Source organism: Aotus nancymaae, unplaced genomic scaffold, assembly GCF_030222135.1.
Source record: "Aotus nancymaae isolate 86718 unplaced genomic scaffold, 86718_ANA_hifiasm-v0.15.2.pri h1tg000022l_1, whole genome shotgun sequence".
In the NCBI taxonomy this organism is placed as follows: domain Eukaryota; kingdom Metazoa; phylum Chordata; class Mammalia; order Primates; family Aotidae; genus Aotus; species Aotus nancymaae.
In genome coordinates this window covers 30,899,821-30,971,909 of record NW_026988435.1, presented here as the reverse complement: position 1 = coordinate 30,971,909, position 72,089 = coordinate 30,899,821, and the positions used below count along the sequence as shown (strand labels likewise).

Sequence of the window (72,089 nt, the reverse complement as noted above, 5' to 3'; positions counted from 1 at the left end):
ATTAGGGTTTTAGATTAAGCCTATTTTTTTATAAGCTAAGAATAAACTTTATTAAAGAAAACTGAAATCCTGCTCTGGAAAACAGGAAAATCTGACACAATTTTAAAAAAGAATAGTTTGTTAGCATATATTACTAATCTTAGATTTCCCCTCATTTACAGTTGCCAAGGCTTTTAAAGGCAGATAAAATTTCCTAATTAAATGAACATTCATCTTTGACTGATACTGACTGAGGACACATGAGATGAACTCAAGGACAGTATGTGCTCCACTGTCCGTGGTTCCCCCTACCAGAGCTATATACACATGTCAGTTTATTTATACAATGTAAATGCCACGTTCTAGCCAGAGGGTGGGATATATCCAATTGGGCAAATTTTCAGTCATGGTCTAATAAGAAGATGGGCAACCAGCTTTCAGAGGATATCTGAATCTTTTTGGTTTCTTTAAGGAATGCATTATATTTACTCAAATATTTTTCTCTTTCACCTCTAAGCAAGATTAGAAGAAAACAGATAAAAGATAAAATTTTCTCCTATTACAATGCAGGTTATTGCTCTCTCTTTTTGTTTTGTGTTTTTTTTTTTTTTTTTGGTCATTCTGCTTTATTTTTGCTTCTTCTTGAATAGCACTTAATGTTTCCAGAGATCTCTTATTAAGCACATGAGAGTCAAATGGATAGCAATCAGGGACATGCTTCAATTCAAAGCAGTTGCCTAGTGTTTTTCACCATAAATTTGAGAAAGTTCAACTTGGGAATCCTTTCTGTGTAAACTGGATGTGCTTTTTCAATGCCAGGGATGACAAAGGTTAAATTAATGCATCCAGCTGTTTCTCAAGTGCTGAGCTTACAGAGGACAGTTTTCTGCTTCCTTTGCCTGCAGGCCCTGCCCTGTATCACTCCCCTCCGTCTCTCCCTCTGAGAATGACAGCCCTCGCTTGGTCTCAGTGACCTGGGGTAACTGCCATAAAGCAGCTTTTGATAAGAAACAGGATGTGCAATAGTTCCTCTAAAATAAAACTGGATTAAAAATGCACGCTTCCCTGTTATATGCCAGCATAGGACTAGATGCAGACACCTGACTATATCATCAATTTTACAATTACCAGATGAGGTAAACAAAGAAATAGAACAAATCTTTGAAAGGATGAAGAAAATTCCCATTATCAAATTACCAGCTGGATAATTAGTGAGCTGCTGGTAGGTGAAAGAATTTTGAAGTTAGTTTTTTTTGTTGTTTGTTTGTTTGTTTTTTTTGACTCAGCATCTTCTCTTTTTTCTTGTTCTTGAGGCCATGTTTCAGAGAAAGAGAGTGTGAGAGAGAAAGAGGATGCCGGAAAGTCTTAGGCTAAATAGTGCCCCCTCTCCCCAAGAGCCACGACAAAACAATCTATGACCAAATCCCTAGAACCTGTAAATAGCTGCTTATAGTACAAGGCAAAAAGAAAGAAGGAAAAAGAAAGAAAGAAAGAAAAAGAAAGAAAGAAAGAAAGACAGACAGACAGAAAGGGAGACAAAAAACAACAATAACAAAAAAGTGACTGCAAATATAATTTTAGGTCACAGATTTTAATATAGGGTAATTTTTAGGTTACTGACTTTAAAGTAGGGAATTTTTTCCTGATTATCTGCAGAAACACAATCTAGTCACATGAGGCCTTCAAAGCAGGGAATTTTCCCTGCCTGGTGTCAGAGAGATGTGGTGAAAGAGGAAGAAAGAAGGGGAAGTCACAGTGCTTCCAAATATGAGAAGCATTCAACTTCCACATGCCTCTGCTGGTTCTAGATAAGAGGTGGCCACAAACAAGGACTGGGAAGAGGATTCTAGGAAATATGGCCAGTTCCCAGCTGTACAAGGAGTACAAGAAGATGAGAACCTCATGGCTAAAACTATAAGAAACTGAATTCCATCAATAGCTTCATCCTTTCCCACTTTCTTTGGTAAACAACCCCACTCTCCTGATACCTCAATTTTAATCCAGAGAAAGTGAGGCAGAGTGGAGACAGAGCTAGGCTTCAAGTCACCTTCACTAGAGCAGTCTTTTATGCATGTTCACTGATCACAGAACTCACACCACTATCTCATTTACATCACCGTTTAAGTAAACATGCCTTTACTTAAATAATTCCAGGAACTGGCCTTAGGAGATAACCAAGGTTGAAGAGGGTCCCACCTTAGGAAGGAACACAGCCTTATTGCCCTGGCCAGACCACCAAGTGGTTCATTATTCAACCATTGCAACCAGATAATGCTAGCCTGCACTCTATCTACCCTTCATGGTTTTACCCAGCCCAACTTGCTTGTCAACTCTCATGCTTTGCCTAATTAAAAAGTCTTAAACATGTATACACCATGGAATACTATGCAGCCATAAAAAAGATGAGTTAATGTCCTTTGCAGGTGTATGGATGAAGCTAGAAACCCTCATTCTCAGCAAACTGACACAAGAACAGAAAACCAAACGCTGCATGTTCTCACTCATAAGTGAGAGTTGAACAATGAAAACACATGGACACAGGGAGGGGAACATCACACACTTCACACCAGGGCTTGTTGTGGGGTGGGAGGCTAGAGGAGCGATAGCATTAGGAGAAATACCTAATGTAAATGATGGGGTGATGGATGCAGCAAACCACCATGGCACATGTATAAATATGTAACAAACCTGCACGTTCTGCATATGTACCCCAGAACTTAAAGTATAAAAAAAAAGAAAAAGAAAAAAGCACTACAGCTCTTTTAGTGTAGTCAGGGAATTCTCTCTCTTTCTCTCTTGCTCTCTCTCTTATGCCTGAGCAGAAGTTCCCATGAAGACTTGTCTGAGAGAACTCTGTTTGCCTCAAATCGAAGTACCTGTTGCCAGTAACATGACCAGTGTCAGACTTTGGACCTATGTGTTTAAGCTGGTAAGGCTATAGTGATGTGTTACATACAGCAGGACTAGAAAACTAATAAAGGCAGATAGCTGAACACAGAAATGCACACACTCACACATACATAATTTTTAACACTTCAAATTAAGTAATATTGAGGCGGAATTGGAGTAGAAACTTGGCCTTTGAGCTCCCAAAGCAGACAAATTAGGCACATATAAATTGCAAGCCTAAATCTTAAAATGAACAAGTATCTTAAATATACCACCCAATATTCTGTATATTCCCCGTCTCTCTTCACTCATAAACACATAGCAAAAGAAAGTACCCAGTAAAAGACAAAATTTGTACAATTTCGCCTCTTTTATTTATTTAAAGGCTTTTTAAGAGGAAACAGAAGATATGCAAACAAATAACTTAATAGTGACTTTAAAAACCATGGCACATAGCATCGTTAAAGCATCCTTGAAAGCCTTCACCACAGTGTCATGGTGCAAAATCATCTATGTACATTTTTATCTCTTCTCCCTTGGGTATCATCTTCTCCTAATCTGGGAATATAGCACATGCAAGGAGCATTTTACCAGGAAAATCAAAGTGCTGAAAATGTGCAATGGAAAAGGAAACATCTTGGAATTGCTTTTATTTTAGTGCACTGATAGGAAATTTTTTTCCGGTCACCCTCATTGATGTTCAAATGATTGAATTAAATTGAGATATTCCGGTCAGGAGGTGAAAACAACCATGGGTGTTATTGGCTCCCATCTGAAAGTTCACTGTCCCAACATGACATGATCCCTGAGTCAAGCTGAAAACATGTGCCACGCTGTCCCTGTAGCTCAGAGCTCACCAGCTGACCACAGCTGGAATTTGTATGCCAGTAGAAAGCAGGGGAAAGGGGGTAAGCACTGAGCTGTTTTGTAGCCTGGAGCAGGCCTGCGGTTGCCAAGGATAATAGCATGGCAAACACTTTGCTACTGACAGCCTGGATTCAACTTTCTAACCATAATTCTGCCAAACAAGGCTGGTAAAGTTCAGAGAGCACTACTAGGAATAATTAAGGCAATGGAGGATTTATTTTGTATGGAAAGATTCAAGAAATTTCACATGTGTTACTTGGCTGTGCAAACATGAAATGGGAATATGAAAACTATCAAAAAACACTTGAATGGTTTAAATTACTGGGAGGGAGATGTGAGTTTTAAGTAATAAAGCATGATAATGCGGCACCATGCACTCAACCTAAGCTAAGAGAAATACATTGAAAAAACACTAAACCATTTCAGATTAAAACTACCATAAAAAGTTACAAAGATTAAACACTGTATTCCCATATTAAGGAAAAAATTAAAGGATATCATTAGAGTTTTCCAACTGTTAGTCAATCCCTCTGGGATAGGTGGCAGGATGTAAATATAATGCTGTTTTTTAGACAGAAAGACTCCATGTGTGTGCCTTTAAATGCACTTAAGATTGTATTATGGAGTAAGCCACAATGCATTTCTTTTTTATTTTATTTTGACGTAAAGCTGATTCACTGTGTCCATAAGACATTCAGAGGACACTCTTGCTATTTCCAGACAAGCTCAAAGTCAGTACAGCATTAGCAAGTTACTACTGAGAAAGAGATCATGTGTCCCTCAAAAGAGTGTGCTCCATCAATTCCCCCCAAACTAGGTGGCAACTAGGTGGCAAAGCAGATTCATTTTTCTCTGATCATCTTGCTCCAGTGTGAAGTTCCTCATCCTTAGAGGGGAGTGACTGATGTGCTGATTTAAAAAACAAACAAGCTGGGCACAGTGGCTCACGCCTGTAATCCCAGCACTTTGGGAGGCTGAAATGGGTGGATCAACCGAGGTCAAGGATGTCGAGACCAACCTGGCCAGCATGGTGAAATCCCATCTCTACCAAAAAAATACAAAAGTAGCCATGCATTGTGGCAGGCACCTGTAGTCCCAGCTACTTGGGAGGCTGAGGCAGGAGAATTGCTTGAACCTGGGAGGTGGAAGCTGCAGTGAGCTGAAATCACGCCACTGCACTCCAGCCTGGGGGATAGGGCAAGATTCTGTCTCCAAAAAAAAAAGGTTTTTTTTTTCTTTCTTACTTTCCTACAATTTCCTTAGCATATAAAAGAATAGACACAGTAACACTGGAAAGCCAAAGAGTAAAGAGTCCCCACCACAGAGCAAAATTGCATGAGCAGAGGTCCAAAACCAAGTTTTTACCTCTTCCCTCTCCTCCCATGAGTGTCATTTCATTGGTTACATCATAAGACATTGGGGAATATGGTTGTTGTTTCCTTGGGTAATCTGTTTTCAAGAACTTGCAAAATGGACCTCAGATTAGCATGCCACACTTAATTTAAAATCCAAGGAAAAAAAAAGTTGGCTTCCAAGTAAAGACAAGAAGATAGAAAAGAAGTTAATTTAAAAATTTCAGTTAGACTAGAGAAATAAGTTCAGGACACAGTGATAATAGTTAACAGCAACGTACTATGTGCTTGAAAACTGCTAAAAGAGTAGATTTTAAGTACTGTCACCACGAAAATGATAAGCATGTGAGGAAATGAGATATGCTAATTAGCCTGAGTCTGTCATTCCATATTGTCTACATATATATCCAAAACATCATGTTGTACCGCATAAATATATACAATACTATTTGCCAATTAAACATAAATAAAAATAAATTGATGTAAAGTATATAAATTCTTATATTAATAAGAATTCATGAAAATGTTTGTTCCTAGGCAATCTCAGTGCTCTAAATTGTTCTGAGATCCTATAGTTGAACACTGAAGTGTTTAAACTTTATCTCATGCTGTGTAGTATATGTCCTACTCACATTACAGATCCAGCATCTAAGAGTGTTAGGTTACATTTAGTGTGGTGTTAGCCCAAGGGATCCCATGTTCTTCATTGATGTAATGCCATTTTGCTGAAGAGAAAGAATATGCAATCAACAAAACATGGACAACTTCAAACAATAAAAATGTGAATGAGCCATTAAATATAGCACTTTCCTTAAAACTTAAAATGACCAATGAATTGTGTTTGTCAAGAAAGGAAATTTTGATAAATGGAAAATTGACCTGATAACAATATTTCAAGTTTTTCTTTTTGTATTTGATAAAATTGCTGCAAATTCAAGACACTTTGGGGGACATTTCTCTTAGCTCTTCCTTTCATGTTGAAAGAGAGAAAAAGAAAGAGAGAAATAACATTTGAAAACTTCAGAAAATGGAACCTGACAGCCACCTCTCTACAGAAAAGTAAAGAAATGAACCCTTGGAAAGTTCATTCAGCATGGTAATGATGGATTATTATATTTCCATGTTATTAACATATTAGAGATGCCCTCACACTTCATAAGTTAATATCTATATTTTTCAGAGTCATCTTTCCTGTTACTTTGCCTCATTAACCAACAAATACACTATGCTTCACGTATTTATTTTAAATATTTTAAAGTAAGTGAATGCGCTAAGCTTTATGTATTTAGATTGTATTTATTTAACTGTGTGGCTCACTACAGAGCTCCTCATGACCTGAAATCTCTGGTGCTAAGCTTACACTGCGTTTATTTTTGCTCCCTATCGACTTCTTTGTCTATACACTTTTCCTGTTATTATACATGGGTAGTTTGAAAACTATTCAAGTCTTTTCCAAAGCCATTTAATTGTCTTGTTTCAACACCAGAAATACATGTTGTGATGTGGTCAGAATTTCACTATTATCAAAATATTCTTATCCCTTGACAGAGAAAAATGGGACGCATTACAAAACCTCCAGTTCCTCTGTAATATGAACTCTCATACACTGCTGCCCAATGTCTCTTTTACCACACAAAGTTATGAACCTCCTTATGGGCAGCAAACTAACTGTCCTTTTACACCCAGGTTTTACCTGGCCACAGTTTGTCAATTTCTTCTTTTTAAAAGATTTGAAAATTACCATATAATGTCTGAAATACACATTTTTATAGTTTAAGTTTATTGTAAAATTACATTTGAAACATTAAATTGAAAAAGCACTTCTATTAAAATATTTCCCTAACTCCTTTTCTCTTTTGATACTTAACTTTGATTTTGTTGTTCATTTTGTCCATATGTGTTTTGTCTTTCATAGAATAAATATGTTATTGCACTTCTTAAATGACCCATTCACTACTGCTTTTAACAATTTTGAATGTTATGGATTTATACATGTGAGTCATGACAATTAACTATAACTTACTATATAAAATACACACAAAATAAACTTTTTCAAATAAATGTATAATTCTGATAATAGAACTCATTTCCTTCATATACTAAACCTTCTGGGAAAATAAAAATCTGAGTACATCATTATTCCAGCATACTTACATTTTTTTGAAAGCTCATTCTTAGAAGACATGCCAAAGATATTCTGGATTAAAGCTTCACAAGCATTTCTGAGCTCTGGGTCAGTTTAGGAAAGCTTAAAAAGCAGTTAACTTGGGCAAGCCACTTAACCAATTTGGATATCCATTGGTAAATCCGTTTGGATATCCTTAGTAAAATAAAGCTGGGACTTCTGGCCCTTTTTGAAATCTATTATTATAAAATAAATGAACAGATGCCCTGAGTTATTAAAAGAAGGCCTTTTACTTGGAAAAGTGCTTTAAGTACATGCTATTAATTTCAATGGGAAATGTGTGAATACCATTACTATCCTTCAATATAATAACAAAAAATCATTTAATTATAAAAATGTGTATAGAAATTGAATGAAGTTTAATACATTCTTAAAAGCAGGTATACTGCTACTTCAAGTAAAGTCTAATCTAAAATCCCACCCAGAGCAAATAAAATTACAGATATAACCATAATCTATTGAGCAATTCTAAGGAAATAGAAGCCCTATCATTTGACATTAATATAAGTTGAGAAAACAGGAAAGGGTAAATACATTTCTTTACCAAATTCAGGTTGAAACGTAATTTTAGTAGCTGTTAATTTTACTGTTAAGTGCTACAATTTCACAATATTTAAAATCAGCTCCATACATTTTGAAATGCAATTATAATATCCCAGGTTTATGAAAGCAACCATTCACAGTATCTTAGGACCACAGTTAAATACAAATATTATATCCTGGGTCACACAGCCAATACATAAGAACATTATGCTAGAGTTGCGTAGTAGCTGTCAGATTTTTGCACCTCCCATGCAAATTATGTTTTCATTATTATAGTTCATGTTTAATCATCTATTTCCAGTTATATCAAATTATTCATCATCCTACTAACAAATCCAAAAGTACTGCATAAGATCATGCTATTTATTTCCTTAAAATTACTACATATTTGAAGTTACTGTAAACCTTCTTGACAACTAATTTGATGATAAATAAATCTCTAACCTAGTGTAAGTAATTCTTCTCCCATTGATGATCCTTTAGCACATTAAAAAGTAAACGAATTCCAACAAGAACAAATATAACACAATAATCTTCTATGCATACACTATTTACAGTAAACTAAATATTAATATTTTGGCTTTTGTTCTTTCTGTTGTTAAAAATAATATTGAAGGAGTGACACCAGCATGATGATGAAAAGGAAGTTTCCAGCTCTCCTCACAAAAACATCAATTTAAACAACCATCCATGCTTGAAAATACCAAGAGCTAAGGAATCCATATGACAGATTATAACACCTGGAGTACAGAAATAAGAAAAGACGGATTGAAGATGGTAGTAAGGACAGTTTCACATTACTCACATCACCTCCCCCCCAAGCCTGTTTAACACAGCACATTGCCCAAAAGTGATATCCTCCATATAGGGGAAGAAGAGTGAAGTTAATAAATAACTTCACTGTGGTCTTCATCACCATGCCCTTTCAGGGCCAGCTTTCAGACCCACCCCAGTGCCAGGCTAGCTCCGACAGCCTCAAGGTTCAGGTCAGTCCCTGTGGATGTTGGTCCCAGACCTCCCTCCATGGACTCAGGCTCTGGGCCCACACCAATGGACCTAGACTCTAGTCCTGTCATCATGAACACAGTTACTAGGTCCACCCCAGCAGACCCCAGCAACACACTAGACCCCATGTACCCAGAATCCAGGCTTATAACTGTAGACCCAAGCTTCATGCTCACCCCTGTGGACTGAGACATCAGGCCCATCTACACAAACCCAAATTCCATGTCTGCCCCAGTGGTCACAGCCTAAATGCCTACTCCTACCGACCCAGGCAACAGGCTGGACCCTGTGGACCCAAAAGCCAAGGCCGCTCATCTACTTATTGAGGTACAAGGTCAGCTGTTTCAGGGACTCCAGCAGCAAGTACACACAGATATTCCAGAACCACCCCTCTTAGAATATCTACATGGGCTGATCGGTGAAGGACTCTCTCTGCAGAAGCCTGTCTGTAAAGACTAGAAGAAGTGCTTACTTCTTCAAATACACAGACCATACTGCAAGGCAAAAATAATGTCAAATAATCAGGGAAATGTCACACACCAAAAGAGGAAAAAAATAAAGGAACCAGTAACTAGCCCTAAAAAATAGAGATGTATGAACTGACTGACAAATACTTCAAAATAATTCTCTTAAGGAAGCTTAGTAATATACAGAGGAATACAGACAATCAATGAAATCATAAAAACAACACATGAACAAAGAAGTTTAACAAAAAGGTAGAAACTATAAAAAAAAAAAAAAAGAACAAAATAGGAATTCTGGGGCTGGTTAACATAACTGAAGAGAAAAACTTCTTAGAAACCTTCAACAGCATACAAATGTTCCTCAACTTACATTGTTGCATTCTAATATACTCATTTTTAGTTGAAAACATGGTAATTAAAAGATGCATTTAATACACATAGCCTACTAAACATCACAGTTTAGTCTAGCTCACCTTAACTATGTTCAGAACACTTAAATTAGCCCATGTTGGGCAAACTCATCTAACACAAAGTCTATTGTATAATAAAGTGCCAAACATCTCATGTACCACTTACTGCTAGCCTGGGAAAGATCACAGTTCAAAATTTAAAGTATACCAAAATTGTGATGGTGTTGCACCATTTTAAAGTCAAAAAGTTGTAAGTCAAACCAGTGCAAAAAAGTTGTACGTAAAATACAGAACCATCTGTATTTGATCAAACAGAAGAAAAAAATCAGGGAGCTCAACAAGTCATTTTAGATTCCCCAGTCAACAGAACAGAAAGATAAAAGAATGAAAAGAGTGAAGAAAGGCAACAGAAGTTACAGCTGAACATCAAGCAAACAATATATGCATTATGAAAATTCTAGAAGTAACAAAAAAAAGGAAAATGACTGAAGCTTTATTTAAAGAAATAATGACAGAAAATTTCACAAATCTGGAGTGGAAAATGAACATCCAGATAGATGAAGCTTGAAGACCCTCAGTTAGATAGAATGTAAAGAGATCTTCACCAGATACACCATAATCAAATTATCAAAAGTCAAAAATACAGTATGCTTTTATAATAGAGAAAGAAAAAGTGACTCTTCACATGTAAAGGAACCCCCCATAAGGATTATAAGCAAATTTTCCAGCAAAAGCTTTGCAAATCAGGAGAGAGTGAGACTATCTATTCAAAGTACTGAAAGAAAAAGAAAATATGCCAATAAGTCTATTATACTCTGCAAATCCGATCTTTAGAAATGGAGAGACAAAATATCTCAGAAAAACAAAATCTGATGGATTTCATTACCACCAGACATGCCTGACAATAAATGACAAAAGGAGTTACTCAAATTAAAATGCAAGAATGTTAGCCAACAACATGAGAACATGTAAAAATATAAAACTCACTGTAAAGGCAAGAATAAAGTCGAATTCAAAATATTCTAATGTATCAAGAATGGTGTACAAATTACTTTTAACTGTAGTAGAAAGGTTAAAAGACAAAAATATTAAAATAACTTTGTGCTAATTTGTTAATGGATACAAAAGATGTAAACTGTGATGTTGGTAACATAAAATGTGGTGAGAGAAGGTAATATGCAGTTTTTATATGTAGTCAAAGTTAGAATTGCCTTAAAACAGACTGCTACACTATAAAAATGTTTTATGTAAGCCACAAGGTAACCACAAAGAAAAATCTGTGCAGTAGGTGCACAAAAGATAAAGAGAAAAGAAAGCATACCACTACATTAAAAAAAATAAATAAAATTACAAAGACAGCAACAGAGGAGGAAAGAAGAAAAGAAACTACAAAACAGTCAGAAAACAACAAACTGCCAATAGTAAGTTAAATAAATTATTTATTTAAATGTAAATGGATTATATTTTCTAACCAGAAGATATAGAGTGACTAAAATGAATGAAAACACAATATATAACTATATGCTGCATACAGAAGACTCACTATAGCTTTAAGGGTCCACAGAAGCTTAAAGTGAATGAATGGAAAAATATATTCCATTCACATGCTAACTAAAGGGAGCACTAAATACTGTATTTATGAGACAGAGTAGACTTTAAGTAAAAAACTGTCACAAGAGATAAAGAAAGTCATTATGTAATGATAAAGGGGTCAGATCATCTCAAGAGCATATAACAATTGTAAATATATATGCACCCATTAATGGAAGACTTCAATATACAAAGCAAATGTTAAGAAAACTTAAGAGAGAAATAGGGAGCAATATAATAATTCAACACTCCAAAGAAAAGACTGTGTAGACACCAGTCCTATAATGTAAATAAATACATAGCAGAGAGAACTGTCACTCTGCATGACTGAACTGTGGTCCTATTTATGGGTCCCAGGCCTTGGCATAACTTGGACTTGGAACAACACTGCCGTATTTTCCAGCAAGTATCACTGGACAAGTCATTTCAAGTTTTATAAGTTGAACTACATGTATTTTGAGCCTTTTATTGTCACATGTAATAGAAAATTCAATTCCAATCACCTTAAGAAAAGAAACAAGAACAAAAAGCAAAATGCAGAATTTATCCAGCTAGCTGGTACCAAAAGAGTCAACCAAAGCTTTCAAGCTTCAGTTTTACCTATGTCTTGACTCTACATTGGATACTCTTTCTGTTTTCTCTCTTTTCCTACAGGCTTCCAATTTCTAGTGATAAGATCTTTGCAAAATCATCCAGAAATATACCTTATCTTTACAGCATCCCTTAGCAGAAAGGACAACTTTTCTTTTTCTAATTGTTCTCTAAAGTCTCACAATTGAGTCTCATTGCATTGTGTTGGATACCATGTCTTCCCGAACAATCACTGTGACTAATGACATGCAAAGTTCTAATGTCAGTGTCAAGATCACATTATCTCAAATGGGCTCTATGGAATTAACAACATCCAATCTAGGAGGATGAACATGTGCCCATGAGAAATCCAATTAAATAGGATGGGTGGCTGGGTGCAGTGGCTCATCTGTAATGCCAGCACTTTGGTAGGCCAAAGCAGGCAGATCACGAGGTAAGGAGTTCAAGACCAGCCTGACCAATATGGTGAAACTCCATCTCTACTAAAAATGCAAAAATTAGCCTGGTGTGCCTATAATCCCAGCTATTCCAGAGACTGAGACAGGAGAATCTCTTGAACCTAGGAGGTGGAGGTTGCACTCCAGCCTGGGCAACAGAATGAGACCCTGTCTCAAAAAAAAAATGTGCATACATTTGTCCAATATGCTTCCTCTTTCAGATGAAATTTTTGGAAAAGAAAATAAAATGGCACTAAACTTTCTAGTGAGTAACATAAAGTCAGGGAATCAAGTCAACAAGGAAAAGAATGAGGCAATTAAATATTGTTGACAATAGCTTCTGTTATATTTTAAAAGATGTTAGCTAATTTTAGATCAGGTAGACAAATATATCTTTATTGTTTGTTTGTCTAGCTTTCAGTTTCCTGGAGTATAAATCATCCAGGATATTTTTATTTAAATAAGTTCAAAGCAGTCACAGTTTTTTTTCTTTTATCAAATGTATCTTAATCTTCATTTCAAAGTTTAATTTAAGAAGTATTACACTTGAGCTCCTGTATTCTATTTATAAAGAATGACAAATCTTGCTTAGAACAAGCCGAATTTTTTTAAAAAAGAAATTGCATTTCCAGCAATGCTATTATTAAAATTCTATTTTAAAAAATACAGACCACTCTTCACTCCATAATTATTATTCATACTTAATTATATAAATATATTGTGTTATAGATTTAATGTTTCAATTTTCAATTACTGTTTGTTTATAATAATTCAGTCTATAAATTGAGTTTAAATGTAAACTCTCCTTTTAATATTATGCTTATTATTATAACCCAAAATGCATCATAACTGATATCTTCTGCAGACTTAGCTAGAGTTAGTTTTAATGGAAAAGTAGAAGAGTAGTTAACATTTAACATTTCATGTAAATACACATAAAAATATATAATTATCCCTCACCTTCATCTCTGATTTTTTCTTTACTGAGTTAGCAGTCAACCTTGCAACTTACATATGAAACCTAAGAAAAGGGAAGGCTGTTGTTCACTGACTAAAGAACAATGCAAATGATATTTATTTTACTGTATACATATAATAGATGTGTATAATTATTTATTTCATTCATTGGTTTCAATATTCCGTCCTACTGACCCAGAGGACATTTTAATTACATGGAAAATCAACAGCAGCCTTTACCTGGAGGAAGAGTAAATCAAAAACAGTATCACATCCCTGGAGGGAGTGCAGAGATTAGTGCCACCATCAAGGACTTGAAAGGTACAGGAGTGGTGATTCCCTCAACATCACTGTTCAAATCTCCTGTTTGTCCTAAGCGGAAGACAGATGGATCTCGGAGAACGACAGTGGATTATCATAAGCTAAACCAAGTATGACCCCAATTGCAGCTGCTGTACCAGATGTGGATTCATTGCTTGAGCAAATTAACACATCTTCTGGTACCTGGTATGTAGCCATTAACTTGGCAAATGCCTTTTTCTCCATACCTGTCCATAAGGCCCGCTAGAAGTAGTTTGCCTTCAGCTGGCAAAACCAGCAATGAACCTTCATTGTCCTACTTCAGGGGTATAACAACTCTCCAGCTATGTGCCATAATCTTGTTTGCAGAGATCTTGATTGCCTTTCCCTTCCACAGGATATCACACTGGTCCATTGCATTAATGATATCATACTGATTGAATCAAGTGAGTGATAAGTAGCAAACACACTGTCCTTATGGGTGAGACATTTGAGTGTCAGGTGATGGGAAATGAATCTGACAGTTCAGGTACCTTCTACCTCAGTAAAATTTCTTGAGGTGCAGTGTTGTGGGACCTGTCGAGATATGCCTTCTAAGGTGAAGGATAAGTTGCTTCCTTTGGCCCCTCTTACAACCAAGAGGCACAATGCCTACTGGGCCTATTTGGATTTTGGGGGCAACACATTTCTCATTTTGGTGTGTTACTCTGGTGCATGTATCAAGTGACCCGAAAGGCTGCCAGCTTTCAGTGGGGTCCAGAACAGGAGAAGGCTCTGCAACAGACCCAGGCTGCTGTGCAAATCTACTACTCCCCAGTGGAGGTAAAGAAGAGTATGGGTCGAATAGAGAAGAGCCCTTAGGAAATCTCTTAGTATAACTATGCCCTGTGATTAAGGTCAATGGGAAACTACAACAGCCCAATCTGGGCAGGGCTACAAATGGCCCAGATCCTTCAGAAATGAAAGTTCGGGGTCACTCCACCAGGTAAAAAACTATGACTGCTGAGGTGCTTGTTGAAGGCAAAAGGAATATAGAATGGGTAGTAGAAGAAGGTAGTCACCAATACCAGCTACAACAACATGACCAGTAGCAGAAAAGAGGACTATAGTTATCATGAGTATTTCCTTCTTATTTTTTTAAGAAAGTGAGTGTGCAGGTATACGCTTGTACTAACATATATTCATTTTATTTCCTTTCTTTTTTCTTTGTCATGTGATGTAAGATTTATTGACTTCATGTCAGAATTTAAGTGTTGTTAACTTTATGTAACAGCATCTGGGTTGGGGACTGATGTGTTTCCCGTTGTACAAAGGATAGGTTTATTATGTCAGACATAATTATGACCTTATAATTGTCTTTATTTGAAGATAATATATGATTTCAGGAGATGTATATGGGTTTAAGTCGACAAGGGGTGGACTTCTGATGGTTAATATTGAATGTCAATTTGATTGGATTGAAGGATGCAAATTATTGTTTTTGGGTGTGTCTGTGATGATGTTGCCAAAGGAGATTAACATTTGAGTCAGGGGACTGGGAGAGGCAGATCGACCCTCAATCTGGGTGGGCATCATCTAATCAGCTGCCAGTGTGGCTAGGATAAAAGCAGGCAGAGGAACATGGAAGGACTAGACTGTCTGAGTCTTCTGGCCTCCATCTTTCCCCTGTGCTGGATGCTTCCTGTCCTCAAACGTTGAATACCAAGTTCTTTAGCTTTTGGACTCTTGGGCTTACACCAGTGGTTTGCCAGGGTCTCTTGGGTCTTTGTCCACAGACTGAAGGCTGCACTGTCAGTTTCCCTACTTTCGAGGTTTTGGGACACACACTGGCTTCCTTCTTGTCAACTTGCAGATGACCTATTGTGGGATTTCACCTTGTGATCCTGTGAGTCAGTATTCCTTAATAAAGTCCCTTTCATTCATATATATATATATATATATATATATATATATTTTTTTTTTTTTTTTTTGAGACTTAGTCTTGTTCTGTTTCCCAGGCTAGAGTGCAATGGCACGATCTCAGCTCACTGCAACCTCCGCCTCCCGGGTTCAAGCGATTCTCTTGCCTCAGCCTCCTGAGTAACTGGGATTACCGGCATGTGCCACAACACCTAGCTAATTTTTGTATCCGTAGTAGAGACGGGGTTTCACCATATTGGCCAGGCTGGTCTTGAACTCCTGATCTCAGGATCCACCCACCTCGGCCTCCCAAAGTGCTGGGATTACAGGCATGAGCCAACACACCCAGCCATACATCTATCTTATTAGTCCTGTCCCTCTAGAGCACCCTAATACAGAGCTACATTTAGGACTTATGCTTGGGTTTGTGTGATAATGACAAGAAGTCTCATAATAACATTCCAGTGGGTTCTCCCATGAAAATCCCTATGGTTTTATGTGATTAAACATTGAATGTAGATTAAAAATTGAATGTTAATTAAAAATAGCTAAATCATAAATGATTTTAAATATAGTGTTCAGAAATTCCGAGGGATGATATGGATGGTTTGTGGAAGAAGAGATTCGGTCATTCAGTTACCTAATTTTGTCCAGTAGGATAGGACTTGATAAAAGAAAAACTTTAGCCAAATTAAATTTAAAGGAGTTTAACTGAGCAATGGATTCACAAATCTTGCAGCCCCAAAATCACAGCAGATTCACAGAGAATCCAGCACAGCCACAGTCATATGGTGAAAAATTTATAGACAAAAAAAGGAAACTAATGTACAGAAATTGGAAGCGAGATACAGAATGGCTGGATTGGTTACAGCTCAGCGTTTGCCTTATTTGAACACAGTATGAACACTCATTGGCTTATGAATTGTTTAAGTATAGCCACTGGGATTGGCCAGGACTTAGCTATTGTTACAGGCGCATATTCCTAAGTTTTTAATCTTGACTGACTCTTAAGCTAGGTTACAGTTCATCCACATGGACTCAAATATAGAAGTACAGAGTCCTTCTCAGGCGATAGTTTGCTTTAACAGAATGTACAGTTACACTGTACAGAAACCATATCAATTGAAAATTAGTAAAAGTAACTGAGAATATATATCCTGGTTAACAATTGGGTGATCCTACCATCTTCAGATAATACCTACTGACTTATGGGAATAGGCAGAAACTACTTCTGGGAAGCTCAAAGACACAACTGAGAAGTAAAATGAGAATAACAGAAAGGCAGATTATAGTATAAGAAAGAACTTTCTAACAACTCTTCCAGTTCAACAATGGAGAAAACTTGGGAAGTTAATGATTGGGAAGTTAATGACCTTCCCAGAACTGGAAGGAATGGATGAAGAAACTTGTATTTATTAAATAACTATTGTGCTGGTCTCTATAATGGGAATATTAAATATATTACCTTTCAGAATCCCCAGAAACCCATGAAATGGCTAATATCACCCTATTTAAATGAAGAAAACAGACTCAGAAGGTTTCCTCCGATCTCAGAGCTAACAAGTGCAGTGACTATATAAAGCCAAGTGTATCTGACTCCAAAGTGTACAGTCCAAAAACTGTAACAAGTAGAAATGGGTTGGGTACCTACTGAAAACATATAAAAGAGGTTAATTCCCTAGTTGATGACAAGTAGACTAGATGATCTTTTTAAAGTTTGAAATAGTATGGCTTGTTAAGGAACAGAGGTTTAAGTTTAATTTGTCTGACATGCTAATTATTTTCAAGCCTATTCTATTTAACTGCCTCCAGGACTGGTTAATAATATCACTGGCATTACATACAGAATATACAATATGCTGAATATGTCATTGATATTATATATAAAATAATACCAGATAGAAGATATAGGTATATATCACACATATGTATATATCACATATATCAGATATATACATATATATCACACACATATTTGATATATAATATAGGTGAGATGTATAATATATACTAATATACAAATGTTTTATATATTATATGTAATAATATATGTTATATATATCACCTATACAGGTTATATATATATATATATATGTATACACACACACACACACACACACACACACACACTCTATCACTAGAGCTATCATGCCTGGCATGGCCTCTTTGATAGAGTTTACCATTCTTCCAAGAAAATTTTCAAAATAAAAGCCAGCTGAACTTCACTTGCCTAACATCTTTCACAGCTTTGTCAACTTCATGAGTAGTAACCCCTCAGCTGAAGGAAGGGTCAGAATCAGTAAGCCATTCCTTGTGTGGAAATTGACAGCAAGGCACAATACGCCCTACACTAATTAGGAATACAAAACTCAGCATTCTTATAGCACTTGGCAAGTCTCCAAGTAAGCTGAGGGTTACTGACAGAAGTTGCTTGTTTTGTTCTTCACTCTGTCATTTAAAGATGGAAACTCATCCTAACTATTGCTTTACAGACTTTTGCATATGCATGTGCAAAAGTATTTTTCTTATAAACCATTAAAATGACACCATATTTAGCATTAGATTTTGAAATTTCAGTGAAGCATTTTGTTCTAAAACAACTTACCTGAAATTGAAGCATGCTTTAGGTAACATGTTGCACAGGTTGTACTTTCTGAAATGGCATTTGGGTATAAGCCTGCATGATGTGATGAACCATGTATACAGAGAGCTGGAACGAACAAAGAAGGAGACGTGGAGGAAATTAACTAGAAAAGATCACATGTGATTTAATAGTATCTGTATTTATTGTTCAAAAAATTAAAACACAAACTGATTTTTATTTTTCTTCTTGGGATATGTTCTCAATACAAGCAAATGCAATTGTGGAAAAACAAAGAAAAATAAGTAAAAACAGATTTAAAATGGCTGTTTTCAGATAACATTGCATTTGATTGGAAGCCAGAAAAAAAAAATCATAGAAACAGGAAGAGGGAGCTTGGGGAGGAAAAATATGAGCAAAGAAGCGAGAGCGAGGAGAATGATTCATATTTAATAGCAAGTGAAATGACGCTTTTAAAATCTTTCCCTGCTACTACTCTAACTCGAACCTTCCCAACTTCATGAAATAAGGTAACCTATTTTCTCAATAACCCTGCTAGGCTTATTTCAATTTGTGATGTAATCTTTTATTTTTCAACTGCATTTACAATGGTTACAAAGGACACTTCAGTCTTCTAACAAGTCTTTATGTGCGCTGTCTCAGTAACTATATTAGAAGTGGCTATGCTGGTATGTCTATCATATGCATTCTCATTCCTCTTTGTATCCTACATGCATAATCTCAATTTGCCTTTGCCAGAGAACAGTACTGCCTCTGGCTGAGTCAGAACATCTGGATCCTGATCTCATGGCCCTTGGAAGATAAGCAGAAAATAAAATTGTTCTGAATTCCTGATGTCTTCCCTAACAAGCATTTTATAAGAGAATTATAGTCTCTTCAGGGAATGGAAAATGATTGAAATGACCACATTCAATCCTAGACGAAAGCTGTAATTCTGAGCTATCTGAGACAGAGGAGCAGGACTGCAAACAGTTCAGGGGGCCCTGACATTCTTGCCGAAACTGAAGGAGTGACAGCAAGAAGCAATCAGAAAAAGATAAAAATTTTTGGCAGTCTGAAAAATATTTATCTTGGCAAATTAGCAAATTTTCATCAAATCACTGAAACAAGTCTATTTGAGAAACATGAAATGCTGGATTACAAAATTTTAACTGACCCACTTTACATGCAAAGAAGAAAATATCTGTTTAGCGGAAATTCCTTCAATGTATCCTCAAGTTTAGAAAATGTGGCTATATAAAGCTGATATTTTTCTGTTTAGAAGAAAAACAGCAGATTATTTTAGTAACTAGATAATTTAAATGCCTAAGCTAATCTTCTCGCTCAAATTAAATACACATTCAGCACAATTCTCTTTTGCACTGTCAAGCCAGTGACACCTGAGTGGGAACATTTAAGACACAAAAAGAGTAAAGACATGCTTAGGTTTTTTCTCATTAACTCTCCAAATAGTTTGTTAAAACCACATGATAATGAAAAATAATGGACTTTATACACATATGTAAACATCTGCTTCTCCTTAAGTTGCTACCTCTCATGTTGTTCCTTTCAAGAATTTAAAATGATGAAAAAGCTGTAAGAGTAGTACAAACAATATTTCTTCTTTATGCACCTAGATTCCCCAAATTCCAACATTTTAACATATTTCCTATGCAGTCAATTTCCCTCTCTCACATACATGTGCACACACTAACACACATACACACACATCTACTGTGTAGCATTTAAAATATGACCACAAAGAGTTTGACAGTTATCCTTATGAAATGTGAGGTTTTTTATTCCTGAAGGGATTGTGAAGAACAGAGAGGTGGAAGCGACAATAGAATAGGTCAATAAAACACCCTAAGTTTATATTGTGACACCTTAGGCTAGTTCGTAAAAAGCCCTGATACTTGTGATGACTTTGTAATGTGTTAACTCAGCTGACTTGAACTACAATTGAGTTGAACTAAGACTGAACTTGAACTACATATTCCAGAATTTCCTTTCCTGTGTGTTTCTATTTAGAGTGGAGTTAAATAGCAATTGAGGGACAAATGAAGACTGTAAGGTTATTTGCAGTAAGGAAGAAAAGCAGAAGCCATGTTGCAGCTCATAGAGACTTTTGCTGATCTGCTAACTCATCTCACTGACTTGAAGCTGGGGCTGTCTGCAACTTCTCTCTATCTTTCCTTAGGTCTAGGTATTCCTTCAGCTTCTTTGACTTCTAGGCCAGACCTCTGTGTGTGTGTGTGTGTGTCTTTATCTCCATGACAAAAAGTCCCAGCTTCTTCAGAATATACTTGTCACTAGAGTTCTAATATACTTGTCATCAGGTTCTAATTAGTGCTTGTGAGTTCTGGCTTGCCCTTGATTTCACCACCTTATATACATATTCCCTTCCTGACCTCCTGCTCTGTAAACTTCAACTCCAGCCAAGATGACAGCTTTATACAGGCTGCATAACCCACTTCTCCAATTGTGCAAGAGCAAATCCTGGTAATAACATTATTTTTATATATATGTATAAATCTATTATATATTTATGTATGAGTGTGTATGTGTATGTACATATATATACATATACACACACACAAACAAACACACACACACATTTCTTCGCCTCTCTTCCTTTCTCTTAACTGATTTAAACAGAACAGAATTTGGTACCAGAGTGATCCTAGAGAAACAGAATCTTAAGGTTAAGTTCTCTCCTTAATTAGTTCTGAATTTTCTGGCTGTGACTCAGCTGTGGCTGAACAACTTGAAAAATACAGGAGTACCCTATAATGAAGCAAATCTAAGCATCGTATTGTTGATAAGCGTTTGTAACATTTAATATCACTGCTATTGACTCTGTGGCTAGCAGTTAGTGAGGACAGGGATCTTATATTTGCATCTATAAATCACATAAAGCATCTACAAAATAATGTGTAAAACATATTGAAATTGATATTTTGAATTTATTATTGTACAGTAAATATGATAAAGTTATACATAGTATACAGCAATTATGTCAGGAAGTATTGTATAATTATCTTTTGTAAAAATGAAAAAGATTCAAAATAAAATTCTCTCAATCATGATGTTTGCTTTTACTATAAACATTATTGTGTGTATTAGTTATAACCAATATATTGTTGAACAACAAATTGCACCAAAACATAATAGCTTAAAACAAAATTTTTTTGTTTCTTACTTACCTATGGGTTCACTGAATAGGTCTGCTGAGCTAACGAGGCTCAGCTGCTCCCAACTGGGCTCAGCTGCTCCCAGCTGAGATTGCTCAAGTATCTGTGATCAGGCGGAGAGTTGGCTAAAAACAGACTATCAGGGATAGTTGGAACCATTAGGCTTTGTCCACATGTCTTGTGGTACAGCAAGCTAGCTTAAGGTTTTTCTTGGTACAGTCCCAAGAGACCAGAGACATGCAGGTTCCACTAAGACCTAGGCTTGAAACTGGCACACCATCATTTCCAAGACATTCTATGGGCCAAAGCAAGTCACATCACCATACAGTAAGTAGATTCTACCTCTTGATGAAAGATACAAAGCCAAATAGCCTAGGGCAAGGATACCAAGAGAGTAAAAAACAGGAAAATTTTAGCAATTAATCTATCACACTGAAAAAGAATGTTTTGGCATGTCCTACTAGGTACATGGCAAGAATTGAACTGATATTATTTATTATATATGTGATAATATTTAATTATTAATATTAACTATTAAAAATATTAATAGAAGTATAAAGAGTTAATTTTATAATAGTATTTTACTTTAGTATTATTTAACTGTTAAATCGTTTCGCTTTGCTGTATTTGCAAATTTAGTAGGAGAACTGTGTTGGTTTTCATTTGCTGTACAACAAATTATCTTGAATTTAGCAGTTTAAAGGAACATACATAGATTGTCTAACTATTTCTGTGAATTAGGAATCTGGGAATGACCTGAGCCCCTTCTGCTTAGGGTCTCACAAGGCTGAAATTAAGGTGTCGACTGGGGGTGGAATCTCATCTAAGGTTTAGGATACTCTTCCAAGGCCATAAAGTCATTGGCAAATTTAACTTCTGTTGATTATCTAACTCTTGGTGGCCTGCTACTCCAAGACCAGCAGGACAGTCTCTGACATCCAGACACACTTTGAAAAGTTTGCTTGATTAGGCATACTAAATATTTTCCACTTGATTACTTCAGTTCAACTGACTTGGAACCATAGTTGCATGTGCAAATCCCCTTCACTTTTGTCACGTAACATAACCATGACAGTGGCACCTACCATATGTGCAGCTTTCTTCTGTAATTAAGGAAGAGGATAGATAAGGTATATACAACAAGGGGCAGAATTATTGCAGGCCATCTTAAGATTCTGCATACCTCATGAATTCATCTAAGACAGTTGAAAAGTTTTAATCACAATTTTACTTACAGAACTCTTCCTGCCTATATGGTACAGAACAAAGTCGACAAGTTGTTGCCCAGCTTACATAATTATTTTCAATAACTTCTTCACAAAGTTTTCTAATATCAACAGGCTTTATGATCTGATAGCTATTAAAATCAGTGTCTTACAAGGGGGAACAACAGACATAGGGGCCTACATAAGGTGAAGGTTGGAAGGAGGTAGAGGAGCAGAAAAAAATAACTATTGAGTATTAGGTTTAGTACTGGAGTGACAAAATAATCTGCACAAGAAACCCCTGTGACATGAATTTACCAATATAGCAAACCTGCACATGTTCCCCTGAACCTGAAGTAAAAGTCTAAAAAATAATAAAAATAAAAATAAATCTGTGTCTTCATTCAATTAAAAAAATCACTGAAATTCTAAGTCTAAACCTTAGATCTAGTTTTGTTATATTTAAGTGTTTTGGAGATGTTGCCTGACTTAGATAATTTGCAGAACTAATAGAATAATGCAAGACAAATTAATACTTCTATGTTTAGGCCACCTCAGCTAAGGATCAGAAAAGACATCTGCGTATTTAATCATTTGAAGGAAGTTTCTACTTAAAAAAATACCTGCTACTCAGGAAAGGGGAACAAGAACGCAAGTGTGAGATGTAATGATCAGGAAAAAATGGGTCCATATTTCCCTTAAATTCCAGTTTAAAGAGTCACAAGAGCAGCAGCTTTTGTTTTTCAGCTACAGGCAAGGTCAAAATAAGATGCAGGGAAGTTGATAAGGATTACTAGGGGCAGCAATATGGAATCTTCTGGGCAGACTCTGATCCATACTAAAAACAAACTCTGGTCCACCCTTGCTAGAAAGCCCAAAATATTCTCCCATGGAGGCCTTCATACATTTTAGAAAGCCTGGCAAACTTCTTAAATGTGTTTCTGAATTTCTGTGTGTGTCCATGTATGTGTGTGTGTTTATGTGTATACATGTACATTTGTATATCTATGTGTATATGTGTGTATATCTGTGAGTGCATTTGTGTATATGTTTGTGGGCTTGTATATGTTTTATATATTCACGTACATACATGTTTGTGTTTTCAATCTAGAAGTGGAATACCTCGTTTCCCCCAGTATTCATTTTGATAAAGCCACACAGAAGTGAATATCATCCTTATAAGCTTCCTGTTGAAGTATCAACACATATAAAATACAAAAAAAAAACACCCAAAATGGCACAAAGTGTTCAAAAAAGAAATAACATCAGAAATTGAAGTTTGAAAGCCACAAATCTAGGAAAACACATATTTTCTTAAGTTCAAGGTTTGGCTTTGTTTGTATTTCCATTTTAGTGCTTTTTTTTTTTTTTTGCAAGGATCCCAAAAGCTTCTGTGGCAAGACAACTTGCTGCTAAGGAATTTAAGACATTGAGAGGTTAAAACTGGCAGACTGAGAAAAGTTTGCGGCTCACAGACCTATTTCTTTGGTTTACCAAGTGGTTTAAGAAAATTGAATTTTAAAAAACTGGGCATGTGCTCTCAAACTTAGCACAATCCTCATCACTCTATCACCTTACGATTAAGAGGTTTCATTTACTGAGGTTTCCTGGCTGTGGCAGGAAGGCACCCCAGTATATGATCCTTACCTTACGGGACTAAAAACGATGAAGAGACAAGTTTCAGGTTAACCTCGTTAATTAAAGCTTGTTTTTAAAATTTTTATTACTCATAAAATAAAATTATAGAGATAACTTATTAGATCCAAAGAGTATAAATATTATTTTGTGTATCTCCATTTTGCCCTTCGTTCTTTCCTTCTGTGGTTGAAATGAGATACTTATAAATCGTGCTCTGTGGTAGATAGTTTGCATGTAAGACTACGAAGCACTTCCTTTTCCACGGAGTCTGATCTTCATCCAAAAACTTAATGTCTTTCTGATGATGACTTTGATTTTTAATTCTGTGAGAGAGACCATGCAATTTGAATACTTCAGATGGGAAAATGGTTGCATGTAATCATTTTTAACGCATTCAATCTGCCACAGGGGACTGACTAGGTGTTTGTCAGCCCTCTTCCACTGTTCACAAGGACCTAGGGCTTAACTTTCTGTTCTAAGGTAACACGTGCCAGGAGGGAACTATGGTCTGGCACTATCAATCCCTTTCACATACGTCCGAGCTGCCTTCCTGAGACAAGACTGTGAGCGCTGGGCTTCTTTTCTCTCTCCTGCGGCTGCTTTGGCCAAGTGTTTTTCCCGCTGTTTTGTCTCTCTTTTCCCTCCCCATCTCCTAGTTTCATCTTTTTCTGATTATCCTCAACCAGAATGACTTAAAATCCACATACACTCAAAATGAAATTTTTGTGGCTGGGGGCAAGGAATTCTAAAGTGAATGTGTGTGTATATTAATGTCATGTATGGGTAAGCAGAGGTGGGGGAGGTGTTGCTGAGCAAAAACATGCATGACAACACAACCAGCACCCCAAAATGAGAAGAAATTTTACATTGTATGACACCTGTAAACGTGCCTGTGAATCAATGGATCATTTTATAGCTATCATTCTTTATCCATTTAAATATCTTTCACATCCACTGGTCATGCATGATTTCCCGACCTCTCAGCTCACCTATTTCCCAGGCTCCCCATCCCAGGCTCTCTTTGGTTCTGAATGTACCAGCAGTTCCCTAAGTGTGAAACTCACCCTTCTTCCTGTCTGTGTTCTGTAAAGTTAAGTTTCATACTTGACCATTCTGTGTATATATCTTTGTTTTTTAAGGTAAAACTGGTGGCCTTGTGACTGAATACCCTTCACTCAAAGGTAACTTCTTGTTTCATTAGTATGTGTTTTGTGTGTAATGTATGGGACAGAAAAGAATTACTCATATTAATAGAATTATAGGCAGTATTTTCAGGTAAAAGAACACATCATTTAGAAAACACTTAAGGAAGGGTCTAGGTAATTCTTGACTTTCTTCAAATGATGTCACACCCTTTCTTGTTTCGTTTAGGGACAACAATACTTATATTCTTGTTGCATGTGTTTAGGGGCAATGATACTTATATTCTTGTTGGACAAAATAAAATATATATATTTGGCCTTTAAGCTTCTGAGTACTCTGCTTCCATAACTTTGTCATTTTGCAGCATTTGCCAATGCAATATATAATAAGTTTGGGTTTGGACATAAATGAACTTCTACATCAACTTTTAACCAAGCTACTCTTTTTCCCATAGTATATATACCATTGGTATTTGTGTTGGGATAAAACCCAGGCAGGGCGTGTGTGTGTTTGTGTAGGCCAACCTCATGTGGGTGGGATAATAAAAACAAAACCTTAGCATAGTGTACCTTGAGAAAAAAAGTGGATGAAGAGAGATAATGTGTGGTATAAATTAAAAATGACCTCAGATGGAAATTTTGTAGAAATTATAAAAACATAAAAACAATGTATCTGTCAGCAGAGAGTTTACCATAATGGTAACTTCTCATTCTTCACATCTTAAACTATCTTCCTATTATTCCAGAGCACAATTCACATTTGTGATATTCTTTATTTTCTGTGGAACCATGGGTTTCATAAGGAGAATGATATTAATCATGTTTCTGCTAACTTTACAACATGGGTAACCTTTTAGGGATTAAGACCATCAAATTGTCAACTATTTTGAGCCCAGTTCCCCAGTGCTTCAAGTTAATGAAAAAAAACACTGTAAAAAGGGAAATATACATAATGCCTTTGTTGGTTTAAATTATTTATCTTTTTTCTCTATCTTAATGAGCAGAGAGGTAGATACAAACTTCTACAGGAGTCAGTATGGGACAGTGGGAATGAGGAATGCTATGAGACCTTGCATCTCTGGTCTGGAAGCCTGTTTCTGGTACTTAGAGCTGGGTGAATTGGGCGAAGTACTTAAACTGTCCAGATCTCAATTTTATTAACTATGAAATCACGTAATAAGATCTAACTTGAAAAGTTGTTAGTATCAAGGCTGAGATAACCTTTGTTTATTATAATGAATAAATAGGTACTATTCTTAGTACTGTTTATTTTTTGGAAAAATCTTTATTATTAATTCATCAATTCTATGAAAACCACTATGGAACACTTATGAATGGAATTACTCATGGAACAGTTCAGCCTGCTGGAATCATTTGCAATCCCTTAAACAGTCCTAGCAGTACCATGTCAATTTTAGTATAAAATCATCATTCTTCCATGTGAATTTTTGGGCCACTTTTGTCTCTTATCTTTAATTGAACAGCAGAGAGGCCTTTAACCTGCCTTTTCTAAAGTCATTATTCGTCCTTAGCAGGCTTTCCAGTTCGCTGTACCTACTTTAGCCAGACCACAGGAACTGTTTAAATCCATTTCATGTCTTGAAAGATTTGATAATGATCATCCTAAAAATCTGCCTCTCTTGATAACTGAGACGTTGCTTTGCCATTTTACTGAATTATTTCAACTCTACATCTTTATTTAAAGATGGTGTTATGAGTATTTAATATAAAGCTCTTATCACAGCCCCTGGCTCAGAAAAATTGCTCAAAAACTGGCATATATTATTATTATGACATCATCATCATCATCATCATTACTTAATTTCTTGGTTGGCTTTCCTTCTTCCTGATCTATAGAAATAATGGCCTTCCAAGTATGTAACTCCCTAGCCCCAAATACTTACTAAAGTTTCAGTTTTCTATTTCCAACTGCTTACAAGATCTTTACACAAATAGGATATTCTTTCACCATCACAAATGGAATATGTGCACACTCACCTAGTTTCTCTTCCAAAGTGCTTTATTTGCTTGCTTGCTTACCACCCCTGGCTAACTTAGCTCTCTTCAGGTAATCCTGCTCCTATCTCTGTCAAAAGACAGCAAGACAGTATTTTTCTTGAATTTGTCCTTTCATCTTTAACAAATCAATACCATTTCCTTCTAATTGCCTCCTAATGGAACCTTAATCTCCCATGAAACTGAACTCCAATTCTTCATTGATACTCTTATAAGAATGATTTCTAATTTATTTTTTAATTAGCTTGTTTGTCTGTCTGTTTCAGAGTTTACAAACCTCCCTTATGCAGTTCATTTTACATTTAAGTATATCTATATAGTTTCCAGTTTAACAATGTCTGAAACATGTATCTATCCCAGCTTTTTCCCCCCACGACTACTCTGTATGAATATCATCTCAATCAGTCTGGATTTTACGGTACCAGTTTAAAATCAGAGTGAGTAACTATTGATTCTAGAACACTGGCTCATGCTTTGACTCCTTACTTGGAAATTCTTCCACATATTCTCTTTACCTATCAATTTGTTGTATTTCCTTCAAGACAGCTAAATATTCATTGCTTTATAAAGCTTTTCCTTGAGAGGTTGGTTAATTTTGCCTCTCTCTTTTCTAATTATCACACCTTGTTAAGTACAGCATAGGTTCATCATACTTTATCTCTAAGTATAGCATCATCTGGGCTAAATGCTTTTATGACCTTATAAAATGTACTTTCGGTTACTCCCCAAATATTCTCAATTATCTCTCCCTTCTCTGTAATTCTCCATGCCAAAATTCAGGCATACCAAAGTTCAGGTCCTTTTAATTATTTTCAAGAACTGTCACCTCTGGCCGCCTCATATTCAGTATTTGTTTTTCCTCGAATCCATCCTGAATGCTGTTGCCAAGTTTATGTTTCCAAAGCTAAAATCAGCTCATTTAAAAGCTTTGTTTATAATAACAGCGACACTCATAGTGGTCTCTTACCTGTTTAGTAAATATGCCCTTTGGTTGTGAACTCTGGATCTTTATTTATTGTCCTCTAAATACCTAAAATGACTACGCCAACTGTCCCAATAATGGAACTCTTGGAATTCCATTATTTAAAATCATCTGTCAGCAGGCTTTTCTAGATATTTTAAATTTTATTTTTTAACATTTTCTGCTTCTGGGATTTGGTCTTTGATTGTGCCTTAGTTATACTTCTTGTTTAGGCATCAAACTCCTAAATAAGGATCAATTACAATTGCCTCATAAGGATACTTGGTTTCCAATAGTATCCCACCTCAGTTCTTTCTAAATGCTACTGACATAATGATTGTGCCAAATCAGACCTTTTTGATTCTGTCATTTTATTTTCCATTCTGCTTGGCTTGAATGTTTGTTTGTCTGTCTTTTGCATCCTGTTGGGCCATGAACAACTCAGTCTATGCATTCATCATGCTCTATCTCCACAGAAGATGGAGATGTACTGTTCAAACTAAGATAATTAAATATTTCATCATTATCATCATTGCATGTTTTCCACACAAGTGAATTATATGAGTTCTTTTAATACTCTAGGTAGCTACAATTAAACAGCTTCATCACTAGAAAACATATAGTGGGTCAGCTTACCCATTGTTACTTTCAATAAGGCAATCAATCTATTTAAAAATGTTTGTTGAGCTCCAGATACCATGCTAAGTATCAAGAGCATAATGATAAATATGACAAATTTCCTGTTGCTGAAGAGCTTAATATAGAGGAAAGGAGGCATAAAACTATTGTGCTACATGATAACATCAAAATACATTTTTAAAAAAGAAGGCGAAGGAAAAGTCATGGAAAAGACAGACAACAGATGAAGGATAGAGGGGTAGATGAAATATTGTTGAATAAGTGGGACCATGAAGGATGGGATCTCTTTATTATAATGACGTTAGCTGTGGATGATCAAAAATATATTTTAAAGTACTCCTAAATAAAAATTTTGTATTTTATCTAATAAAAATTTCTTTGCTATGCTAATCTGCTATATCCCCATGCATATTTTGAAGATATAATTCTAACTCCCCTCAATTCAATTAGATTTACTTCTTTTGAACATACAATAAGCTTTCTTTTTCATATTCCCACTTGTTAAGTTCCTTTGTCAGCTTCTGAAATTGAAAGCATCCATAATTATAAGCTTACTTTGTGGCTTAGATGGCAAAGATGGGTATTTTTCAAATAAAAAAGTCATCTGCCTGGATAAATATCAAATCTAGAATTCAATCTCTAAATTACAGGCTGTTTGAAAATCTCTGCATGATTGTGTGTTCTTCTCTCTAACTAAGACCTTTCATGGATGGCATATGTTTCCTCTGAAAATGAAATACATAGATTGTATCTGTAAACCCACCAAATAGAACTGAATCTATAAAGATGGCATATTTTGTGGGTCAGTACTACCCAGACATTCTAATGTTCATTTGAGATCTCAGTTACCCTCTTGAATGGATAAATAGGTACTAAAGTAAAAACTTAAGATTAGGGTCTCAGAAGCCTGCTGGCCTGGATTTGAATCCTGACTTTGCCTTTTACCAACGATGTGATTTCGTGCAGAAGCATTAAATACTCTGCCACTATATGGTATATACAGCCTACCTAGTAGACTTTTAAGATTTAATGAGTTAGTAACACCTATATTCTGACTCCTAATAATAATTTAATAGCTTTAAACTATTTTTATTGTGTTCACTTTTCAAGTTCCTGTTCACTAGATGTATTACTCAGATTTTTCTTCCATCCGTACATAGATATCTGGAGCTATAAATAGTTTTCCTGAGTTTTTTCTTAGTTCTTTCTTCCTGAGAATTAACTGACACATTGAAAGCAATGAATACATCAATATTCCATAGTCCTGTCAGTAAAACTGGTTTATTTTTACCTTCCACAGACCATCTATGGCCTATTTTCTTTCATTCTCTAAATAAAATGTTGATTTTTTTAAAAAGTCTATTAACTTACTTATAATAGTAGTTATTATTGTTTATACAAGAGTCTTTATTTAACTCTCCTGACTTCTCTCTCTTGATGAATTGAATGAATTGCTTGAATGAATGTGGGTTGTCTTCTCTGTATGGTTCAGAGAGATCATAATAAACTTTCACTAAATAAATTTAGAAGCAGAAAGGAAGTCACATTTAGTCTTGCATAGCAAAGAACAAGTCATGGTTCTGCAGTTAGAGGCCCTTTGACATAGACCAGATAACTTGCCAAAGGAAAAAAAATAAGTTTCACATTTTCCTTGAATAGCTCAGAAAAAAATATATATCTAATCACTGAAATTCTGCTGTCATATAAACTTAGACATACATGAAAAAATGTACATTACACTTGGAACATTCTAAGTTGTTAATATATAAAAAGATACTTAAAATTTTTTCCTTATTACTGCAATTCACTAAAGCATACCTATCTCCTTTCTCCAAGAAAAATATTTTCATCAAAAAAGGTTTAACAAAAATGCTGTAGGGTGGCAGCATTTTCACATAAGGTGCCAACTCCATCCCTGTTTTGTAAGCTGTGATGTTTACAGTGCGGTAAGCATATGAAACCACAACTCATAAAATGAAAGAGCTAACGGAAAATCTCACTTGTATGTCTGAAACAAGCCAATTGTTTACACTTAACATTTTTAAATTAGTAGGTCATAAACCAGCATCACAGAATTCTGTGTATTGAACATATTCTCAGTAGAAAGATGGAAAGCATCTTCCTTTTTTGAGTTTATTTGAAATTAAAACCAAAGCATACTATGTACTTTTTCCATTAGAGATCTAATGCAGTCATTTCATACTTGAACTTTATTTTGGTAATAATTGTATACTCACTGCTTTTATAAGAGAGAACAAAGGGAACTAGTGTTTCTATCCCTAATACAATATTAAGGAAGAGTAAGGATTCTCTTTTCTTTTTTAACTTTTTTCTTCTCTTTTCTTTTCATTTTTTTCTTTTCTTTTTTGTTTTTTCTTTTTGAGACAAAGTTTTGCTATTGTTACTCAGGCTGGAGTACAGTGGCGCGATCTTGGCTCACTACAACGTCCATCTCCTAAGTTCAAGCAACACTCCTGCTTCAGTCTGCCGAGTATCTGGGATTACAGGCATGCGCCTTCACATTCACCTAGCTTTGTATTTTCAGTAGAGAAGGAGTTTCACCATGTTCGTCAGGCTGGTCTTGAACTCCTGACCTTAGGTGATCCTCCTGCCTTGGCTTCCCAAAATGTTGGGATTACAGGTGTGAGCCACAGTGCTCTGTCTAGGATTTTCTATACACAGAAAAATAAACCTGAAAGATGATATACCAATATGTGAATTGTACTTGCTCTAGGGAACAAAATCATAGGATTTCACCTTATAGTTTATACATTTCAGTATTCTTAAAATGTTTTTACCTTGAACATATGTACTTTAGAAATTGAGGTTAATATATAAAGGGATGTTTTAGTAGGACATTTAAAATTTGTTTCCTTATTACTGAAATTCACTAAAACATAACTATCTCCTTTCTCCAAGAAAAATATTTTCATCAAAAAGGTTTTACAAAAAATGCTGTAGGCTAGCAGCATTTACATGTAATATGCCAACTCCATCCCATAAAAGGAGTAGCAATGCCACTCCTTTTTAAATATATTTCATTCTCACATATTGTCATGGGCTGTATGACATCAGAGATAAAACCTTAATATTTGAGAGTACTTAGCATCCATTTAAACTATGGTAAAAAGTAATTTGACAACACATAACTTTCAGTCAGGCTAGATGTGCACAAAGACAAGATCTCTGACAAAGACTGACGAAAATGTGTTCAAATTTAAAGAACTGAAATGTATTCATTGTTGGCTGTTCCTTTGAGGACATAAGGACTATTTAATATGTTTTAAGAAAGCTAATTTATTTTCAACCAAAATGTCCTAGGTTTTGATTCCATTTCTTTCTTCCTAGAACGTCTTAAGATAACACGAAGACTCTTAAGTTTATTTGTCTGTCCCTCAAATATTAGTTTACCTATTGCCTCGGTTAGCTGTTTCTGCAATATAGTGAAATAATGACGCTTGATATTAATTTCTTGCTCACACTTTAGCACGTAAGCTTTAGCAGCTTTTTCCCTTTGCTTTATTTGATATGGTTTCTGAAAGAACCAAATAATAGCGATTGGAAACTCCTACAAGGATGAGAGAAGCACAATATTTCGTAAGACCTAGGTTGAAATTGACACAGTGGTATTGGCTACAGTGGGGAAGTGGGTTCTTTCTGCGGAGGTGAGGTTGGAGAGTAGACAACAAATTCTGGTGACGAATGGTTGAAGCTACTGCAGCTATGTCTACTACTGTGCTAGGTCCTGGAGATAGACAATGCAGTGTCATGTGAAAAATGCTATACATGAAAGACACATGAGAATTATTGTAGAAACAGACAGTCAACGACTTCCATCTTTTGGAAGAGCTGGAAAATCTTTATGAAGTCAATAATACTAGAACAAAGTCTCAGAAAACGTATGAGTTCACAAGAACAGGTAGGTGAGGCTATTGTACTAAGAAGGCATAATACCTATGAAATATGGAAATACAGAGTCACAGAAAACAGTATTGGGTGAAGAAAACATGTGAAGTATATGAATTGAGAATATATTTCAAGGAGAAAAGTACCAGGATTGAGGCTGGAAATATAAACCTAGAGAGACCTTGATTAAATGTCAAAACATTTGGAATTATTTTGTGAATTATTATGAGTTACCTTATACTGTGTAACTATCACAAAATACAGTGGCTGAAAACAAACATTTAACAGCATAGCAAACTCATCAAATATTTACTGGCTTAATACAACACTGTTTTTTAGGTAATGATTTTGTGCGTCAGCATAGGGGCTGGGTTAAGAAAGGCACTTCTCCTGGTCTCACACGGACCCCTCATTTGTCTGCAGTATTACTGGGTAGGAAGGAGACCCGTGTGACTATGGGCTCTGTGAGATCTCATCCTCCAGTGGACTAGCCCAGGCTCAGTTCCATGAGGAAGGCAGAGATCCCAGGACAGCAGGTGGAATTCTGCAAGGCCTCTTGAGGCCTAGAGTTGGAACGTGCACATCGACACCTTTTTGTGCTGTATTCCATGGGCCAAAGCATGTCCACAGGACCAATCTAAAGACCATAGGCTTTATTTCTTGATATAATAGTAAGAGCTTCAAAGTCACATTACACAAGGAAAGAAGCTAACAAGAATGAAAAGTTGTGTCTATTTTTGCAATTTATCAGAAGGGACTTTTGAATCATTTTCTTGGTACAGTGGGTCTAAACTGTGTACTGGATTTAGATAGAATGATGTCAAATGTCATCACTTGACCTCAAGGTAACAAAATGCTGAAAGAAGAAAAAAATAAGAAATACAGAAACTGGAGACATTAGAGCAACTCTGACTGTTATAAAAAGAGGATAATAGAAAGTATCTCTTTCTAAGGGACCCTAAAACCCCATTCTTCTTGTTTCTCTTAAGCAGAAAGCACTCCCAGTTAAAAAAAAAAATTCTTTATACCAAGTCTCACATGCCAGTAATATAATAAAATAAAAACTAATTTCAATTAATAGTTATTTTCTTTAAGCTAAAAAACCTCAATGTTAACAAGAGTGTCCATTATACATGCATAAACCATAGTATAAATTGAGAATAGCCAACTAATTTTAGAACAATATAGCTGGCCAGATGTGGTAGATGTGGTAGGAGAATGAACATAGTTTTGAGACACTGGTCAGAATGTAAATCCATTTTTTATTGTTGTTTTCTAGAAGTGGAACTAAGAAAAAGGGAGATCACTATCACCAGCTGCGACAGGGAGGGGCACAACCCAGCACTGCTGAGATCATTTCCCTTTAGACAGGCCACAGCTGGGTGTCCATGGATTCCTCATGAGGGTACAAGTGAGGAGTGGTTGGAGCCAAAGAAGTGCAGCGACTTTGGCCCTTGGCATGGTTAGGCGTTTTTCCCCAGGGACTTTTAAAATTTCAGTGACAGTTATTTGCTTCAATGAGGCTTTAAAAGACTTGCGTTATTTTTAAGCCTTTTACATCTTTTTTGTTTAGTTTTATTTTTCACTTAAGTATGCCCTTTTCTATACTTTTATGTAAAACCACTGTGTATTGGGAAGAGCACGTGTTGCGAGTGGTATCCGTCCCTCAATATAAGCACTGCGTATGGGAAATAAGTTGAGCTGAAATGTGCTCCTCCCCTCAGGTGTCTATTGACATGCAATAGATAAGTGGTGGAATGGATGGAAGTGAGAGATCATGTTGACTTTGAGGCATGTGGTTTCTCCCAGAGCAAGGAGCCATAGCAGAGACTAAGACGGCTTGTAGAGCCAGATGTGGAGACTGACACAGGAGACTGTTACAAAGGAGGTGTGAGAAAAGTATCCTGTCCCGCATGATGGGTTCGCCCACAACAGGCCTCGTCCTCTCATTGTCCCTGAAACCCCATGTAAATAAACAAAAACAAAAAACTTACTGTCATTGGAAATTCAGGGAATATCAGGCCCTAGTCCTCCGTTAAAAATGATCTCAGCAAACTAACACAAGAACAGAGAACCAAACACTGCATGTTCTCACTCATAAGTGGGAGTTGAACAATGAGAATACATGGACACAGGGAGGGGAACATCACACACTGGGGCCTGTCCAAAGGTGGGGGACTAGCGGATGGATAGCATTAGGAGAAATACCTAATGTAGATGATGGATTGATGGGTGTAGCACACTACCAGGGCACGTGTATGCCTTTGTAACAAACCTGCACGTTCTGCACATGTATCTCGGAACTTAAAGTATAATTTTTTTTGAGAGGGAGTTTCGCTCTTGTTACCCAGGCTGGAGTGCAATGGCGCGATCTCGGCTCACCGCAACCTCCGCCTCCTGGGTTCAGGCAATTCTCCTGCCTCAGCCTCCTGAGTAGCTGGGATTACAGGCACGCGCCACCATGCCCAGCTAATTTTTTGTATTTTTAGTAGAGACGGGGTTTCACCATGTTGACCAGGATGGTCTCGATCTCTTGACCTCGTGATCCACCCGCCTCGGCCTCCCAAAGTGCAGGGATTACAGGCTTGAGCCACCGCGCCCGGCCTAAAGTATAATTTTTAAAAAATGACAGAGTATGTGAGGTTATTTCATAAACTACCTGCTGCACATTCCTGCTCTTAGAAAGTATGAGAAGGTGGATGGGACTGAAAAATTGATGTAGACAAGCAAGTTTATGCTTTGTAGTTGTAGCCACATCCTGGGACAGAGTCAGGCTTCCTCTGCTTAACCTGACCCCCTTCATTCTTCCCAGACCCTATCTAGCCTGTTTTTAGGTTTTTTCTTCTCCCTTTCTTCCTCTCTGAGCCCTCACTTGCATAAGCTCAAGATGGATGTTGGCTATGTATAGCAAAGTATGCACTTTTCTCTTTGATAATAATGAGCAGACAAATGAAAAAATAAATTTCAATTATCACAGCAAATAGGATGAGCAGTCACTCATTTCACACATCTGAGCTCCTAGATTTCTACTTGTGCAGTTCACGTAATCAGGAAAAAAAATGTTATTAATACAGAAAATGTGAATCAGCAAGAGAATCTGGCGAAGCACATTTTCTCACACACTGAGTAAGCCAGTGACTTCACCTGGTGCTTCCGATCCCACTCTCAGACCTGACCATCCCATTCTCAAGAGCTGGGTCAGGGATTTTAGCTTTTCCTCTTGTAGCTTTATTGTTTTAAGACCTGCTCCTCACCTTTAAGCAAACATTTCCACATCCTGCCTAATGAAGACACGCCTTTAGAGATAAGAACTGGAAATCACAGTTATTTTGTGTCATCAGTCTTGGTGTTTGAGATATCAGCTTATAATATTTTAGGATACAATAGCCAAAAAATGCTCAATGTAATGATCGTTGGTAGTTACATGCAAATTTTTAAACAGAATATAAATTTCATTTAAAATATAATAAAATAGGAGTCATTTAGATTGTTATTGAATGGGTTTTTAAATAATTATATAAATTGGTTTTATATATTTATACATAAAAATATATAAAAATAATTATATAAATTGGTGAATTAGACTACACAATTATTAAATTATAAAGGTATCTTATTAAATGACATTTCAGCCAAAGAAGGCAGAAAATAAATGATTACTGGAAATGTGTCAGACATAGCAATAGCTTCCAAGCTAAATTCTTCATTACGAATAGGTTTAATTTACACGATTTTCAAGTTCAAATAAAGTATTTGGTAGCTACTAATGGACAGAAAATTGATTTAAACTCAGAAGCCTGTGGGCCCAAAATACATACTTCTTCCACTCTACCTTGTTGCTTTTTTACTTTTGAAGATTATTTTTAACACAATGCAGCAGCCGTAGCTATGTTTAAAAGTAGACCATTCCTGAAAATCAATTTGATATTAATTTGCTGTCAAGATGCATCTAGTATGCTGAAAGAATATTCCTTTTCTGGAACCCTCTAAATACTGTATTGTACTAATACTAGAAAAGGAAATCCAGGGTTCCCATTTGACTCTATTATTAACTTACTGTGCTATGTTGGGAATACAACTATTCGCTAAAGACCTCTTGTGTATTACTAAATAAAGAAGCAAAATTAAATTAATGCACTCAGTTTTACAATTCTATTTTTATTATATACATCTATAGTAGTATTATGCTCCTGTTTTGTTTCAAGCATTAGAGTAAGATAGAAAGTATGTTTACATTTCTGTAAAACAGATTTCCTTACACAGAAAATCTGTGTCTAAACTGAGACTCTTGTGCAGTGACCAAGAAAAATGAAGGTTTGTGTAGAAGGACATGAGTGACAATTATCGTAGCTAATTAGCAACACTAAGTTGGATAAATGGAAGATGGCAAGTTCTGATGAAAGGTGATCAAAGCCTAGGTCTTAACAGATTGGAAACTTATAAATTTCACTGATAAACTTTTCTTTTCAAACATAAAAGTATTATTATTTTTTAAATATGACAATCTGCTTGATCACTGTATGAGAAACCCTCTCATACTGACCTACATTATCACCTTGATATCTTTGTGGATTCATCTCAGATGTATGTGAGGAGGGGTCTTCTTTTCTTGATCCTAGTGGTCCCTGTTAATCTTGTTCACCTGTTATCCAAGTTTTGCACAATAAGGGGTGTATGTTGATTGTCTTTTCCCAGTCAAGTTGAGATTTTCCTGGCTCTTCAAATGCTGAGTAACTTTGATTTGTGTCCTAGACAATAGATATTTGAATGGCATCAGATTGCTCACCAGAAGGAAATTGAATATTTTCCCAGCTTTCCTAAGCTATAATTGACAATAAAAAAATTGTTTACATTTAAGATATATATAATGTGTTGCTGTCCATACACATTGTGAAATGATGACCACAATCAACTTAATTAACACATCTATCACTTTACATAGTTACCTACTTTTTGGTGGGAACAATATTTTTAAGTTCTTAAAAGGAAAGCTTGTCAACCCAGACTTTATTTATGTAGTAAAACTCTCCTTAAAAAATGAAAGTTAAATAATGAAATTCAGAAAATTAATTGCCAGCAGATCTCTACTAAAAGAATAATTAAAGGACTTTTTTTTTTTTTTTTTGAGACAGTGTTTCACTCCTGTTGCCCCAGGCTGGAGTGCAATGGCACAATCTCAGCTCACTGCAACCTCCACCTCCCAGGTTCAAGCGATTCTCCCATCTCAGCCCCCGAGTAGCTGAGATTAAAAGCACGTGCCACCACGCCGAGCTAATTTTTTGTATTTTTAGTAGAGACAAGGTTTCACCATGTTGACCATGGCTGGTCTTGAACTCCTGACCTCAGTGGGTCCACCCACCTCGGCCTTCCAAAGTACTGGGATTCCAGGCATGAGCCACCACACCTGGTCTTAAAGGACCTTCTTTAGACAGAATACCAGAGGGAAATTTGAAACTTTAGTAATGAAAGTAGAGCAATAAAAATGGAACTATTGAGAAAATGTTATAGACTATCATTTTTCTCTTTAGTTTTTAAAACATGTTTGAAAGTGGAAAGGAAATTATAACATTGTTAATAGTATTTTAATTATACATTGCTTTAATACATGAGACAAGTCAACATAAAGTAGGAGGATAAAGAGCCCCAAAGGGTGGTAAGCTTTCTGCATTCCATGTGCAGTGGTAAAATAATGATTTTAGTTGGACATTACAAATATAAATATGTATATTTATTATGTTAGGAGTTACACATGAAGAGGGCAAAAGAAGCACCCTTGCGCCCCCACCAGGAATATCAGGGGATCATCAGATGATGGTCAGGTGGTTTTTACACTGTTTGTCTAAAATAATAAGTGGCTGCAGCCAGCACTGGGGAAAGGCAGTCTCCCAATAGATAGAAAAAAAACTGAAACGTGATTACAGCTTCCCAGTACAATGTCAGGAATTGGGTGAGTAGGCTCAAGCATCCAAATTAAGGGGCAAAATGGCAGAAATTAACTGGTATAGGACCATCTAGGGACATTTGACTGGTCAGGGAGGACTGCCTCAAGTGAGCATGCATACAACTCCAGGAAACATACTTCCTAGGCCCCCTCCCAAGGGCTAGCAGGCCACTGCACATGTGGACAGCCCACCCCAAGGGAAGAATCAGGGGAGAAGCAAGACAAGAAGTATGCCAAAATATTTTTAAAAACCAAGTCAAAAGGTCAAATCGTATATGTGATCTCTCAAGTCACCTGCTTGGCCCTCTTCTGAGGGTACTTCCTTTCATTCCTGGTCCAAAGCTTTTTAATGAACTTTCACTCCTGCTGTAAAACTTGGCTAGGTCTTATGTCCCTCAGTCAAATTCTTTCTTCTGAGGAGGCAAAAATTGAGGTTCCTGCAGACCTACGTAAAATTGCTGCCTGTAACATAATCCCTAGAACATATATTAAAAGTAACCACAGAAAGACAAAGGACATTATTAAAAACACAATTAAGGCCAGTGCAGTGGCTCATGCCTGTAATCCCAGCACTGTGGGAGGACAAGGCAGGCAGATCACTTGAGGTCAAGAGTTCGAGACCAACCTCTCCCACATGGTAAAATCCCATCTCTACTAAAACTACAAAAATTCGCTGGACATGGTGGCATGCACCTGTAATCCGGCTATTCTGTAGTCTGAAACAGAAGAATAACTTGAAATGGGGAGGCGGAGGTTGTGGTGAGCTGGCATCACACCACTCACTGCACTTCATCCTGGGCAACAGAGCAAGACTCTAACTAAAAATAAATAAACAAACAAACAAATAAATAAATACACAATTAATAAATTAAAATTGAATAAAAATTAAAGTTTAAATGATACAAAAGAGGACACAGTTAAGGAAGAACTGGAAAATAACAGGGAATAAATATAAAATAAATAATGAAATAGTTTTAAATCAGAACATTTTAATAATTATATTAAATATAAATTGTTAAACATATCAAATGAAAGGCAGATTGTCAGATGGAGAAAGGCGTATCATGTTCATGCAAATAATAATCAAAAGAAAGCTGGATTACCTATGTATATTGGACAAAGTAGACTTCAAGCAAAGAAAATTGGCTTATCTCTGTATTAGAATATCACATTATCACACTAAAAATGATCATCATGAAATTACTGATTACTATCCAACCCAAATCATGAAATCAAACTGAGAAATGTGTTTTGAGAAGGAAAATTATAAATTTTTGACTCTGTAATTGCTCTTACAAGCATAATACTATTTTATTAACATCTCCAAATAGATTTTTCTCAGGAAAACAAACCAAAAATACAAAAAGGTATCTTTTATGATTAAACCATATTAAGATTATGTTTTCTATAGTTTTCTGAAACTTGTATTTGTCAGTCAATACTATATTATAGAAATGCCTATAATTCAACTGCTATAGTTTTGATTTATGCTTGTTAAGTGGCTTCATGCCCTAAATGCACTGAAGATTATTCAGCTTTCCTGTTATAAATGAATGAGCATTCATTTCATTTTATTTCTTCTTTTGCCACAATGAATGCTAAAATTAATATTCCTCAGACATTTATCTTTTCATACAATTAATTTTATTCTTATGATGTAGATTCTGAGGAATAGAATTTTGAGTATATAAGTTTATCAAAACATTTTTAGCTTATGTTTTTAAAACTTGTTCAATTTAAAAAAAACTATTTATATTGCATCTAAGTTTTCATTCTTCTGTTAGGTGATGAGCTCATAGGGCTCTCTGACATTTTTTCATCAATAGTCCTCAAATGGTCAAATCCATAATTACCATTAATTTACCTTTTAAAAATACTTTATTTTTAATTGTCACATAATTGTACACATCTTTGTGGTACAGAGTTATATTTCTATATACCTATAAAATGTATAATGATCAAATCAGGGTAATTAGCATATTAATCACCTCAAACAGTTACCATTTCTTTGTGCTGAAAACATTCAAAATTTCTTTCTACATAAATCTTAGAAGGGGCAAATAATAAAAAACAAGACTAACTCAAAGGCATAGGCAACAAAACTAAAAATAGACAAATAAAAAATAATCTGGACAGAAAAGGGAACAGTCAATAGAGTGTAGAGAAAATGCACAGAATAGGACAAAATATTTGTAAGCCATAGATCTGATAAGGGGTTAATATCCAAAATATAAGGAACTCAAACACCTCAATAGTGAGAATTCAAATAACCCAATTAGAAAAGTGGCAAAAGACCTGAATAGATATTTCTTAAAAGAAGATATACAGACAACCAACAAGTATATGAAAAAAAAACCAAATTCAACATCACTAATCCTCAGAGAAATGCACACTAAAGCCACAAAGAGATATCACCTCACAGCTGTAAGAATGCTATTATCAAAAACCTGAAACATTGATGTTGGTGAGAAAGTGGAGGAATGGGAACTCTTGTACATTGTTGCTGAGAATGCCATTATGGAAAATAGTATGGAGATTTCTCAAAAGACTAAAAATAGAACTATTATATGATCTATAATCCCACTAATGGGTATACGGTGTATCCAAAGGGAATTAAATCAGTATATTGAAGAGACGTCTACACTCTCAGCTTTATGGCAGCACTAGTCACAAAAGCCAACCTGTGCTTATCAACAGAGAAATGTATAAAGAAAATGTGGTACACATAACATTGGAGTATTATTCAATATTCAAAAAAGAGGAAATCCTGCTATGTCTGACAACATAGATAAACCAGAAAGACATATGTTAAGTGAAATAAGTCAAGCACCGAAAGTCAAATACCACATGACCTCACTTATATGTGGAAATGTGGAATCCAAAATAGGTGAACTCAGAAGCAGGGTGAAAACTTATAATTAAGTGTTCAATGAAAATACATGGAAACCAATTATACAATACTTGGGCTCCTCATCTGGATGCTTCTTACTCCAATTTCAAGGTCAAAACAGTGCAGGTGATTGCAGAGTCCAGAGTGGGATTTGGGGAAGAGGATTGCTATGCTGGGATTCTCATTATCCTTTCCCCTAAAGGCTTTGAGTGTAGGCGTTGTCTCTTCATCTGAAGCTGAGTGGAGGGGTTCAAATAAGCATACTCAGAAAGCTTGACATGTATTCCCGCCAGTGGGAAACAGATGGTTGACTCATGCCAGAGGAAGAAAACGTATTCTTGGCAGCAAAGTAGGGAGCTGCAGCTGGAAAGGAACTGCACTTCCAGCTGGTGAAAGGTAGGTCAAAATGCATGCTTCCCAGGGACTAAATGTGGCACATACAGCAGGAACATTAGCCTGGGGGTCATCCAAAATGATCCCTACCCAAAGATGCATCCTACAGTCCCAAGAATTCAACAGTAAGTGGTTCTGGTGGAGAAAGCTGAAGCAGATCAACAGTGGCCAGGCAACAGAGAGGCATCACCTACAGCATGGAAGCTATAGTCAAAGGAAACCAACTAGTTGTCTTCAAAGAACTCACAAAATACCTTGAAAGAGAAGGCACAGCTTTAAATACCCGCTAGATACAGGACATATGAAGGCTGCATGCAGTAGTGCCATGCCAGGCAAGGAGGAATGCTCTCTGCCTCCTTTTGCATCTTCTCTCCCTTCATACCACCCTTAGGGATTAAAAGTAGCATCTATCAGCAGGGTTAGAATTGAGTGACAAGAATAGTGAAGTCCACTCCAACTAATTTTTCTGACAGCCACAAGCCCTCCTGAGGCTGATCCTAGCTGACAGAGGAATAGAAAGGCAAATTATCTCAAATAGAGATTAAAATACCATATCTTCACCCATCCTTCTTTTTGTCTTCATCCACTCTCTTACCTTCTAAGGTTGATTTTCTTCGTGCTATTTCACTGTAGTTATATGTATAACTATATATAACTATATATATATATATAGTTTTATATATACGTATGTGTGTGTGTGTGTATATATATATATAGTTTTTTTTTTTTTTTTTTTTTTTGAGACGAGTCTTGCTCTGTTGCCCAGGCTGGAGTGCAGTGGCAAAATCTCGGCTCACTGCAACCTTTGCCTCCTGGATTCAAATGATTCTCCTGCCTCAGCCTCCCAAGTAGCTGGGACTACAAGCATGTGCCACCACCCCTGGATGTTTTTTTAATATTTTTAGTAGATACGGAGTTTCATGGTGTTAGCCAGGATGGTTTCAATCTCCTGACCTTGAGATCCACTGACTTGGCCTCCCAAAATATTTGGATTACAGACGTGAGCCACCATGCCTGGCCTAGTTATATCATTTTATTTATTTTTATTTTTTATTTTTTCTAACCACTATTGCTTTCTTTCCTTAAAGGTGAGTTTGCTGTAGGGGGAGAAATTTGGCCCAGTAGGAGGCACTTGTCAATGTGGGGAGATGTTATGATTATCATAACTAAGGAGGTGATGCTACCGGCATCCGGGGAAAGGGCCATGAATGCTGACAAATGTCTTAGAAGGCACTCCCTAGGGACTCTCTTACAATATCTAACTGGATACTTTTTGTGCTGAAAAAATGAGACTATATTTACCCCTTAAAGTGGACCATATATTTTATACTATCTAAAAATGACCAGAAATTATAGCATCCTCTCTACACTTCTATCTAGTGGTAGAGAAAAAATTTTCTCCTCTGTACAGCTTTAAATAGACAATAAAAGACAAACATAAACTCTCTATTAGCTCTAATGAGTCCTACTTGATGAACATATAGATTGTATAGACACACTGACTTTCCTTCAACATGATATAAGAAGTCAATGGTTTAAAAAAAATTAACAAAACTCTCAAATGTTAACTAGAGGTAGATAGATGGATAGATAAAAGATTGATATAGTTAATATATTGTATATACATATACATATACAAACAAATATTGGTAAGGGGGGTTTCTAAACATTCAAATCAGTACATATGCAATGCACAGGGACTGTTTGTATATTTCCAATAGGAGGACTCTCTTCCGTGGATTAATATACATACACCCAACTCTTATAACAAATACATTTTTTACAGTGTTACTTATCCCTTTATTAGTTACATGAAGTGCAGTTTTGGAATTTACCAAAACCTCCAAACACTTAATAATTCACTGACTTTTCTTCCCGGTTTTTCCATTATCACTCATTCTCTTCCTGATAACCCAGCCTGGATCTAATCATTAATCATTTTACCTATATTTTATCCTGGGATCTCTTTCTTTCTGTCTTATTCCAGAACCACACCTGCCCTGTTAAAACCTCAAACTCTGATCATTTTCACCATTTGTTTTCTATTTATTGATTCCCTTGAGGTTGAACATTGCTGGGGAATATTTCATCAGCTTGCCTATTGGCACCACTTCAGGTTATTATTCAACCTCAGCTGCTCCTCGACATTCCTTGGCAAGTTATTATTGCAAAAGCTTAATCATACCCTTTATCAAACCACTAAAAATCTACTAGCATCAAGCCACCCTCTCACATTTCATAGCTGTTCCACTTTTACTTTTTTGGGGAAAAATTTAGTCCTTCAGTTATACATTTACTCTCTCCAAACCCATATCTTCACCCATCCTTCTTTTTGTCTTTCTTCACTCTATTACCTTCTAGGGTTGACTTTGTTTGTGTTATTTCTCTACAGTTATATCAGATTTTTTAGTTTTTTTTTTTTTTTTTTTTCATTCTAACTGCCATTGCTCTCTTTCCTTAGAGCTCAGTTTGTTGAAGGGGCAGAAATATGGCCCTGTAGGAGAGACACTTGCTAATGTGCAGAGATGTTATGATAATCACAACCAAAGAGGTGATGCTACCGGCATTCAGGGGAAAGGGCCATGAATGCTGGCTAATATCTTGGAAGGCACTCCCTACTGACTCTCTTCCCTATTAATTAATTCATTAAAATTATCACATTAGTTTTGTTGGATTTAATTACAAATCCATAATACACCTTAAATAAGTATTTTCATAGAAAGGTAAAATGATTGCAAACACTTTAAAAAAATAAGACACATAGATCCATCAGGCAAAAACATTAACAGAAATAACTTATTTAATGGCACTCAAATAACATATTAAATTACAAAAATAATTTTTGAGAAATAGAGATTGTCCTTCTTTTTGCCACTGTTTCCACCCTGCTTTCCTGGACACCCTTCCCAATTTGCAGGATTATTTATTTGGCACTGTTGAACATAATCAGTTGAGAAAAACAAGAACATGGTTTCTATCTCAAGTCTGAGTTTTCCAGGCTCTGCTCTTGCCACATCCCTTCTTGTTTGAGTTAATCACAAGGGTGGGGAACACATACAATTCCCGACTTCAACAATTACTCCTTCTGCCTCACACCCATGGGAGAAGTCTTTACAGATAAAGTAATGATCTGCAGCACGTTAGATGTGCCTCTCTGACCAACCTTGGGAGAAGAAAATGGCAGGAAGCAAGAACACTTGGAAGCACTTGTTCTTTATAATGCTTTAATAAGTTGATATGCAAGGGCTTCTGTAAAATATAAAAAGAGAAAGGAAAAGAGGATTATGGTTTAGCTTTTATTTTAAAACCTAAGAAGGAAAAAAGGAAAAGGATCCTCTTGAACCAAAAATGTTTATTGTTGTCGTTGCTGCTCAAGAAAGTCCCGTTAAATAGTTAATGCACCACGGTGTTTTTGAGAAAGATTGGGACATTTTTGAAGTTATTGTTTGTAAATGCATAGGTTATTAAATCCATTCGGTCTGGCAACATTTTGAGTGTGTTATTCTCTCTCATAGGCTCCCAGTATTGTCTTGAAAATGCCTTTGCTAAGCATCTAAAATTGTAAAAGCAGGGAAGTTTTAGTCAACCTTTAAACTTGAGCAGATTTCCAAAATCAATTTGTGAGGTGTACTTCTAAAGAATTAAGCCTATATTTGCTAAAGTCCAGCAAAAAAACTGTACTTCTCCTTGTTTAATGCTTTTCTGCATTGTTTTTCCCTTCAGAAATTGTTCTTCTGATAGAGGGTATTCATAAAACCATTTTTATTTATTTTGGCATTTTGTATTCATGTTGGTTGATTTTCCAGATATATGGTTCAGCAATTTTGCTTTAGGTTCTCATGAAAGTTTCCTATGATTGAACAACGGGCGAACAAAAACAAAATTGTGGGTTTTTTTGCATATAGGTTAGACAAAACAAACGTTTTGCCAATAAATTCTCTCAATTTTCATTTAATTCCTTGACTAAAATAAAAGACATCTGAATGTTTACGCCTCCTTCATAAACATAGCTTGTGTTTGGGTCATTAAAACAATCTCATCAGGCTTTGGTTAGAAATTTACATTCACAGTAGCAGTTGTTTAAAGACAAGAAGTAGAAAGTCATATACTGAAGGCCATATATTTAATGCCACAAAGAGAATGACAAGAAAAAATAACTTGGATTGACAAAATAAGTGATGTCAAATGCTAAATCATTTATTCAGATTCTTGAGTATTTAGTGGTTGATGATGCTACTATTCAGGGTACAGCCGAAATTCCTGGCTTTTTTTATCTTCATTCCATTCTCCACTACCACCCTCTGTACTTCCCCGTTGTAATTTCACTATCGCTGCTTTTGAGTAAAATGGGGTATCTTGGAATAAAGTTGCTTGCCAATGACTGTATCATTAAATTTTAAACCATTTATGCTCTACTTATAGATCTACATTCTCTATAGATAATTTACCTGTGAATTAGTAGATTGGATTTTGTAGATTAATCTGTCATGCTAAGAAAATTTAAATTGTACTAAGAATATGAAAAAATAGTCTTATTTGACAAGTAGTTCCATCATCTACATAAGGAATGCAAACTTTAAGTATCCTCTGCATTGAACATTAATTGAACAATAAATACATTCACAAGACACATAAATCCGAATGTTTTGACTGTTTCCCTAAAAGTGCTAAGACAGGGGCCGGGCGCGGTGCTCACACCTGTAATCCCAGCACTTTGGGAGGCCGAGGCGGGTAGATCACAAGGTCAAGAGATCGAGACCATCCTGGTCAACATGGTGAAACCCCATCTCTACTAAAAATACAAAAAAAATTAGCTGGGCATGGTGACGCGTGCCTGTAATCCCAGCTACTCAGGAGGCTGAGGCAGGAGAATTGCCTGAACCCAGGAGGCGGAGGTTGCGGTGAGCTGAGGTCGCGCCATTGCACTCCAGCCTGGGTAACAAGAGCGAAACTCCGTCTCAAAAAAAAAAAAAAAAAAGTGCTAAGACACCTTCTTGCCCATAATGCACATCACACCTTTTAATTGACTGTTTGTTAGAAAACCCCATTGCAAAATGGTATTCAAAGAAGTCATGCAACCCTCTTCAAATGTTTTTAGTCCCTGTATCTACTACCTACACCTAAATTTCTTATGTTAATGGACTAATTTAGTTTTAAATATGTATAAAAATAAATTCCTAGCTAGGTGCAATCCCAGCCAGTAATCTCAGCACTTTGGGAGGTCAAGGTGAGCAGATTGCTTGTTCAAGACAGTCATGGGCAACATGGCGAAACCTTGTCTCTACAAAAAAACACAAAAATTAGCTAGGTATTGTAGTGTGTGGCTGTAGTCCCAGCTACTTGGGAGGCTGAGGTGGGAGGATTGCTTGAGCCTAAGAGTCAGAGGTTGCAGTGAGCTGAGATCGTACCACTGCACTCCAGCCTGGGTGGCAGAGTGAGATCCTGTCTCAAAATAAATCTCTTTACCATTTTATCAAATATGACATGGTTTTCAGATCTTGAATCAAGTGTCTCCTCCTTGGGGAAGTTACACAGTTTTCTCTGACATTGTCCCCAGTCTAAGCTAAGTGTACCTCATATGGCATGTCAAATATGCAGCAAGTTTTTGGATGAGAGGGTATGTATCAGTCAAATTTCAAGCAGGGAACCAGAACCAGTAGGAGCTACATGTTAAAGGATTTATTGCAACGAATGGGCTTATATGATTGTGGAGGCTGGCGAGGCAAGTTCAAAGTCCATAGGGCAGACCTTCAAGAAGGGAGACTGAAACTCTAGAGCGTGAACTAAAGCTTCATTCCACAGGCAGAACTTACTATTAATCAGGGAAGCCTCAGTTCTGGTACTAAGCTTTTTAATCAATTGAATCAGGCCCACCTAGATAACCTAGGATAATCTCCTTTACTTAAAGTCAACTGATGATAGCCCTTAATCACATCTACAAAATATCTTCATAGCAACACCTAGATTGGTGTTTGATAAAATATAGCTACTAGACCTCAGCCAAGTTGACATAAAATTGATCATTATAGGATCTATTTTTTTTACAGATTTTTATAATAAAAGAAGTCAAAAATACAAAGAGTGGAAAGAAACTTAGTAAAAACACTCACATGCCACCTACCTAGAATTGAAATGTATTAACACTTGAGCAAATTTGCTGTGTGTGTGTATGTGTGCACAGTTGCATGTATTTTTTAAACATTTGAAAATATATTGCACACAAACATCACCCTGTGTCTCTAAAACTTTAATATTCATAGCCTAAAAATAGGACATTCTTCTTCATAGCCACAATTACATCTCCTACCAAAAATTAAATAAATTAAAAAATAAATCTTATAAAAATCATCAAAAATTAGTTTATATTCAAAGTTGTTCCAAATCAAGGAAACCAAAAATGAAGAAAGGAAGGAAGGAAAAATAGAGAAAGCAATAAATAAAGAGGAAATCTTGGAGTTTCCTTCTAAGATTTAAGGTCAGATATGAGATGCATGCGTCTAAAACATCTCTTATAGTCTCTGGGAATCTAAGTTTAGTTTTGGGCAAGTTGGATGTGGAGTACATCCAGCAAAGAAATAGAATGATGCCTCCAAACCCTACTCACATCTCTGAATTTTATAAGCTGCTAAGTTGTTACTGTAATACACCTAAATCCAGGATGTGCACTTTAATATTTGATCCTTTGGATATTCTACATTTACTTAATTGCAATCCATTTGCTAGGAATCAGTTGCTAGTGCCTTATCATGTACCAAGCAGTGCAGGATAAGGAATGAGATAAGAAGATTATATTTTACTTGGTTTAATTATTTATTACATCAATCAGTGCTTCAAGTTTATTTTTATATCCTCTACTTCAAGAGCAGAATTACTGTAGAAAACAGAGATATTTTTTAAGTAATTTGGATTCAGTGGGATTTTTTAAAGTATGATTCCTGTATTAATGCCAATTTGAAAGAGTGAGAATATTTGGATTATTTATTAATTATTTTTTACATCAATCAGTGCTTCAAGTTTATTTTTATATCCTCTACTTCAAGAGCAGAATTACTGTAGAAAACAGAGATATTTTTTAAGTAATTTGGATTCAGTGGGATTTTTTAAAGTATGATTCCTGTATTAATGCCAATTTGAAAGAGTGAGAATATTTGGATTATTTTTATTGATAATAAGAGTATGTTATATATAACACTGAAAGTAATTTGTATTCCAGTCATAATTAATTAATCCTTCATACAAAAACAAATCACTGAATGACTAGTGAGTTGTTTAATAGATTTCAAAATTGTTGTTACATATGGTCCTTGTGATGAAGAAGAGTAGGCAAATTACTAGGTAAAAAGAAATGGAAAGATAAAATAAATAAAAACATGTAAAATTGTGGTGACTATAAAGCATATTTTTGTATCCACTCAACTGTTCCAGTGCCCGTCTTTACTTAACCTTAATTCTCATAAATCCTCACTGACTTCCAAGCCATTAGTTAGGAATTACTTGGTTAACAATACTTCATCTGGTTTTCCCGGAATTTTGACAAGTAGTAACACTTAGGCATTTGTTTAAAGATAACAACTTTGTATGTGACAAAATTCATTTTCCCCTTCATTCATTTAGTTCCAATAAATGTTTACCCACTTACCCAATATATAAATCCAGTTTTAAATAGGATTTGAGGAAGGATTACTTCAAAGAATGTTTTCTGAGACATGTTTAAATGGTAATTGATGATATGAGTATTTGCTTTGCTAGAGCAGTATTTTAGCTGTGGAGACATCCTGTTCCTTGCAAGTAGTTTCACTACATAGTAAATGCTTAAGAAAAATAGAAAAAAATAAACACTCAGAAAATTACTAAATCTTGTATGACTTCAAGTCAACCTTGAAATTTTGTGGTGGGAGAAATACAAAGAAACAGAATTTTGTTTGCCTCCTTCAAAATTTGAAGCTTATTGCATTTGTTAGAAATTAACATTGAAGCAAAAGAGACCTCCCGTGAGTTTCTGTCTGGCCTTTGCACAGTAAGTTATGAAACATGGCCATTAGCAGCATTGGCATAGTGTAGAGGCTTTTTCAAAGGTTTTAAATCCAGAGCCACAGTGTGCCCCCTACAAAATCACAGTCTCACAGCCTGAATAGAGCTGGATTTATGGAATTCTTTTTCATCAGAATGTGGGGAAAGCTTAAGAACTAGATGTGTGGGTAAGAAAAGGTGAGAAAAGACCTCCTTGATAAGACAGAGATATAAAACAATCACTCCAACTTAAAATACAGTATATATTACTTCAGTATTAAGTATGCTCCTTATGGGGCTTATATGGGTCCCAAAGTTTCTGAATTCAGATCCCAGGCTAATGTTACAGAAGTTGCAATTACTTTGATAATTTTTGACTTCATTTCCTCACTCTTTTGCCATATTATATGCCTCTTGATCTTCAAAGAGAACTATAATGGAATCTTTTTAACCCAAATATGTCCCACATGCAGCTCAAAGGCTTCTTAGTTTCAAAATTAGCAAAGTCTTAGAAGGATTTTGTACAGAGCTATATTTCCCATCGAAAGAAATTTTCTAAGTCTAACCTAATCCACTGACTGATGGTTTTCACATACTAATTAACAAGAATAATTTCAGTCATTTGCAGCATGTGACCTCTCAAGCCCCTTTGGTCAAAAGCTTAGTTACCTCTTTTTCATTTTCTATTTTATCATTATTATTATTTTTAATAGAGACAGGGTCTCACTGTGTTGCCCAGACAAGTCTTGAACTCCTGAGCTCAATCAATTCTTCCACATTGGCTTCCCAAAGTACTGAAATTACAGGCGTAGCCACCACAACTGTCCCTTAGTTACTTCTTTTTTAGTTTTTACGAAATGTCTGTGCTGTGTGCACATGGTGTTGTTATTGTTGTCCTGGGTGTGTGTGAGACTGTTCTTTTTTAAAGAACAGAATCTTCTAAACATGAAAAGTTTTAGTTAGTCTACACAGTGGAACCATTTAAAATCTATTTATAAAGTATCCATCCTAGTAACTATAATTGTCGTAATGGGCTTCACATGAAGGTTATTGCATTTTATCAAACAATTGTTTCTTGCTGTATCATAAGGGAAATAATATTTTTACATATTTTGAAGTTGTATTTGGTTTTGGGTATTTTCTCTATCAGGAAAAAAATGTAATCAGTGAATTATGTCATGAGTAAAAGAAAGTTTGGTTCCAAACAACATCTTATTATAAATTCCACTATTTTTCATTCTGCCTTGCCATTCATAGCCAAGAAGATATTCCTTTGCCATTAAAAATAAATAAGTACAGGTGAAAACTGAAGGATAAGAACAAGGCATCTAATACAAGATATTAAAATGTTAATAATTTGGCTTTTATACATATGAAGTATGAAGTAACTGTACTATAAATTATTAGGATTATAGCCATTAATAAAAGTTGAAAAAGTTGAAGCAGTAGTAATTTTATCTCTAAAAGGATTCCAGTAGAAATTCTAACTTCTGATGGCCTCAGTGTCCTGGCGTCTCTTCTCTGTCTGTACGCTCTTTCTCCAGCAAATCTCATTTAGCTCATGTCTCATGTCTTAAATGCAATCTACCAATGAGAACTACATTAATACCAACCTCTTGCCTGAACTTCAGAAATGTACTTCAGCTGCCTATGTGGCACTTTGACTTAATTCTAATAAGCATATCAACTTGACCTTGTCACCGCCTCACCCATTTCCTCTTGCCTTGGTACATGTTATCATCATCTGCCAAGTTATCTATCCAAACGCTTAGAAGTCCTTATTCTTCATGCCTCTTTCCTCTTCATTCTCACTTTTAATCTGTGGGAAAATCTTCAGGCACTTTTACTACAATCTATATGCTGACTGTTCACTCCTCCCCACTGTCATTGCTATAGATCAAGTCTGAGTCTCAGTTTTGCTTACGCCATAGATCCTTACTGTTCTTCCTGCTCCAATATCAAAATAGCATGATTTTTCCAAAAACTCAAAATAGATAATGAAGTCTCCTTGCTTATAACTGTCAATAGCTTTCCACTTCACTTCTAATATACACCTCTTACAATGACCAGTCTCTAAAGGATCTGGCCCCCACCTGCCTCTCTGATTACACATCATACCACTTTTACTTTGCTCACTGAAGCCACATTGACCTTTTATCTAGGTTATCAAGAGTAACAGGTTGGCTTTGCACTTGTTGATTTCTCCTGTCATCTCCACATAGGTAATTCCATGAAAAAATTAAAATCTCAGTTTAAATTTAACTCCCTGACTATAGCCAGATTTATTTACATGGTTCGGAGGGGCACAATGGTTACTTTTTGGTTATGTTACCTTCTTTAATTTTTATTGTAATATGTACCACTACTTAAAAGTATCCGATTTATACATTTATTTCTTTATTTTCTGTATCCCTTTGTATGGAATTACACATTGCCCTTTTTTGGGCCAATCTAATTGTGATCAATCTTACCAATTCAAGAATATCAGGTATGGAGAATATTTTGAAAGTCCATACCTCCACTTTTTTTCTATAAAAGATGAGGAAATGCCCTTTAGCTATCTCAGTCGTTTATTGTGTGTAGCAAAATAGATAAGAAAGATGAAAATAATGATGAATAACAAAATTTCTATACAACAAAAAGTAGTACTAGTAGTCTTATTAGGTATGGGCCTGGATAACATCACAGATAATGGGAAGACTTTTCCTATTTGAGTATTTTACGGTAAACTCAGAACTATAGAACTCTGTGTCCATCATCATTTAATAATTTATCTGAACTACTACATATATTGCTATATAAAATATATTTTTACCTCTAGAGTCAATTGACCTCAAGTCAATGCTTAAAATCAGCACTCAAACGATCACCCTTAAAGATGGTAAAATGATTGAACATGTTCTGTAATGCATGATCCCACTGAAAGATAAGGCAGTCAAGAGCTTATTATCCTGTGCTTTCTCTCTCAGGCATGTCTTCACAATCAACCTCACACTGATAAGAAATATCCAGCTCCAACAAAGAGCACATGGAGACAGCTACTGTCCTTAAATGTCATCTTCCTCTACATAAATGAATAAAAACCCCACAAACACAAATAATAATGAAGCTGTCATGTCAGCAATAGGACTTTTGTAGGCTGATTTCTACAACAAAATCTAGGCAATTAACCTGTCAACTTTTTTTCAGCTCTCTCCCATTCTAGGACAGATTGAATAATTTAGGACAGTGTGAATTTGTTCCTAACATTGACCTTCATAAATTGAAATTCCAAGAATGTGAAACAACTGCCATTTACAGAGATAAGCCTAGAAGACTATAAAGCTGAGAGATTTCAATGTCAAAAAATTGGGCTATTAGCAACATTTTAAAAGTTCTGAGCCTTATTAAGTAAACTGAAGAATAAGACAGAAATAGAGAAAACAGACAAATAATAATCATCACACCTGGCCCAGCCTTGTGGTCATCGATGATCTTGTATATTCCACCTAATGATATTTGTACATAAGGAAAATGTAGTAATTTATATATTCCTGCTACACACATTATTTGGTAAGCATATTAGGTATATTTTTTGTTTAGATTATCTTATATCCCATACTTAGAAGTCAAATGCCAAATTTTTTCTTACTCCATTCTTCATATTAGTTTCCAAAATTACACTAAGATTACTTAGAATTTTTGACTTCCTGCAATGCATTTTTTCATTTGCCATACAAATCACTTTAAAATAAAGATAATAATGAAAGAAAGTTGGCACCACAACTGAGTCCTCAGTTTGTGACAAGTATGAATCAGTGGGGACAGTAGTCAAAGCAGCTTTATAAGCACACCACGTGCTGACCTTGCATTCCCTCAATTCTATTTCTGCTACTTCCAGTTCCTATTTGAAAGAATTGAAAATCTTGCAGTTGTGCCAGTGTTTATTTTGGTGGTTGGCAATCAAGTAAAACACATTTACCAAGGAAAATGAAAGGTGGGTTTTGTATTATTGACTAGACTATTAAATCTTGCAAAGATGTATTATATTTTTCTTTGAACAGCCTTGAATGTTTTGGTTTGGTTTTGAAAAGTAGGAGAAAATATATGAAGCCCCAAATATTAGTAAGGAGTTCTATTTTAAAATCCTAAATTTTAGAGATTGAATAAGCTATAAAATGTATAGGAAGAAAAAATAATAATTAGTTGAAATCTTAGCCTTATATGTAGTGGATTAATTGTAAAAGTGTCCCCAATTATTTCTTGTTTGGTACACATACCCTTTGAATGTAAGTTTTCATAATGCAACCTCTCACATCTGCAAGAATGTGGTGGAGTCTTAATCCAGTTCTCAAACATGTACTGGCCTTGTAACTTGCTCTATCCTATAGAATGCAGCAGATGTGATGCTAGCCCAGTTTCAAGTTGAGACCTGAAAAGGTCTCATCTAATTCTGCTCATTCTTTTAAAACCTTACCAATGCCAATGCTATGTGCAAAAGTTCATACTAGCATGCCAGAGAATAAGAAACCAGGTAGCAGGCAACCTTGTCGTCCTCAGCCAAGCAAAGCCACCTTGCTTCCACTAATGCTGGAGAAAGCACATATTCATTGATTGCTCAGTTCAGAAGTATAAAGACCCACTCTCTTTTTTCAGTTAAGGACATATCTGAAGGGTCATTGCAAGGTTCAGAATTCCCCATAGACTGGCTAAGGCTTCTGTTGCAGAAGCATCACACACAGTTCAACTCTGACTAATCTTACTCCTTCCACTTCCTTCCAGGTGTTGTTCTGGATAACGCTCCCTTATATACCAAGTACATGCAAATTTCTATTTTTGCATAAGATTTCTAGAACACAGGAAGACAAACTTAGATGCCAAGAGTAGATTTAAAAAATAGACCATAAAGAGAAATTTGCATCTGTATAATTGGCCAGATGGCTGATAGGTGGAGCATGGATAGCTTCCAGTAGGAAGTACTAGTGCAACTGTTAAACTTTCATTGATGGAAGGAAGTGGATGAATGAGTGCAGCATGATTTCAGAGTTCATGGAAGGTAATAACTATAGGGCTTATAAAATGGATTGACTTTTGCTGGGCATTCAATATTTTAGAAAATGAAAATAAAAGCTGAATGTGATTAATTCATTAATCTATAGCTAATGTGAAAGTTAGAGGGCATTTTAGCAGCACATAAAGACATCCTCATCTCCTATAGCCATAAGGCAGAAACAGTTGAGGATCACGTTAACAATTTAATAATGAAAACAGCAGAGCTAACAGGAAGGTTGTAGCCAGGTGCAGTGCTGTGTGCCTGTCATTTTAGTTACTCAGGAGGCTGAGGCACAAGAATTGCTTGAACCCAGGAGGCAGAGGTTGCAGTGACCTGCTATCATGCCACTGCACTCCAGCCTGGACAATGGAGTGAGACTCTTTCTCAAAAATAAAATAAAATAAAAATAAAAGAAATGTTGAGTTCTCAAAATCAGCAAGTCTGTGAAGTCTTGTCTCTGTCCTTATTCAAGAGGAGTAAGACCTTACAAGTGGATGTGGGGATGTGATGGCCAATGCCTTGAAAATTGTGAGTCCCCAGGTTATTGCAAACACTCTGGGCCTGCAAAAATGCTACACTCTTCCCCGGTGAAGGCCACCTAAGGCCCCTGCACTGGGAGCACAGCCATATCCACTTGCTTACACATTGTCTATGGCTGCTGTCACATTGCAACAGTAGAGTTGAATACTTGAGATGCAAAAACTGTATGTCCCTCAAATCCTAATATATTTGCTATTTGGCACATTTTAAGAAAAACTTTTACTAATCACTGATATAGAGGACTTTGACCTTGGTTCTAGGGGCCTGAAATTTCATCAGACTCTCCTATTTCAGGAGAAATGATAAAGTACTGGCCTATTTGTGAGTCACAGTAGATTCAATGGATAAATGGATCCCCTTGATGGTTATTGCTTTAGGTCCAAGAATGTTTAATTGATATGATCATATTGGCCTTTGACATGATCCTTAATGTTACTTCTCCTATAAGGCAAGACCTAGCCCAGTGAGGACACTCAAGTGGAAGCCTTTGAAACTGCCCAACTATTTCTGCCTGACCGAGACAGTGAATAAAAAGCACTATTACATCTTAGGGAGAACAACAGATATTAGTGTAAATCTTAAAGAAAGACTCTTAAAAAACTGAAATGATGTAGGTATGTTTTTTCTCAGTGTAATCCATGCCACCAATTTGTCTTCTATAAAATCTAGAGGAATCCTGGAAAAAGTCTTCTACTGAATCTCGAAGAATCCTGGAAAACATGCATAGGCTGTAAGCTCCAGGTTATGAAACATAGTGCATGTGTTCTTTTGATTCCTGCACATGACTGGTAGGCCTCTCTGGTCTCTGGAGGCAACATATTCCACACTTAGGAAAATAATTTCAGCCCATTTCCTGAGTAACATGGGAGTCTCCCAGCTTTAAATGGGGCCTGGAGAAGGAAATGGATCCATATCAGGTTCAGGTTACAATCAAAGCAGCCATGCCACCTGAGCCATAAAACCTATAGACTCATGCATTCGAGGTATCTTTAGTGCTGTAGGAGATCAGAATATGCCACAATTCTCCAAAACAGGAAGGATTGTTGAGTTAAGGCAATGAAGAAGTAGTCGCAGGAAAGATTTCTGCCCTTTTCTACTTGCATAAAAGTAGAACACAGATTCACAAAGACAAAAGATACAATGTCACTCTCCTACCAGGGAGGACAAAGGTAAAGTTCACTAAAAACCACTTTAGACCCTTATTGGCCTGTAGATGGTACCAGAAGAATCCTTTAATAATTAGTTGTTTTTTTTTTTTTTGAGACAGAATCTCACTCTGTCACCCCCAGGCTGGGTGTGGTGGCACAATCTTGGCTCACTGCTACCTCTGCCTCCTGGGTTTAAATGTTCAAGCCCTTCTCCTGCCTCAGCATCCTGAGTAGCTGGGATTACAGGCCTGTGCTACCACACCCAGCTAATTTTTTTTGTTTTGGTAGAGAGGGGGTTTTAGCATGATAGCCAGGCTGATCTTGAGCTCCTGACCTCAAGTGATCCACCTGCCTAGGCCTCCCAAAGTGCTGGGATTACAGGTGTCAGTCAGGATTCCCAATCCTGAGACAATGGCCCTGGTGGGATGGAGCCCAAAAGCATCATCGTGAGCAACTGGAATGAAATTGTTGACAGCTTTGATGACATGAACCTCTAGGAGTTTCTCCTCCATGGCATCTATGCCTATGGTTTTGAGAAGCCCTCTGCCATCCAGCAGCAGGCCATTCTACCTTGTATAGAGGGTTATGATGTGATCACTCAAGCCCAATCTAGGACTGGAAAAATGGCCACATTTGCCATATTGATTCTGCAGCAGATTGAATTAGATCTAAAGGCCACCCAGGCCTTGGTCCTAGCACCCACTAGAGAATTGGCTAAGCAGATACAGAAAGTGGTCATGACACTAGGAGACTGCATGGGTACCTCCTATTATGCTTGTATTGGCGGCACCAATGTGTGTACTGAGGTACAGAAACTTCAGATGAAAGCTCCTGTGTCATCATGGGTACCCCTGGACACATGTTTGATATGGTTAACTGGAGATATCTGCCTCCCAAATACATCAAAATGTTTGTACTGGACGACGATGATAAAATGTTAAGCCATGGATTCAAGGACCAGATCTGTGACATATTCCAAAAGTTTAACAGCAATCCCCAGGTAGTTTTGCTACCAGCTGCAATGCCTTCTGATGTACTCGAGGTAACCAAGAAGTTCATGAGGGCCCCCATTTGGATTCTTGTTAAGAAGGAAGAGTTGACCCTGGAGCATTTCCACCAATTCCACATCAACATGGAATGAGAGGAATGGAAGCTGGACACACTGTGCTACTTGTATGAAACCCTGACCATCACTCAAGCAGTCATCTTCATCAGTGCCCGAAGGAAGGTGGACTGACTCACTGAGAAGATGCGTGCTTGGGATTTCATTGTCTCTGCTGTGCATAGAGATATGAACCGAAAGGAATGAGATGTGATAATTAGATTTTCCGCTGTTTATTTGCCTTCCCAGAAGTTGCTGCTTCTAGAGTCTCAAAGTCCTTTTCCTTTGTCTTATGATTTATCTAAAAATTCACTTTTTTTAAGATGCTAGATATGCAAATAGAAATTCAAAGCCACCTTTTTGAAAACTATTCATTCCCTGGGTATCTCATGCATCCATATGAAATAAAATGTTATAAACTTCTGTTTGTTTTCATCTTGTTAATCTGCTTTTTGTTACAGTGGTCCATTTCAACTAAGAATTTATCAGAGTTGAAGAAAAGTTATTTTTCTTCCCTTACATCTGTGATAAGCTCTTGTCTCAGAACGACAAGAGAGAACCCTCAGATTCTGTATCTAAGTCATACTATCTGTATCTGCATTCAGAAAGCGCCTCCCAGCATGCAAAAGGGCTCTGATAGAGACCGGCCAGATGAACATGGCCCATCAAGTGGCCATCTGATCAGAACTGCCCATCTTGCACTGTATTTATGTCATTTTCACAAGCTCCAAGGTCAAGGCCTAGCAGCGATTCATTTTAAGAAGAAAACAATATATATGGAATCAGGCACAAAGAATTTCAGGTGGTGAGATTAATCTACACACCAGGTTGCCCACCACCATTCATTCTTCCTTTTGGTATGGGGTAATTTCTTATGGCCATCTGACAGAGGAGGAAAAGGGCTGAGTTTCCCAAGGTCCTCGCCTTGGTAAGTGGGCTCAAAATGAAAATCAGTTATTGTTGTACAATAGTCCCACTCATAGATGATCCAAAAAGACTGGTGATTATAAATTTACCTATTGAACAGATCTTAGGGTGATACAACTTGTCATCCACATTGCATGGAGATAGAAAGTCGATGGTAAGAGTATATACAGACACATTTACAGAAGCTAATGGTTTGATCGAAGGAAAAAGATTGGCAGGACTGGGACATGCAAATAAACATATAGGAATTTTAACAAAATATGAAGGTCTATGTATGATGTTTTAATACCCACCAAAGAACATTCACAAGGAAGAGGCACTAATAGTGCAGATTGAACAGCAGCTTGTTGACATCAGCCAGCATCTATGCTCAGACACCCCTTTGCTGCAGCATGGACTCAAGCACAGAGTAGCCATAATAGTAGAGATGGAGCCATGCAGGGCCTGACAGCATTGAATCCCACTCAATAAGGTTGGTCTGGCTATTTCTCTAGTAAAATGCCCAATCTCTTAGCAACTGAGATCAACTGTGAGTCTCTAGTATCTTAAGATAATCAACCAGGCATTTAGTAGCAAGTTGCTACCCTTGGATTTCTGCTCTAAAAGGGACATGATTAATCTTGATTATAATTGACACATATTTTGGGTATTGGCTTCCTTTTCCTGACCTCAAGACCTAAGCCAGTTACACTACCACAAAGTTTACTAAATATTTCAACAATCACACAGGATTCTGCCTACAGTCTCTTCAGATGAAAGGAATCATTTTACACGAATTAAGATGAAGGAGAATACAACCAAGAAATCTTTTAGTCTTATCACGTACTGTATTCCCCAAAGTGCCAGAGGCTGCCAGCTGATGGAGTAAAGGAATGGGCTTTTTTTTTTTTTTTTTCAGCTACATTAAGGTAGAATTGACAAATTAAAACAATGTATATATTTGGACAGGCACGGTGGCTCATGCCTGTAATCCCAGCACTTTGGAAGGCCAAGGTGGGCGGATCATGAGGTCAGGAGATCGAGACCACCCTGGCCAACTTGGTGAAACCCCAACTCTACTAAAAATACAAAAATTAGCTGGCTGTGTGCTTGTAGTCCCAGCTATTTGGGAGCCTGAGGCAGGAGAATCACATGAACCCCAGGAGGTGTTAGTTGCAGCGAGCCAAGATAGCACCACTGTACTCCAGCCTGGCAAAAGAGAAAGACTCTGTCTCAAAATTTAAAAAAAATTATATATTCAAGGTGTACAATGTGTACCTCTGGGTTATTAAATTAAACTCATATATTAGGATTATAAAATTTAGAATTATATAGATGAAGTAATTCAACATGTTTTTTCAGATGATGTGGCAAAAATTGTACATCTTATGCAAAAATAAATGTGAATCACACTTTGCACCACATGCAGATATTATAAAACATCTCCAAGGAAATGTCTACAAGGAAAAAACAACCCAGGAGACATTCTATACAAGCTTGGGTTAAGCTTAGACTCAACATCCAGTAACATGAATCATAAAAGGAAAATTAAATATGTTGGCATCCAACAAAATAAAAAAATTAAAAAAAACTATTTGCTCTTTGAAAAACACTGTTAAAAACATCAAAGAACAAGTCACAGACTGGGAGAAAATATTTCATATAAAAGGAAAGACTGATACTAAAAATATATTTTAAAATTTCAAAATTTGAAAATAATTAAAAAATTAAAAATGGGCAAAATATAAAACTTTATCCAAGGACTATGTGGATGCACAGTAATATATGAAATGATACTATACATCATTTTTTATTAAGGGAAATACCAATTCAGACCACAATGAGGTAGCAAACATCTGCTAGAATGGCTTTAAAACAAAACTGGCAGTATCAAGTTGTGGTGAGCATGCAGATCAATTGGAACTCTCATACAATGCTAGTGGTAATACAAAATGACACAGCTATTTTTGAAAATGACACAGCTACTTTTGAAAATATTTTGATGGTTTCTCATAAAGTTATACATCCATACCAATCCCACTCCTAGGTAGATATGAAAGAGAATTGAAAGCATATGTTTGTATAAATGCCTACACACCCATGCTTAGATACCAATCTTGCTCATAATTACCCAAATTCAACCCAAATGTCCATCAATAAGGAAAGACATATACAAATTTTGGTACATCTATACAATGGAATAAAAAACAGCAATGCAACAACATTAATGATTCACAAATGTTTGTGAAATGATTCACAATTATGCTAATTGAAATAAACTAGAAGCAAATGGTAATACATACAGTATGATTTCACTCATATGACATTTTGGAAAAGGCAAAACACTATGGACAGAAAATAGACCATTGTTAAGGGCTGAATATGGGAGAAAGAACTGACCACAAACTGGCATAAGGGAATTTTTTTAGGTGATGGAAATGTTCTATGTCTTAAATGTAATAATGATTTCTTGACTATATGCATTTATCAGAATGAATAGAACTGTACAACTAAAAGCAATGAATTTGTCTATGATTAAATTATAACCCAATACATGTAAATTAATTCAGTAGTCCAAGAAGAACTTAAGACAATTTGTGGCACAAGTAAGTGTCCAAGAAACACTAGCTGCTATTGTTATCACCATCACCATTACTGAAATGACAAAAACAGTTTCAGTAAGTGAATAGTTACAATTTTTATAATATAGAATGGGAAGATAATATAAATTTATTCAATTTCATAGTCAAATATTTAAATGGTCAAATTAATTAGACTATAAAAGCACAAATAAGCTAAATCTCAAATTTACATTTAGCAATAACAGCAAATATTACATAGTTATAGTTTTACAGTATTCCAACTAATTTTCAAAACAGATTAAAAGTGTCTTCATGCATTTATTCGTGCCACATTTATTGGCCATCACCATGTATAAGTCCTATGCGGCTATGAACTGGGACTACTAGTGCTATGACCCTGAACTAAATCTATTAGTTTAGAAATTATCAATAATAAATTTACTCTTACATAATCTAGTGTGTTGTATAATCAAACATGTAATAGCAGTTAAGTAAAAAATATTCAGAAAGAAAACCAGAGTCAGACTGAAGACTGAATGCATAATACATGTTTACAATGTTTAAAGAATTTTTCTGTGCTATATAGTTGGTAAAAGTCAAATCAAATGGAACAATTGAACATGAAGTATTTATGTCAATACTGTTAAAGCTAGGGGAAAAAATTAATGAAAATGTTTAATGGAAAGTTGGGATCTAGTTATGTTTGAATAAAGAATGTTTCAATTACCATGGCTACATAACAAATTATCTCAAATCTAGTGTTAAAAAATACTATTTTACTAGTATTGGATTCTAGTAAATTACTGTCATGAATTCTGAAGTTCAGCATGGCTTGCTTCAACTCCACACCACCTTGAGTTTTACTTGAGAAGTCTCGCTGGCTGGAGACTTGAATCATCAGAAGGCATCTTTCCTCACATATGTGATTGTTGATGCAGGTTGTTGGTTGAAACCTAAGCTGAGCTGTGAATTAAAACTCCTAAGGTGGCCTCTTCTTGTCTAATTCATGTCTTCATAATAGTTTTCAACTCAGTAATAGTTTTTCTAAAACCCCAATTTAAAAATGGGGAAAACATGTTTGTTTATTTATAAGTATTTTTACTCAGAAGTTTATTTAAAGAAACTTGGACCCCTGGCTCGTGAATGAGAACAGCACCTCTGAAGGCTGAATATCTGCATTGAACTTGATGGAATAAGGATAAATTTACTCTCCACTGACATCTAGAGGGGGTGTATTTGGAGAGGAAGATTTGGACTTCTTTCCAGCATAGTGACTGACAGCAAACATCCTAAGAGAACAAAGTGAATATAGCCTAACATTTTTATAATCAGACCTTGGAAATGTGATGGCGTTATTTTAGCCTTATTCTATTGGTTGAGGTGGTAACAAAAGTCTACTCTGCTACAGTGGATGGGGTTGGAGGTGGTAGTTGAAAGATGCAATCTGCCCCAAAATGTGAGTATTTGTCATTGTATTATATGAATATTGATATAATTAGCAATTGGTGAGTCCTCTTTTGGAAATATAGTAACTGACATCAGAGCTAAGTGAACATTACAAAATTGGCCTCCAATATTTAGGTCCCCACCTTAGTCAGGAGTCTCATTAAGGGAAGAATAGGTAAGTTTGCCATTAATATTCAGGTCATATAAGCAAATGCAGATATTTATAGATAGCCAGAAGCAGACATGTATTCATAACTTTATGGGCTAAGCACTAACTATACCTAGTAAAGACATCATGTTTTCCATATAAAACTACTATATACTGGTATGAGTATTTTCTTTTACCACACAATGACCTGTATTTTACTTTTGAAGAAAATTTTTCTCAGCTTACAAAATGTTAGTTGGATATTTACCACTTTTATCACCTTCACAGAAGTCCAACTAGACTAAGATGCCTTTTGAAGAATGAGCTAAGATGAGGCATTTGATAAATTTATTACAGCTATTGTTCCTCTTGTTATTATTTTTATGGGATGGTATTAAACGTCACTAAATATCAGTTTACAATGATTGGAAAGTCCAATTCCCTTAATAATAAAGAAGGTTAAACCTTGCAAAGATTATTACATATACAAGCACAGTATAACCTGATAGATCTATGCCATCCCTTTTCCTTAATATAGACAAAATCCAGCATATCATAGCAATAAAACAGGAATACAAAATGTCTTTTTTGCCAGTATCTTTTCTTGAGTTGGCTGCAGTCTCATTCCCATTTCTCTTTGAAAGAGCGTGTTGGAGGAGTGGGGAGAATGATTAGTTTTGGCTGATGGAATGTTGGTGGAAAAAAAGTAAATTATTTCATTAAAGATCCTTCTTCTCTTGTTTGATATCCAAATGCAAGGGATTTGTAGAAGGCTTCAAGACTCCAGGGGACTCTGAAATACTTAGCAACAGTGGAAGATACTACATAAGAGGTGCTTGGACCTTTGGGTCACCACTGGGAAGAGCACCACTGAAGTCTGACTATATCTGCACTGAACTTGATGGAGCAAGAATAAATTTTATTCTCCACTGACATCTAGAGGGTTATATTTTCAGCAATTGCCACCATGATCAATATAGCTAGTATTGTGAGACAGAAGGTAAAGTTTGAATAAGTGTATAATCTCAGTGCAAGTAGCTGAAGAATAAAACTACCAATTCCATGTGAAGAAGAATATCAAGATTTTTTAAAAAACAATAAAATGCTAGTGTTGCAGACCTAGTTTATGCATCATATAAAATCCTCACAGTCCTACCAGCTTACGTATTCATCCTGTCCTTGATCTTGGCACTTGCCTATTTCCTAAGGGACGAGCGTAACGATAACTCAGGGACTTCCCAGGTCCAGACTACTCCCCCTGCTCTACCACCAATAGATGTTTGGCACCCCCGTGCAATGCACTGGCTGACAAAGAAAGACTAGCTTACCTTCCCATGGTCCCACTGGACCCACAGGATATCTGGTTCTTCTGGCTACCCAGAGGGGCCAAATTACACATCCCTGATGTGAAGTGTGAATGAGTCAATGCTCCATGGGGCACATTTATACCAATGAAAAACAGGATATGAGATTTTCTGTTTCCACAAAATCTTAGAAACACAAGAAAAATAGTTCATCTAAATTAAGCAAATATTTCCCTATAAACAATCCACATTGTCTTGCAAATAAATATGCTAATCTGGAGAAATGTCACTAACATGTAAAATTAACTTCTCAGTTAATAAAGGCCAATTTTGACATATTTCTAGCACTTTCAAGCTAGAAATAATGTGAATAGTTTTATAGTTCTGGTAAATATTTGGCTTCTGTGCTTTTAAGTTACCATTGTAACTCTGAAGCCACATTTTGATTTAATCCTGAAAGGTTTAAAAAAGAAATCATGGACTACAAAATTGTATAGAGTAACTCTTTGTGTTAACAAATAAATGCAACATTAAAAAGTTCTGTGTTGGACAAAAGTAAAATATTCTAACTTACTCAAATAAAACAGCTGAATGATGATCAGTGTATTCATTTATATGTTATTTTATCTTCAATCTCACGAGACCTTTGGCTGATAGTCACGACCATGTGTCCTAAACTTCCTATTATCTGCTTTGATGTTTGTTTTCACTACAACTGACCATAAACACAAGTTAGAGACTGTTACTGATATTATTTCTTTTTTAATACTTAATGTTGTGTGAAGTATCTGGCATGTGGTAGGGAATCAATAAAGATTAAAGAAATTAATTTAAGAGAAAATACAGATTTGAAACTGAAAATACTCAGAAAGGAAGTATTATGGAAGATATTTTAATGACTTGACATTTCATTGATTAAGATTTCTTTATTTTTCCTCATTTTGTAATATCAAAGATCTTTCAAACATTACAGGGATAGCAACATAGAAGAACACATTTAGAAACATCATATAATGGTTCAAAAATATTATCTTGACGTTTAAGATTTTTTTTTATCACTGTAACATAAACTTCCATGGGAATGGGATCACTTAAGGATAAGGAACTTTGGACTGCTGCAGAGCCATAAATTACAAATTCCAACCAGTTGACAGATTGAGCTCTGAAAAAAAAAAAAAAAAGAAGAAAGAAAAATGCGAACTCAAAAGTTTAAAATGTAAACATGTTGCCCAAAACCATTAAAAAGTCAGTTTGCATGATACTCTCAAGGTTGTTTTTTGGAAAGGCTATTGGTTAAGTAAAGACAGTGTTGTTCACCCTTTGAAGCGGATTCCCAAGGAGAAGGGGCGCCCTTTTGTTACTCGCTATGAAAGTAAAAATAAAAGTGTAAGGTTTTATTTCATGCTTAAAGTTGTCCTAGGCCTGTACTAATGCTTTCTACTGCTTACTTCTAAAATTTTGTATATGAAGCTATTGCTATAGGAAATCTTTTTTTTTTTTTTTTTTCTTAAAACTTTAATGCCTGGTAATCACACTACTGTAGAATTACTTCTCTATGAGGACCTTATCAGTGGGATTTAGTAGGTAATTCAAGCAGACAGCAAGCAACCAAAACATTTGGAATTTCTCTGGCTATGAGATAATCAATGACATTCTATAGAATCCTAGGAATGATATCATTTTGGGACGATTTGCCTTATAGTTGTTATTGAGTAATTTCATAATACGAATTTCAACAAATCACCACATTCATTTATTGATTTTATTGATACAAGATTTAGTTATAGAGTCCTTGTTTTAAACATGACAGCATGCTAGTGGGTTTGTCTGTTGGTTGAGGGGAGAGTAAGTTACAGACCTGGACATTAAGGGACCTGAAGTCTCAGAGAAGAGTTGACACATGAGTCCAATTACAATGGCATTGCAGGAGGTTCTAAGAGTCTCACTCCAGACTCACATGTCTGCTTTTCTTCCTTTACACCTTTGTCTTTTCCTCTCTCATCATTCAAAATTTCAACACTCACCCAGGACAGTGTTAGAAGTTCCAAACAAATACATCCCATTTTTAACTACAATGTCCTCTTTTTCAGTTACTCTGTTAATCTTCTTCCACTAGAACTCGTTCTCAACTTGCCTTGAACTTATATCTCATTGGATCGCTCTACTTTTTCTTTACCCATGTTCCTTTCTCTTTTTCAACCTATCAAACTTATATTTCATGGTCCAATCTTTAATAGCTTGGAGAATATTCAATCTCTCTGAATTCTTCACTTCCAAAAGCTCTAGAAAAGCTCCAACCCGGTTTACACCCACTTTCTTTTAGCTAGCATCTGTAAAGCTAAGTGTTGCATATAGGTACCAATATGAAGTTACCTATTTAAAATTCAACAGAGCTCAAGCAAGTTGATTATATTACACAGTTTTCCTACTAGGTAGCTTAGAGCTCCTTCAAATTCATCTTGTTCAAAAGTAACACTCTCCCTGGGAGAACATTTCCCCTTGTATGTTTCTCGTCTAATTATATGTCAACCACATCTACCTAATTACCTACACCAGAAATCTATGTGTCACTCTTGACTGCATTGTCTCCCTTACTTGAGAATTTCAATCAGTCATAAGGTTGAGTCAATTCTGGTCGATTTATCCATCTCCTTTTCTGAAATTGCACTGTTACCTCTTGGTCAAGCCACCATCATCTTTTGTGTATACCATTGGAACAAAATCTTAACTCACCCACCTTGCTTCCAATCTACTTTCTTGCCAATACTTTCTATATGTTGAGGCCTTAGTAACATTTGAATAATGCGAATCTGATAGTTACTTTCTTATGCTAAACAGAATTTAATAATTTCCCATTCCATTTAGGAAAATGTTGCATCTCATTACAACTTACAAGCACTCTATCCTTTGGCCACACATACTTATTCAGTATTCTTATTGCTATCTCCCCATTTTGCAGTCTATAGCTGGCAATACTAAATTTTTTTATTTTTATTTCATTTAACGTCTTGGACTGTATTTCATCATTTCTTGCTTCTGGAATTTTTCCTAGCTTTCTCTTTTACTAGACAGTGCTTTCTGCTTCTCTTTGTTTAACTAATTCTATTTACCCTTTAGAATCATGAAAATTTTCTTGAAACATATGGTCTTCATATCATTATACCAGACATACTTCCAAATTCTTACTCAATAGCCACATTATCCACTAGACTGTTGGCTCTGTGAAGGCAAAGAGTACATCTAAGCTGTCTCGGCCTCTGTTTTCTGGGATTTACAGGGTATTGAGTGAACATACTGAAAGAATGAATGATGAAGAAATTCATAGGGGGAAGTTTTATTCATATGACAGCATGGTTGGAAAAGTGGATTTAATACCTTTTAATGATAGCCATATAATCAAAGGCATTAAATACTATAAACATTAAAGAATAGTAGAGCATGTTGTTAAGAACTATATACCAACAAATTTGACAAAATAAAACAAATAGGCAACTTTCTTAAAAAATACAAGTTATCAAAATAAAGACAGAAAATCTGAGTAATCCTAATCTCCATTAAGGCAATTAAATTTGTCATCATAAAGAAAGTTCCAGGCTGAAATAGTTTTACTGGTAAATTCTGTCTAAAACTGAATAAATAAAATCGAAGTTTTATACACTTTTTTTCAGGAAAAAAAGAGGAAGAGGGACTATACAATATATTATATAAGGTTAGTCTAATACTACATTAAAAAGTGAAAAACACCTAGAAAGAAAAAAAATTACAGACCATGATGTATACTGTATTTGAGAAGAAACTTTAAGAGGTAATAATAAAATTTTTATGCATATTTTTTCTGTTCCCTGTCTGGGTCCTGGAATAAAAATAATATGGATGAGGATTTCAGCTGACTTCAGCCTACATGCAGTTTGAATATTAACTAACTGTTGATTTATTATTGTAAGCCCCTGAGATTACATGGATGGTTGTTTCCCCAGCAAACTGGGCTAAACCATTCTGACAGCTACAATTTGACTAAATCAATGTAGTACGTATGGCAGAGACTCACTCCATCATTGTTTGTTCATTGCTGAGTTTTCAGTTCGTAGATGGTACTAATACATAATTGGAACTCAATGAAGATTTTTGGAAGATTTAATAGAATGGTGAAATGAGAGAATGAAAGAAAATGAAATAAGAGGATAAGTATCTTCATTATCGGGCACATTTTGAAAGTCAATTTAGCAACAGAAAATGAAGCTACATATAGAATGAGGTCACATTGAGAAAAGCTATGAATATCAGTTGAGTCATATTTTATGCAGTACAAAATAATTCAGAATATATACTTTTAGCAGATCTTTTATTATTATTCAACTCACTTTAATCTGTTGTCTCCCTCTGCTAGTTCCCCAAATGTCTTCCCAATGTATATATTTAAGATTTAATCTTTCTCGACATTTCATCAGCTTTGAAAAATGTTTACCATTACATTTTTCAAAGCAACTTATTTCTTCTAAAATCCCACACATCTGCTGATTTTTCTTTTTATTCCCCTGTTTTCTTCAGGAATTGAAAATTGGCATTTCATCTTAAGTTTTCTTCCTTAGCAGTCCATACTTACTTTCTGGATGACTTATTGTATAATAACAGCTTCAATCTTACCTATTCAGGGATAGCCGATCCAATCACACTTCTAATATTCACCTCTAGCCTGACCTATAGTTGATGTGTATCTTTGACAACTGAAACTAGGTTTTATTTTAAGACAGGGGCAAAGTCAAAGGTATTGTACATTTTTGAGAGATTGCATAAAATGAGTTGTTCTGATGAAATGATAAAGGTAGAATCCAAAGAAGTTGAAGAATTAGCCATTGATGAGGAAACCGAGAAAATGAACATCGACATCCTTGATGAAGTTTGTGATGGGATACAGAGACAGGGTGGCAACCGTAAGGGAAAGTGAATATGTTTCAATTCAAGTACATTTCACATTTGCACGATTTATAGCAAAAAAGTAAAAACTATCAGTGGCTTTTATAAGAGGTAATTATTGTGTTAGAGGACTAAACACTACAAAATTAGCATGCATTTTGGATTTTTTCCCCTAATTTGATCAAAAAAATCTTACCAAGTTGTGAAACTAAACATTGAATTTATGGGTTTGGTATTATTCATAGATTCGATATACTGATGCCAGTTTTGACAGTTTCTCTTGACTCCTGGAAGTATGTGATTTTGGCTCCTCCATTAGTAGGTCAAGATGTTTAAATAACACTGATCCAGCTGCAAATTGATTTGGTTTACTTTTTAACTCTCAGAATGTTTTTGTTACAATAGAAAATTTGAGGTATTCACACCTGTAATCCCAGCACTTTGGGAGGTCAATGTGTGTGGATCTCTTGAGCCCAGGAGATTCAAAACCAGCCTGGGCAACATGGCAAAACTCCACCTCTATAGTCCAGGCAACAGAGTGAGACACTATCTAAAAAGAAAAATGTAAAAAGAGAAAGTTTGTAATTTCAAATTCTAATTTTGAAATTTTGTCAAAAACTGATTTTAAAAAGAACAGATTAAAATGGAAATGGAAATGGAAATACATTACTATTATAAGTATACCCATATATCTGCAACAATTATGCTCTGGTAATGAGAGGCAAGTTCTTAGTTGAACTAAAATATATTTCTACTACATAGTCACTTGCTTTGGTTGCTTCCTGGGAAATTTAAAATGAGTCAAAAAAAATGAAATTGCTGAATCATTGGTTTGCTTTCCCTATGAAAATTTAAGAACTAAAGCTTTGTGATGATCAAATATAACATTCTGAACTTCATTACATTAAACAGTCTAATACACATTCGATTTTAAATTTATTAAAATGAATTTCCTTTAGACACTTTGGATTTGCCTTCTCTGAGATCTATTTATGTATTAGCCTGTTTGGCCAATGACTAGACATCAAGGAATGAATGAGAGAACTGTTTTCATTTGCTTCAGTGAAAATTCAGCCACATTCTTTGTATGGGGTTGATTTGTTTTCCATTTCTAATTCCCAGTCATTCCTCATTGGTCTTTCAAAGAGAGACACTGTGTAAATGAAAATATGTAAGTAATTCATAAAAAAGTAACATATCCTTCCAAATTTTTATTAAAGAATTTGAATTGTCTTTTGTAACTGTTTTGGATTTGTCGTATTTTTTTCCCAAAAACCTATAATGAAGAAAATAAATATCTATATTCTAAGTCAATTCCCAATTGAAATGATGTAACTTTTTAGTTCAGGAACACAACAGGTTTAACTATCTTCACATCGGTTTCAAATTGCACTTCTATATTTAAGGCCTTATTTCAAATATACATGTATCCAGGCAATACTCATATTCTTCCGTAACATTGAAATGAGATCAAAAAAATAAAAATTTTTATTCTATTTCAATTTTCATCTTAGTAAGACAATGTAGCAGAATGGAATAATGGCCAAAATCTAGTTCCAGGTGCAATTATATGTTTCTAAAATTTGCAGAAATAAAAACAATATTTTAAGCCTTTTAGAACAGGTCATTATGATTCCAAATGGCTAGCACTGACTGTGCTAAAGATATTATAGCCTGTGATATAATGTGAAAAACAAAATCATTCCAGCCTTCAAACAAAATGTTTCTGATATCATTGACCTAACACTATTGTTTATTGTCTATAAAGGATCATTTACTATCAATGCATTTACAGTAAAATGAATTGACTATTTAATGTTGAAAATATTCTACTGAATATATTTTAATACATTAAATATATTATTTGTAAGTAATACAGATGCTTATTTACTTCTAATAGGATTATGTCCAATAAAGTCATCTTAAGTTGAAAATATAGTAAGTCAAAATGCATTTAATAAATCTAACCTACCAAATATCATAGCTTATCTAGACCAGCCTACCTCAAACATACCCAGAACATCCACATTATTAGCTTATTATTGGGCAAAATCATCTAACAATAAGCCTATTTTATAATCAAGTATGCAATAGCTCATATTGAATACTTTACTAAGTGGCAAACAGAATGATTATATAGAATCTAATGAGTGCATATCACTTTTGCACCACTGTGAAGTTGAAAAATTCTAAGCCAATATTATAAGCTGGAGACTGTCTGTATTGTATAGTAAATATAAGTATTTAATGGAATAAAGTCTTTGTAAATATTTTAGAGTCAGTTTGAATTACTGTTTTTCTGAATGACTTGTCTTGGCTAGCTACAGTTATAAACTGCCATAAAAGCAGATCTTTTACATGCTAACTAGTTGCATATTTTTTTTCAAGTAAAATTATGATAACCAACACTGTGCTTAAAATATGCTTGTGTAATTGAAAGAAATTAGCAAAGGTCCAGGTAATGGGGCTACATGGGGTTATTAAACTGTACTGCTGCTGCTGGCTAGCTGATTTCTTAATAACTTTAAAACAAAGTAAATGAAACAAACAATAAAAAACAAACAAACTAAATTTGACATTCAAGATGTAGGCCTCTTATCTCTGACTTTAACTTCCTTTTGTTTTATCTTTTTTTTTGAGACAGAGTCTCACTCTGTCACCCAGGCTGGAGTGCAGTGGCATGATCTTGGCTCACTACAACCTCCACCTCCCGGGTTCAAGCGATTCTCCTACCTCAGCCTCCTGAGTAGCTGGGACTACAGGTGTGCACCGGGTTAGTTTGGCTAACTTCTGTATTTTAAGTAGAGATGGGGTTTCACCAGGCCAAGCTGGTATGGAACTCCTGACCTTGTGATTTGCTCTCCGTGGCCTCCCAAAGTGCTAGGATTACAGGTGTGAGCCATCACGCCCAGCTTGACTTCTAAAACATAAAAAACTAAAATATAATTTAGTATTGTTTAAAATCAATTATATGTCCTGAATG

At 35.7% G+C, this 72,089-nt stretch overlaps 1 pseudogene; it reads left to right on the top strand.

Moving 5' to 3' along the window:
- The first annotated feature begins 14,283 nt into the window (after positions 1 to 14,283).
- On the top strand, positions 14,284 to 58,136 carry LOC105704624 (eukaryotic initiation factor 4A-I-like; annotated as a pseudogene).
- Positions 58,137 to 72,089: the final 13,953 nt, after the last annotated feature.